Raw genomic sequence first — 72,089 nt, 5'->3', positions numbered from 1 at the left:
GGAATATTACTATTTTTTTTTTTATTTTTTTTTTTTACACTACGTTGTCACTAAAAGATAAAATTCTCACACATGACATGGGTATATGTGGAATTACACCCCAAAATACATTCTGCCACTTCTCCTGAGTATGGGGATGCCCCATGTGTGAGACTTTTTGGGAGCCTAGCTGTGTACAGGACCGCGAAAACCAATCAACACTCCCAGGTTTTCTAATGGCGTAAATTGTGCATGTCACCTCTGCACTACCTGTCACAGTTTCGGAGGCCCTAAAATTCCAAGATAGCACAAACCCCCCCCCCAAATCACCCCATTTTGGAAAGTAGACACCCCAAGCTATTTGCTGAGAGGCATGGTGAGTCCATGGAATATTTTATATTTTGCCACAAGTTCCGGGAAATATATATATATATATTTATTTTTTTTTTTTCACAAAGTTGTCAGTAAATGAAATATTGCTCACACATGCCATGGGTATATGTGAAATGACACCCCAAAATACATTCTGCTGCTTCTCCTGAGTACAGGGATACCCCATGTGTGAGACTTTTTTGCAGTCTAGCCGAGTACAGGTCCCCGAAAACCAGTCCCCACTTTCAGGCTTTCCAAGGGCGTAAATTGTTGATTTCACTCCTGACTACCTATCACAGTTTCGGAGGCCCTAAAATTCCAAGATAGCACAAAACCCCCCCAAATGACCCCATTTTGGAAAGTAGACACCCCAAGCTATTTGCTGAGAGGCATGGTGAGTCCATGGAATATTTTATATTTTGCCACAAGTTCCGGGAAATATATATATATATATATATTTTTTTTTTTTTTTTACACAAAGTTGTCAGTAAATGATATATTGCTCACACATGCCATGGGTATATGTGAACTGACACCCCAAAATACATTCTGCTGCTTCTCCTGAGTATAGGGATACCCCATGTGTGAGACTTTTTTGCAGTCTAGCCGAGTACAGGACCCCGAAAACCAATCATCGCCTTCAGGCTTTCCAAGGGCGTAAATTGTTGATTTCACTCCTGACTACCTATCACAGTTTTGGAGGCCATGAAATGCCAAGACAGCACAACCCCCCCCCCAAATGACCCCTTTTCGTAAAGTAGACACCCTGAGCTATTTGCAGAGAGGCATGTTGAGTGTTTTGCAGATCTCACTTTTTGTCACAAAGTTTTGGAAATTGAAAAAAGAGGAAAAAAAATGCATTTTCCTGTTTTTTCTTCATTTTCCAAAAAAAATTAGAGCTGCAAAATACTCACCATGCCTCTCAGCAAATAGATTGGAGTGTCTACTTTGCAAAATGGGGTCATTTGGGGGGGGGTTTGTGCAATCTTGGCTTTTTATGGACTTCAAAACTGTGATAGGTAGTAAGGAGTGAGATCAACAATTTACGCCCTTAGAAAGCCTAAAGGTGCGCATTGGTTTTCCGGGTCCTGTACTCACACATGGGGTATCATTGTACTCAGGAGAAGCAGCAGAATGTATTTTGGGGTGTCATTTCACATATACCCATGGCCTGTGTGAGCAATATATCATTTACTGACAACTTTGTGTAAAAAAATAAAAAAAAATAAAAAAATTTTTTTTCCTCGAAACTTGTGGCAAAATATAAACTATTCCATGGACTCACCATACTTCTCAGCCAGTAGCTTGGAGTGTCTACTTTGCAAAATGGGGTCATTTGGGGGGGTTTTGTGCCATCTTGAAATTTCAGGGCCTCTGAAACTGTGACAGGTAGTCAGGGGTAAAATCAGCAATTTACGCCATTAGAAAACCTGAAGATGTGGATTGGTTTTCGGGGGCGCGTACACAGCTAGGCTCCCAAAAAGTCTCACACATGTGGTATCCCTGTACTCAGGAGAAGCAAAAGAATGTATTTTGGGGTGTCATTTCACATATTCCCATGGCATGCATGAGCAATATATCATTTAGTGACAACTTTCTGTAAAAAAACAACAAAAAAAAAAAAAATAATAATTTTCCCGAAACTTGTGGCAAAATATAAAATACTCCATGGACTCACCATGCCTCTCAGAAAAAAGCTTTGGGTGTCTACTTTTCAAAAAGGGGTCATTAGGGGGGTGTTTGAACAGTTCCGGCATTTTATACTCAATCTTATCCACACATCACCCACTCTTCTAACCACTTGAAAACCAAGCCTTTTCTGTGCCTTTTTGTTTACATGAAAAAATATTTTTTTTTTACTAGAAAATTACTTTGAACCCCCAAACATTATATATTTTTTTAAAGCAGAGGCCCTATAGAATAAAATGGTGGATGTTGCAAATTTTTTTGTCACACGGTATTTGCGCACAGATTTTCCAAACGCAATTTTTGCGAAAAAAATACATTTTTTTTAATTTATTGCACAAATACACTATATAATTCCAATTTTTTTGGTAAAATGTAAAAGATGATCTTATGCCGAGTTCATAGACACCTAACATGACATGCTTTCTAAAAATTGCGCATGCCTGCGCAGCGACAAAAACGTATGTACATTTTTGAAAACCTTTAAAAGTCTCTACAGGTTACCACTTTAGACTTACAGAGGAGGTCTACTGCAAGAATTACTGCACTCGATCTGGCGATCGCGGCGATACCTCACAGGCATGCTGCAATTGTGGTTTACATATGACACTAGACCACCGCTTGCGTGCGCCATTGCGCGCAAGCACCGGGGGTAAGGGGGGGGGCTCAATTTTTTTTTTTTTTTCTTTTTTCTTTTGCTTTTTTATGTTATTTTGACACCTTTCCTTTAATTTTTTTTTTTAAATTATTTTTTATTGTTATCATAGTGAATTTAAATATCCCCTATGATAGCAATCTGTAGTGACAGGTACTCTTTTTTAAAAAAATTGGGGTCTTTTAGACTCTAGATCTCTCCTCTGACCTTAACGCATCTGACCACACCAAAATTGGTGTGATAAAATACTTTCCCAATTTCCCAATGGCCCTGTTTATTTCTGGCGAAACAGAAGTCATAAAATGCTCGTAGCCTCCGGCATCTTAGGCCATAGAGATGATTGGAGCCATTCTCATCTCCAATTAGCTCTATGGTTAGATAATTGAACCACCGGCTGCACTCTCGGGTTAACCGGTGGGACAGGAGAGCCAGAGAAAAAACATGGAAGGCTGCGGAAGGCGGCGGTGGGGGGGGGGGAGGCCCCTCCCACTGCATGTAAAAGCAGTCTAGCGGCCAATTACCTGCTAGAATTGCTTTTACATGTAAGCCGACCGCTGGCTGTAAAAAACGATACCAAGATGATGCCTAAATCTGCAGGCATCATCCTGGTATAACCACTCAAAGTCCAGCAACGTACCAGTACATTGCTGGTCCTTGTTTGGCATATAGGTTTTTTTTTTTTTCATGCAGCCTGTGGGCTGAACGGAAAAAAAGAGAACCTATCAGAAATCAGCACAGGAATAATGCGTAGTATTACTCATCATTAACCGCCCAAACAACCACCCACTGAATTTAATGATGGGTATACACGACACTATCCACGTATACCAAAATAGGATTTTAACTGCAGTGCTGAAATCAGAAAATCACCACAGCTGCTATCAGCAAAGGTATCCATATATGCTGAGCGCAAACGCTGTTTGTGTCAGAATATATAAAATCAATGCGTGGTAGCCGACGAGGGACCTGCAAGAGAAACAGGTCACAAAAGAATGAAAAAACAAACAAAGGACATTGAAAAAAAGTATAGTAGGAAGGAGTAGAAGGACATATAAAATTACTGACACCACAACAGTTTTTGGATCCTTTTATTTTTCTTTCTAACTGTTCCTTTACTTCTTGATTTGGGAGGGACTGCGATCATCTGCGATCTTCTCTTCCAGCTTGGGTCTCTCAAAATGTCGATGGACATCCAACATCCTTCGAGACCCTGTGTTTATGTGCCCTACACTGTGTCGTGCTGTACCCTACGCTAATAATCCACTAGTGTATGGTAGCGCTCGAAACATTCCCCGATGCAGAGACCAGGTTGGTCAGGACATTTGGGACAATAATAACGGGTGTCACGCCTAAATCCGCGCTTGCTACAGACACGACATCTTCTTTGGGGCCATCTTTGGGTAGGGGTACTCGGGAGGACATGTGAAAAATGCCTCTCATGCAGCCGGCTCACTGCATCTGGAAGGGGAAGTTGGGCAGGCATGCCTCCTGGGTACAGGTAGGCAAGGATGATCTCTTCCTGGAATTCCCGGAAAGATCCAGTTCGTCCTGACGCCCTGTATAGGACAAAGGCGTTCAGCATAGCCAATTGGTATAGGTAAACAGACACTTTTTTGTACCAGCGTCTGGCTTTACGGGCAACTAAATACGACGCCAAAAGCTGGTCGTTAAGGTCCACCCCTCCCATGTTAAGGTTATATTCGTGGACACAGAGGGGTTTCTCCATAACGCCAGTTGCCGTAGGAATTTGGATCGTCGTGTCTGGGTGAAGGGAGGACAGAACATAAACATCCCGTGTATCCTTCCACTTCACCGCAAGTAATTTGTCCGTTTTCAAGCAGGCTCTCGCCCCCCGACTAAGACGGGAATCTACAAGCCGTTGGGGGAAGCCCCGGCGATTAGGTCGCACGGTGCCACATGCGCCAATTTGTAAATCGAGAAGGTGACTAAATAGTGGCACGCTTGTATAAAAGTTGTCCACGTACAAATGGTACCCCTTTCCGGATAAGGGTGACACCAAGTCCCAAACGATCTTACCGCTGCTCCCTATGTAGTCTGGGCAGTTGGGGGGCTCCACACAGCTATCTTTTCCCTCATAGACCCGGAAACTAACTGTATAGCCTGTGGCCCTGTCACACAATTTATACAGTTTGACCCCATACTTGGCACGCTTGCTGGGGAGGTACTGTTTCATAGCAAGGCGGCCAGTAAATTTAATCAGGGACTCGTCAACGCAGACAACTTGTTCGGGGGTAAACAAGGCTGCAAACCGCTGATTGAAGTGGTCTATGAGGGGCCGAATTTTGTGATTAGAGCGGATGTGTGTGGCTAAAGTTTCCATAATCATGTTAAATATTAGGGGGGAGAGTGGACATCCCTGCCGAGTGCCATTAGTGATAGTAAACGAAGTAGAAATTGCTTCCGTTGTACGGACTACAGCTGAGGGCGTGGAGTATAATGCCATAATGGCATCGTGAATAAATCCGCGAAAACCGAATTTTTGAAGGACGGCCGATAGGAACCCCCAGTGGACCCTATCGAACGCCTTCTCCGCATCCAAAGAAAGGAGCAGAGAAGGCGTCCCACTGAGGCCCACATGGTGAATAGCGTTAATCACACGTCTTGTTGCGTCCGACGTTTGCCGTCCTTTAGTGAAACCAGACTGATCTTTATGTATAATTTGGGGAAGAAGGTCCACTAATCTGGCGGGTATAACTTTGGCATAAATCTTCACATCTATATTTAATAGGGAAATGGGTCTAAAATTTTGAGGCTGATCAGGTTCCTTCCCAGGCTTAGGTAGAGTTACAATCAATGCACTCAACATTTCCTTCGGGAAGGATGAGGAGGAGGCAGCAGAATTGAACACAGTTCGTAATAGGGGGGTCAAAGTGTCACAGAATTTCTTATAATAGTCCGCCGAATATCCGTCCGGTCCAGGTGATTTCATGTTGGGAAGTGAAGCTATAGCAGTCTTGATTTCCAAGTCGGAAAAGGGTCTGTTTAAAGAGTCAATATATTGGGGTGTCAGGGAAGGGAGTTCAATTTGTGCGAGAAAGTCGTCAATATCCGCAGGGGTCGGTTGAAAGGTCAAGGGGTCTGCTTTAAGGTTATAAAGGGATTCGTAGTAAGAACTGAAAGCATTGGCTATAAGTGTAGGTTTGAGCAATTTCTCTTTTGTCTTGGGATGAGTCATGCAAGGGATTTTGGATTTGATCCGCTGACCTTTAATTCGAAGGGCCATAGCCTTGGTGGCTTTATCGCTAGTAGCGTAAGTGTTGGCTTTCCATTTCTTGAGGGAGAAACTGTATTTCTCCAGCAAGAAAGTCCGAAGTTCTTGTCTAGTCGCAAAAATATGAGCTTGGAGGACTGGGGAAGGGTCTGTCTTATTTTGTGCCTCCAGGGACGCTAGTTTGTTGGTAAGAGTATCCATATGCTGCGTTCTCCTTTTCCGTTCCCTAGCGCCCAACTGTAAGAACAAACCACGTAACACAGCTTTGTGAGCGTTCCACACTGTCACCGGGTCAATATCCGGTAAAGCATTTTCCGTAATAAAACATTCTAGTTGTTTCTGGATCTCCGCCACGTAGCCCTGGTTGTTTAAAAGGTAGCTAGGCAGCTTCCACACGAATGTGGGCAACTTAGGATCACCTAAGGCAATCGAGATGCGCAAGGGGGAGTGATCCGACCAGGTGGCAGTGTGTAGCTCGATAGATGATATATGATCCAAAAGATGTTTGTCAGTAATACACAGGTCAATACGCGAGTAGGTGCCGTGACGAGGGGAAAGGTAAGAGTAATCCCTCTCCCCTGCATGACAACACCTCCACGCGTCATACATGTCAGATTCCCACAAAAACTTAGACAGAGAAGAATTGTGCTTCTTAGGAGAGGCAGATGTATCTATAGCACTGTCAGGAGACAAATTAAAGTCACCGCACATAAGTAAATATCCCCATTGGAGGGATTTAGCTTTGTCCACAATCGATCGGATAAAGGCCATCTGATGAGTATTAGGCGCATAGATATTAACCAGCGTGAGGTTGCGATTGTCGATAATGCACCGGAGGATGATGTAACGACCTTTTGGGTCAGTAATAGCGTCATGCAGTTGGTATGACAAGGACTGGTTGATGGCTATCATAACCCCTTTACGCTTTTTCTTGCCTGACGCCAGATAAATGTGGGGAAAGTGGGTATGAGAGCATTTGGGGGTTGCGGATTGGGAAAAATGCGTTTCCTGCACACATATTATGTCACTCTGAAAGGAGAGAGCCGATTTCCATAATGAGGACCTTTTTGCTGGGTGGTTGAGGCCTCTGGCGTTCAGAGAAAGAACATTGAGAGACATGCCTAGAAGAAGAGAGTGATTGAAGGAAGGGGTATGACAAAGGAGATGAAAACAGTACCTGAAGTCCCAATGGCAGGTGGCTTATATCTGAGCTTGCTCTACTAGGTAGGATTCCAGGTGCAAAAGGGTGTCCAGAAAGGCAGGAGAGTTCAGCTGCTGTCGCTAGTTCCGAGATTCACTGCCGAAGACTTGAGAAGGCACTAAATGTAAAGTATTCCAAAAATAAAAGTAAACAATAAAAAGAACAACAATTATGAAATATTCCTCTTGGTGGGCAACCAACCGAGGTTGCTCAAACTAGGCTAGTTGAGTGATTGAATCAACAATGTGCTCTGAGAGGCAGTAGGGGTATCCTGTGAAAAGGCCTACTGACCAAGAGATAGGGGACTTCCACTGGTGTGGAGAAACCAGTTACTGTAACACAATAAAGAAAGAACTGTAGCCCGGCCGGGCTAGTGGGTGAGGAGTTAAGGAAGCACAGCATGTCATGGACGATGATTTTGGCGTCCATGTCCCTGATGAGCTCTTGAGCGGGCTGAGGAAGCATGTTGGGAGCCATCATGAAGGTTCCTCGGGGGATCCGGAATGATACCCCAGGAATGGAGGAGGCGCATCCCTCCCTCTATGGTGGATATGGTGTGCGGGATCCCATTGTGAGTGACAAGTAAAGTCGCCGGATGGCGCCACTTATACATAATCTTATGATTGAAGAGAGCCTTTGTGAGGGTTTTCAGTTGCCTCCGTTGTTGCAGTGTATGCTGAGACAAATCGGCGTAGAGTTGCACTTCTGCATACGGATCAGGAAGCGTTCCCAGCTGCCTGGAGACTTTAAGGATTTTTTCCTTGGCAGGATAAAAGTGCATGCGTAAAAGCACATCTCTGGGCACAGAATCTTCTAGGTGGCGGGGTTTAGGGATTCTGTGTATCCTGTCAATAGTCAATTCAATGGGAGCCAGCTCTGGGACCAGGGTGGTGAAAAGGGTGGATGCGTGTTGGAGAAGATCGTTCGGCTGCACTGATTCAGGTATGCCGCGCAGCTTGATGTTGTTGCGGCGCGAACGATCTTCTAAATCCGCTATCTTGGATTTAATCCAATCCGTGTCCTCCCTCTGCTCCTGATAAGCATCAACAAGGTCATTCACAGTTTCAGCACACTCCTGCATACCATGCTCAATGTGTGACACCCTGCTGCCCATGTGCCTCATTTCACCTGCAAATCTGTCCATTATGCTGGTAAGATTAGCCATAAGAGAAGATTGGAAAGTCATTAGCATATTCTTCATTGTAGTGTCCAGCACAGGCTGGCCAGTAGTGGGGAACGCAGCAATAGAAGATTGAAGTGCAGACATAGTATGCATAGAGGCAAAGGAGGTACTCACAGCAATCCCGGAAGGGTTAATAGGGTCCATGCGCATCCGGGACTTCGCTGGGCTACCAGTCACCGGCGTAGCAGGCGATGAATCCGGCATGGGGGGTAGCGATGTGGAGTCCTCAGGCGATGTCGCTGGAGCCGCATCAGGGAGATCTGTGTAGGCCGCAGGACTCCCGCCGTCATGGCGCGCCGCGGCGCCATCTTGGATCCTCTCAGGGGGAAGCTGCTGGGGAAAGAAGAAGGCTGTGAGCTTTTTCGGGCCACGCTCATCCTTCCTTTTGCGGTTAATCATCATCCCGATGTGGTCCGCCAGAGAGTCCGGTATGTGCCGAGTATCAGGAGCCGCTGTGCTTCGGGTATGCTGGGGAAAGATTCGGCCGGGTACAGAGAGCTCTCAGCTCAAGCGTCCATTCAGCACGCGCGCAAGCCACGCCCCCCAGGGGCCGAATTTTGTGGAGCCGATCGTATGCAGGGTCTCCCCGAGGACGACAGAGTTCATTGTCGCTGAAATGCATAAATCGCAGAATTTGCTCGTATCTCGTCCTGGACATAGAGGCAGAGTACATGCGCATATGGTGAACTGGGCTAGTGGACCAATATAGCCGCAATTCACTCTGTTTAGTTATGCCCATGTGGAGGGAAAGGCCCAGAAAGATCTTAAATTCGGAAACCGTTATAGGTTTCCAGCCGAATTGTCTGGCAAGGTGTGAATTTGGGTTGGCGGCGATGAACTGTTGTGCATATAAATTTGATTGATCCACAATAGATCTGTAAAGATCTTTTCCCGTGAAGAACAGCTCAAAAAAGTTCAGGGGCGTAAAACCAGCTGTCTCCACGTGGATTCCAGGTTGGGCGGTGAATGGGGGAAGTACTGGCGCTGTAGTATCAGTGGGTTGCCAATTAGGAAATGCCAGCGCATCAGGGAGGGCACTATGGGCTCTACGGGCCTGTCTTCGAATACGCGGTGGCTGCGGGCCACTACTTGTGCTAGCCACCGCACCAGCTTCAACTGCACTTAGGGGACTCGCCACGTCACCAGGTCTTACTGCAGTGCTGGTTGTACTAGGTCCAGGTTGTACTAGGCCGCTGGCGCTTGCCAGGTCGCCAGAAGGATGAGCGGCACTAGTACCCACACTCTGCTCCATACGAGCACCCTGCGATTCCTGCATCACAACAACTTCAGAATGGGGTCGGGTACGCCTGGGTCTAACAGGGACCCATCTGTCGTCGGAGCTATCTGTCAGGGAGCCGCTGCCGTCATCAGGTTCATATACTGACACTAATTCGGTCATTGTAGCTTCCCCTTCGCTATCAGATGACTCGGTCAGCATATAACTGACAAGCTCTTCATCCCTGTACGAACGTTTGGTCATTTTGGTAACTAAATTTACTCGTACAGTGATGCGACTCACAGGTAATAAAAGCACCTGGTTGTCGAAGATTATTTCAAGCGCTACAAAAAAAACTGCTAATGCTAGCAGGGATCAGGCCTGACTCTGCTAACACAGCGGTTTTGTGTCTTGTGTTTTTTTGCAAGTGACAGTAATCTATTGATTACTACACTTGCCTGGGTGAAAGGGTTAAACGCAGGTGCTGGCCGGAATCAGTACTGATCGTGCAAACACCGCGTTTTGGGAACCCTAAACTATGGGGGCGCTAGTATAGTTCTGATCAGATCAGATATTGATCTGTTCAAACACTATACTAGAAATGGAAGTGTAGGTGCGTGCGTGCGTGCGTGCGTGTGTGGCAATCAAGGGGTTACTTCTAAACTATGCGCTGGGGATCTGGGGGGGGTGGCGAGGACCCTAAACCTCCTTTGGGAAAGAAACTAGCTAGCTAGCGCAACCTCAAGTCACAATGACACCAATACAAAATACAGTAAAAACAGTATATTATGTGTGTATTAGTGCTAATGTGACAGAGGGTGTAGGGGTTAACGGGATGTGATCAGGGGGGGATCAGGGGTTTAAATCTTTATTGGAAGGGACTGGCGGGTATCCTAAGGATAAAAGGAACGGTGGGAAGCGCTAAACCTGGTCACAAGTCACACTTATACGGGTATATAGAAAATGCTATATACTGTATACAGTGTGCGTTGTGGCAGGGGGTGTAGGGGTGATCAGGAGGGGATCAGGGGATTAAATCTTTATTGGGCGGGTGGCGGGGACCCTAAACCTCCTTGGGACACAAACTTAGTCGCCTGCGCTAATTCTGATCACAATGACACTAATACAAAAATACAAAAACACAGTATATTACGTTTGTATTAGTGCTGATGTGACAGAGGGTGTAGGGGTTAACTAGCGGTGATCAGGGGGGGATCAGGTGGGATCAGGGGCTTAAATCTTTATTAGGGGGGGTGGCGGGTAATTCAAGTGGAAAAAGGGGGGTCGCAAGCGCTAGACCTGACCACAAATCACACTTATACGGGTATATAGCAAAATGCTATATACTGTATACGGTGTGTGTTATGGCAGGGGGTGTAGGGGTGATCAGGGGGGGGTCAGGGGCTTAAATCTTTATTGGGCGGGTGGCGGGGACCCTAAACCTTCTTGGGACAGAAACTTAGTCGCCTGCGCTAATTCTGATCACAATGACACTAATACAAAAATACAATAACACCGTATATTGCGTTTGTATTAGTGCTGATGTGACAGAGGGTGTAGGGGTTAACGGCGGTGATCAGGGGGGGGTCAGGGGAGATCAGTGGGTTAAATCTTTATTAGGGGGGGGGTGGGGGGTAATTTGAGTGGAAAAGGGGGGGTCGCAAGGGCTACACCTGTTCACAAATCACACTTATACAGGTATATAGGTATATGCTATATGCTGTATATAGTGTGTGTTGTGTCAGGTGCTGTAGGGGTTAATTGGGGGGGCGATCTGGGGTGAAATGTGCCTATCTAACTGTGTGTGGGTGTGCTTGGTGCAGTACTCACAGTAAGATGTGCTCTCCTCTCACGCTGGATCCAAAAAGACCGTTGTGGGGGGAGGGCACATCTCCTCTAAGCCTGTGTTTACATTTCACAGGCTTAGAGGATGATCTGATTGGGCAGGACCGATCAACAGGTCCAGACCAAAAATGATTGGCCTGGACCTGATGACTGATCGGTTCTGAACCCAATCGAGTCATCATCGGCGGCGGGGACGCGCGGGAGCGCGCACAGGGCCGGCAAATTGTGCTGACGTAGGCCTACGTCAGTTTGCCTGGCCGGGGCTGAGTGCCGACGTAGATCGTCGTGCGCCGGTCGTAAAGTGGTTAAAGGTTCATCTTGCTCTATTTTTACTTTCACGTTGGCACTCCCTATTCACTCTACTTTCAGTTGGCACACTTTGGGTGTTAATATATAGTTACTGCATATTTTTCTTTCATATGTAGCACCTTACAGGTAGGTGCAAGGTAAATGTATAGTGGGCCTTGTCTGCCTAACAGCAGGGCCATGATTTTTTTTGGTAGGGTGTCATGGTTTCCAGGTGTGTTTTCTGAATGGGGAGTCTCCCCACTGGCTCTGTGAGAGGCTTCTAATAGGGCAGTGGAGGAAACCCAATCAGGGATACATTCAGGCTTGTAACTACACCAGAAGGCAGATTCCCTCAAGGCAGGGCAAGGCTGGAGAGAGTAGTTGGTGACTTTCCAGTGGAAACAGTGTCAGATGTTCAAGGTTTTACAGTTCTGGATCTGCTAGACTTAAGTCGGGGTTCCAGCACAGCTTTCAGAGATACAGTGTTTTCAAAGCATTAGTAAGCGTTGGCTAGAGTTGGCTGGCGTCAAGACAGTGCTAACGGGCATTTTTGCTACAAAAGTCGCAGAATTGTACATAGTCGAGCCAAAGGAGTATCCCACTCATTCCCTTCTCCCATCCCCTAGAACTACAATAAAACAACCAAACAAAGATGCCGGAGTTGTCAATGTGTAAGTTCTCACACCCAGGGCCGCAGCTCACATGGGCTGGAGAGGTAACCTGTAACAATGGCAGACCCACCTCAGGCCACAGGCCTGGAAACCTTGCTACACATATTTTGGAAGACCCCCTGATTTTTAGCACACATCACCTTATACCCTTCTACTTAATGGTTTCAATTTATTACATATATTTCTAATATTTTTTTATAGATCATTTGGCCACTATGTGTGCTCAACTTCTGGAAACTCTTTTGGCATCCAGTATTGCCCCCCATGGGGCAACCACACCCCCACCCCCCACCCCCTTGTGGTGACCTCGGCTTATACCCGCTTCAGCCCCGGGATAGACAATTGCTCTTGGGGTGGTCTCATTTCCTCCCATAGTCATTGGGTCTTTTCATACCATTTGTAAGAAGCTGATATATTTTGTTTTTTCTTTTTTTTTTACATCCATATATATACCTGGAGCAATCTGTTATATTCCTTCTGTTTACATGAGTATTTTGTATTCTAATAGGAGACTTTATTTACAGATATAGATTTTAAATAGCTCCTGATGAGTGGACCAAGAACCACAAAACGCGTAGAGCTTATGAATAGAAGATATACCATTTGGAGACTGACTATATGTTTATGATATATAATATTTATGATATATGTATTTATTACTATGAAATATATTTATATGAATTGATTTACTTCATGTCTTGTTCTCCATCTGTATATGTCCATATTTATTATTTCTACCTGTATTTTATACTATTGTACCAATCATGAATTATCCAATAAATTATTCAATATCCTGTGATTTCATATTCTCTTTATATTTAGTATAGTGACTGACCTCACCTAAAGTCCCACGACCATTGTTTTTAATCTTTCTGCATAAAGGGTATAAAGTGCTTTATGAAGGATAAATCTACTTTTTGTATGCATGGAAGCATGTGAAGGAAAACGGTGGCGTCGGCTATGTGTGGCCAATTCATAAAGCATGCACAGTCCAACTCATGAGAATTCAGAAAGAACCCATGGTATTCAGTGCATACATTAATTGCAAGTTCTTTCCAGTGACAGAACTGCTTTTTCTTGTTAATTCATTTTCAAAATGGTTGAAAGTAGTCCCTGTTATCTAAAAAAACCGAAAGTTGAAAAGGATTAAAAGAGGTGCATGGAAGCCAGCCAGACACTTAAATTAAAAGGGTTAGGACTGCAGGTAAAACAGGGTGCCGTGTAGTGGCCCTGCAGCTTACACATGCGTTTGCAAATGTGTGTCAACTAAACCCCCATTCTTTATTTATATCATGAGACAGGTCTACTTGGTTGATGGCAGACTGGAGAGTGAGTACATCAGACTGAGGGCTGGCTGGCTTCCACCTCTTTTAATCCTTTTCAACTTTCGTTTTTTCTGATGCTGGGATGGAGACGCTGGGCATTACCTGCTGGTGTCTCACCTAAAGTCTCACATAGCCTACATTGTTTTTGTCCCTGTTATCTCTGCCACATTTATTATTTTTATAGAAGTGCTTGAAAACCCATGACCGGAAGCAACTGCGTGTTTTTTAGTACTAAATTGTTAGTGAGATAGTGAGATAGCGATACGCAGGGAAGACAATTACATGTACAGTTGAGATACATAATAATTACTGTTTTGCCTACCAAAGTATTCTATAAGATCCAATGTTGAAATGAAGACCTTGTACAACCAATCAATGTAAATGACTTAATAAAAGTGCAAATGATTCACCACTTTACATGGAGTTACCATTTAAAGTGATTGTAAGGTAAATACATTTTTTAAAAAAACAAACATATTATACTTACCCGCTCTGTGCAATTGTTTTGCACAGAACAGAACTGAACCTTCTATTCAGGAGTCTCCTGCTGGTGCTCCTCGCTGCTTCCTATGGGGTACCGCCCTTGGGTTCGCACCCGGGCCATGATACCTGCATCTATAGACACAGACAGTACGGCTCCTGCTTCCTTGTTACAGGATTGACTTGACAACAGTGAAAGTCAATGGCTTTCACTGCCTCAGCCAAGCCTGTGAAAGCAGGGATGGCTGCCACAGCGCTGGATCGAGTGAGAGAGCAAGGGGGCGATACTGATGCAGGAAATGCATTAAGGTAATAAATGTTTAGGCTTTAGAACCACTTTGAAGAATCCAGAAGCAGTGAGGCCTGTGGTGCTGAAGAGCCAAAGTCATGATGTACATGACTGGCACAGAAAGGTTATTCATCACTCAAGATATTTGAACACAAATTTCCAAGGGGTTAAGCATACTATGCTATAGCTATAGATGTTATTCTACATACATATTGGTATTATTTAATAGTCCATTCAGACTAGCGCGACTTGTCAAGCGACTTGGTCGCCTGACAAGTCGCGGTCGGTCGCTCGCCATTGAGTAGTACAGGACCCGTTCTAATAGGAGCGACACAAGTCGCTCCGACTTAGAAAAAGGGTCCTGTACTACTTTGGGGCGACCTGGAGGCGACTGGCATTGACTTCAATTATATGAAGTCCGTGCAAGTCGCGCCGAAGTCGCGGTGCACAGACTTCACAGGTCGCCCCACAAAGTCGTGTCACGCCAGTCTGAATGGGCTGTTACTGTCTTGCTAATATTTTGCTCTCTAATTTGTTTTCTTCAGTTGCATCAATTCCAAACAATATGATCTGTAAGTATAACATGTTTGTTAGTTTTATTTTATTGTATTATTTAACCTTTAGAATCACTTTAATTACTGCTACCATAAATACCTCTATTCTAAACAGATGGAAACATTTGGGTGCAGTATTGCTCTGCTTCAGTTCAGTATATGTTGTCAGGGATTAGGAATATAGTAGGGTTTAACAACGAATGTCACATTGGTATTTTGGCCATCACTGCTGCTAACAGACTGCTCTTTTTATGGTTGAAAATCATATCTTGCTTCAGTTTCACAAGTTAAAAAAAAGCAGCTTTGATAAAGGAGACACTGTAATTGTCTTGAAACACTTTGGCTATACACCTAAACAATAAATATACTGTATCTGACCTGGCTGCTTTTTAATTTTGAGATTTGCTGCCTCACATCGACTTGAGTGCTTGTTATATTAAATTGTAAAAAATATCAATATAAATTCTTACACCAAACCAGTAATATCTACATCTACAACTTATCAACATCTCCATTATGGCAATCAGAAATGAGTGTCTGAGAAAGACATCTAATACAGCAAATTAATAAAAGTGGTCTGATGCCACCACCGATGCCACCACCAGTGAAACATCTCCATTCCTAAATGACATACACAAAAATACAACATTTGCCCTGGGACTTGAAATGAGGTGTAACACACATAGCCACTAACTAGAAAGGTAGGCATAGTATTACATTTATTGCAGGTAAGTACAATAAACGTGCAAGTAAATCAAATGGGTATACAGATACGGAAAGGTAAGACCGAGTGGTGATGGACACAATATGCCATATATACTAAAATTGGCAGATGTCAATACATAGTTACAATAGAGCATCCTAAAAACTCAACGCATTTCGTGAGCTTGTCTGCTCACTTCTTCGGGAGTGGATGCACATGAGACAAATCTATCGGTGTAGCCGGGTTGGCCATGTTGGTACTCCCAACCAATTGTAGTCCAGTACTTCTAGTCCAGGAGTTGGAGGGGTGGAACCAGGTAAGCCCACAGGGGGACAAAAAGGAGGGTGAATGAAGTGCAAAAATGTGTCCATACTGTAAGTGTCATCCCAATAAGTAGCTCAGTTATGGCTATATTTCTTGTTTTGCTTTTTTTTTTTTTTTTGCGAGCTTGTCTGCTCACTTCTTTAGGAGTGGATGCACATTAGACAAATCTACAAAATAAAACATTAATTGTAAAATATGTCTAGGTAGTAAATGTTACTATAAATCATGGGGAATACAATAAAGGGGCCCCGTGCTTACCCATTGGTATAGCTGGATTGGCCATATTGGGACTCCCAACCAATGGTGGTCCGGTATGTCTAGCCCGGGAGTTGGAGGGGTGGAACCAGGTAGGCACGCAGGGGGACAAAGAGGAGGGTGAATGCAGCGCAAAAACGTGTCCATACCGTAAGTGTCATGCCAATTAGTAGCTGTAACGAAGTATACAGTATCTCACAAAAGTGAGTACACCACTCACATTTTTGTAAATATGTTATTATATATTTTCATGTGACAACACTGAAGAAATGGCACTTTGCTACAATGTAAAGTAGTGAGTGTACAGCTTGCATAACAGTGTAAATTTTCTGCCCCTCAAAATAACTCAGCACAAAGCCATTAATGTCTAAACTGCTGGCAGCAAAAGTGAGTACACCCCTAAGTGAAAATGTCCACATTGGGCCCAATTAGCCATTTTCCCTCCCAGGTGTCATGTGACTTGTTAGTGTTACAAGGTCTCAGGTGTAAATGGGGAGCAGGTGTGTTAAATTTGGTTTTATCGCTCTCACTCTCTCATACTGGTCACTGGAAGTTCAGCATTGCACCTCATGGCAAAGAACTCTCTGAGGATCTGAAAAAAATAATTGTTGCTCTACATGAAGATGGCCTAGGCTATAAGAAGATTTACAAGACCCTGAAAATGAGCTGCAGCACTGTGGCCAAGACCATACAGAGGTTTAACAGGACATGTTCCACTCAGAACAGGCCTCGCCATGGTCGACCAAAGAAGTTGAGTGCACGTGCTCAGCGTCATATCCAGAGGTTGTCTTTGGAAAATAGACGTATGAGTGCTGCCTGCATTGCTGCAGAGGTTGAAGGGGTGGGGGCCAGCCTGTCAGTGCTCAGACCATACACCGCATCAAATTGGTCTGCATGGCTGTCGTCCCAGAAGGAAACCTCTTCTAAAGATGATGCACAAGAAAGCAGTTTGTGAAAGACAAGCAGACTAAGGACATGGATTACTGGAACCATGTCCTGTGGTCTGATGAGACCAAGATAAACTTATTTGATTCAGATGGTGTCAAGTGTGTGTGGCTGGAACCAGGTGAGGATTACAAAGAAAAGTGTGTCATGCCTATAGTCAAGCATGGTGGTGGGAGTGTCATGGTCTGGGGCTGCATGAGTGCTGCCGGTACTGGGAAGCTACAGTAAACTGAGGGAACCATGAATGCCAACATGTACTGTGACATACTGAAGCAGAGAATGATCCCTTCGGAGACTGGGCCGCAGGGCAGTATTCCAACATGATAACGACCACAAACACACCTCCAAGAGGACCGCTGCCTTACTAAAGAAGCTGAGGGTAAAGGTGATGGACTGACCAAGCATGTCTCCATACCTAAAAACTTTTGAGCATCTGTGGGGCATCCTCAAATGCAAGGTGGAGGAGCGCAAGGTCTCTAACATCCACCAGCTCCCTGATGTCATCATGGAGGAGTGGAAGAGGATTCCAGTGGCAATCTGTGAAGCCTGGTGAACTCAAAGCCCAGGAGGGTTAAGGCAGTGCTGGAAAATAATAATGGCCACACAAAATATTGACACTTTGGACCCAATTTGGACATTTCCACTTAGAGGTGTACTCACTTTTGTTGTCAGTGGTTTAGACATTAATGGCTGTGTGTGGAGTTATTTTGAGAGGACAGCAAAATTACACTGTTATACAAGCTGTACACTCAATACAGTGTAGCAAAGTGTCATTCCTTCAGTGTTGTCACATGAAAAGATATAATAAAATATTTACAAAAATGTGAGGGATGTACTCACTTTTGTGAGATACTGTATATATAATATGTGTCTGCGTAAAGTATGACAGTATACTAACGTGACAAGGTATTAGTGAGAGGTGTAAACCAAAACTGAAATAGTGTGCAACAAAATAGAAATGGTGCTGTGAAAAAGGAATCAGTGGCTCTAAACAGAGGTGAAGTATGGTAAAAATATGTAAATAGTACCCACCATAAGTTGAGAGAGAACTGCTAGATCCAGAATGTACCTCCATGTGAAAAAAATAATAATAATAAAAAAAAAAGACTCCCCTATGTGTCTGCTGACCCTCCTATTTGTAACCCAAATGGGTGACCCGGTCCCGCCCTTGACACCATATTTTTTTTGGCAGCCATGTGCGGCTAGGCGCGCGATGAAACTGGTGTTCGCCGTCACGTGGGAAGATCAGCGCTCAAGCTGAAGTACTCCCCCGCTGCACACTGATGACATGCTGCGCACCAACGTGATGACGCTGCGCACAAGCTGACATCACACATGGGGCGCAAGCGCATGGTACTGATGTATCTGTGGTACCAAACCCATCAATGAAGATAGGAGGGGACAGCACAGGAGATTATGCTCCCTGCTCCAAAATTTGCCCTGGGACTTTAAATGAGGTGTAACACACATAGCCACTAACTAGAAAGGTAGACATGGTATTACATTTATTGAAGGTAAGTACAATAAACATGCAAGTACATCAAATGAGTATACAGATATGGAAAGGTAAGACAGATTGGTGATGGACACAATATGCCATATATACTAAAATTGGCAGATGTCAATACAAAGTTATAATAGAGCATCTTAAAAACTTGACTTGTTTCATGTCTACTCACTTCTTCGGGAGTGGATGCACATGAGACAAATCTATCGGTGTAGCCAGGTTGTCCATGTTGGGACTCCTAACCAATGGTGGTCCGGTATGTCTAGCCCGGGAGTTGAAGGGGTGGAACCAGGTAAGCACGCAGGCGGACAAAAAGGAGGGTGAATGCAGTGCAAAAACTTTTCTACACCATAAGTGTCATGCCAATTAGTAGCTCAGTTATGGCCATATATATAGCCATAACTGAGCTACTAATTGGGATGACACTTATGGTATGGGTACGTTTTTGCACTGCATTCCCCCTCCGTTTTACCAATTTTAGTATATATGGCATATTGTGTTTATCACCAATCGGTCTTACCTTTCCGTATCTGTATACTGATTTGATGTACTTGCATGTTTATTGTACTTACCTTCAATAAATGTAATACCATGCCTACTTTTCTTGTTAGTGGCTATGTATGTTACACCTCATTTAAAGTCCCAGGGCAAATTTTGTATTTTTGTGTGAGAAAGACATCTAAGCACATATAAAATGCAATCTTACTTCATAAATCCTGAATCCTATTATAATACTAAAACACTAAGCGACTACCTCTTCATGCTTAGACCAACAGCCTTGCTGTAGACACATTTACTAAAACTGGAGACTAGAGTACAAAATCTGGTGCAGCTCTGCATGCTAAGCCAATCAGCTTCTAACTTTAGCTTGTTCAATTAGGCTTTGACGAAAAAACAAAAAACAAAAAAAAAACCTTATAACTTATTGGTTTCTATGCAGAGCTGCACCAGGCTTTAGTAAATCAACCCCAAAATGGCTACTACTAATAGTACAATGATTCCAGATTCAGACAATACACTATCTATCTAGAAGCCACCCCTGCTCCCCACTGCACTGCTACTACTTCTACAGGTCCAGTTAAGGTACTGAACATTTCCTATAACATTTAGCTTACACATTGTTGCAGATCCCAATTAGAAAAAGATACTACATACATATTTTTTGAAAATATAAAATGATTTCTGCTTAAAATGTAAAATGGTTGTAAAGCCATCTATTGCTGCTATCAATCTGCCCAATGAGGAGAGCAACACTGGCAGAAGCTGCTGCACTAGTGCACATTGCTGGATCGGATTGGGCTCAGGTAAGAAAAAGGGGGGTCTTTGGGGCAGCTGCAGCACAGAAGGTTTTTGCATTAATATGCATTAAGGTGAAAAACCTTCTGTGCTGCAGTTGCCCCCCATACCCTCTTCATCTTACCTGAACCCAATCCGATCCAGTGATGTGCACTAGCGCAGCGGCTCCCGTCGCTGTTGCTCTCCTCATTGACCAGATTGATAGCAGCAGGAGCCATTGGCTTCTGCTACTGTCAATGAAAAGCTGTGACAAGGGAGCGGGGTCGAGTTTTGCTGTCTGTGTAAATGTATGCAGCAGCGGGACTCGGGAGCCAGCCTGCATGGATGCCCCAATAGAAAGTGGCTTGGAACTCCAGTGGGACGACCCAGAAAAAGAGGATTGGGGCTTCTCTGTGCAAAACTATTGCACAAGCCAGGTATTATAAGCATGTTTGTTGTTTTTATTAAAAAAAAGCGAGGGTTTACAATCACTTTAAGAAAGCAATGTCAACTTTATCCCTTCCACCTAAGGCATTTTTGCTTGTTCCACAAGTTAAAACTAATATTTTCTTCAATAATCTTGGATTTAGGTAGTATTTTATTTAAAGGTTTGTTTTCATGTCTGTTAATTGAACATTTCTGTGCAAAGTTCAGAAGCAGCCAAATATCAACAAAGCTGAAAGGATAATATTCACTTCAAGTAAATTATGATCAGATGAACTTGGTTGTTAAAGTGTGATTTCGGCCAAAACTTTAATTTAGTTATGGCTAGAATGGGAAAGGATTAGAAACCTTATCTGTAACTGAGATTTTCTCTTTTACTGCCTCTGTGACAAAAGACAGGAAATGAAAAAAAAACTATCGCAGGAATACAGAAGTAAAAAGCCAACAAGGGTTTTAGCCATCCCCCACTCTGCTATAATAAGCAATTTTTACATTTCTGCTTGTTTTGCTGTTGCAGACTTTTCTTCACATCTTTCTCTTGAAACCATTTGCCAGCAGATCAATAGGTGATGAGAAGTCTTTGTACTGAAAGCCCAGAAAGCAGTAAAAGAGCAGTAAAAACCCAAAGATGAGGACAGGCTTGGGTATGCTTTAACACCCCCAAAAAATTCCCAAAGCACCCCCATCAGCATCCATCCTTGGTGCCTTTGAGAAGAGGTTTACAGTTTAAAGCTTGGGTCCTCTGCCTTTCATGCTGTCAATATAGCTTCAAATTTGGCTCCTGATGCAAGTGGCACTTCCCCCGCCCCCCCCCCCCCCCCAAGCCCGCCCATATGTGTACAAGTGCTGATGAAACCAGTAAACAGGCACTCCATCTAGCCATGCTGCACACCAGCCTGCCTGTATACTGGAACACCATATTATAATGTAAGTATGCTGTGGAGTGTGCTGAGGGTAGCATATCGTAATTTTAGTGGAGCATACTGTAATGTTAGTGGTGGAGTATATCGTTATGCTTGTGGTGGAGCAGCATATTGTAATATTTGTGGTGGTGGAGCAGCATGCTGTAATGTTTGTGGTGGAGCATCCTATTTTAAATGTTTGTGGTTGAGCAGTATACTTTAATATTTGTGGTGGAGCATAGTTTAATGTTTGTGGTGGAGCAGCATATTGTAATGTTTTTGTGGTTGAGCAGCATATTTTAATGTTTGCGGTGGAGCAACATACTGTAATGTTTGTAGTGGAGGATATTGTAATTGGTGTGGTGGGACATCCTGTTATATTTGTGGGGGAGCAGCATACTGTCATTTTTTTGGTGGAGCAAGCTGTTAAAAAAGAAGGACATGCCAGCCACCGATAGTGGAATAGGGCACAATGCTCACCTAATGCGCCACAACCGTGAAAGCACATAGTTATAGGGCAGTTGGGTCATGGCCCCCTTCACAATGGTTTCACCCACTGAATGCAATAGGCCATTAAATTTTTGCAGTGACTTCAATGCAAACATTGTACCCGTGGTACATGTACAGCTCTGAGTGGCTTCATCTCCTTGCTCTGCTTGACAGTCAGGGGACAGTAAAACCACAGTTCATCCACATGCTTTTATTGGCTTCCGGCAAAGAGTTCCAAGAGGGCGCACTGACCACCAATGTAGGAGGGACCTTTGATCACCAATATAAAGGGGCATACTATGCAGTGATCAAAAACATGAGTGGTTATCACCAATGTAAGAGGAAGCACTGACCACTAAGGCAAGGGGGCACTCTGTGCATCTAATGTTGTACACAGTCCTGACACTGGTAATCTATATGCTACACAGTCCTGACCTCATCATTCTATATGCTATGTTGTATGTTACACATGGTAGACTGATCGTGATCACATAGTCCTCCTGACTGTTCTACTCCATATGCTCTACGGTATGTTTCCTAGTCCTGACCACTGCACTACATATGATATTCTATAAATTACAGTGTTCTGACAGTTGCATTATTTATACTATGCTGTACATAGGTAGTACTGATTGAGCAGTATACTTTAATATTTATGGTGGAGCATATTTTAATGTTTGTGGTGGAGTATCATATTGTAATGTTTGTGGTTGAGCAGCATATTTTAATGTTACATAAATACTATCTGTACATAGATAGTACTGATCACTCCATGTTCTATTTTGTTTGTTACAGAGTCCAAATTGCTGTGTTGTGTATGTTAGATAGTTCTGACCATTACATATTTGTTAGCAAGGGTTTTTTTCGTCTTAACAATTGCTGGTTGCAAAGTAGTTCCCAACAAATTTAAAAAAGTTATTCTTCTAGGTAGGATCAGACAAAGTGTTAGCTCTCAATATTCTGTTGAGAAAAGCATATGTGATGGAACATTGTCCTTTAAAATTAATATTTGTGCCAAGGTTTTTGGGTGTCTGTTAAACTAGCATGGCAATTTAAGCATATCTGTGGACTGTGACATGTGTGCAGTGTAGATAGAAAGTAGGCTCAGATACTATTTATCCATTCTTCTTAAGGCACTCCCACTGTTAGGTGCTATCTCTACATGCCCACAGCTCGCCGTGGCATGGTAAGTGTTTTTTCTTTTTTTTTAATGTGTCACTGGGTGCCCTAGGCCTTTAACAATCCTAGCAACACCCATGTACCATAGTGAGAGTCTATATTTAACTTTTTCTAGCTAATATGCTCCTGACATCTAATCTATAGTACTCACAGGCTGTTGGGACTCAGGGCTGCTAGTAGTGCCATTGTTGGCAGATTGATATGAGAAGAGTGGTTGCTTGTGTATGCAAAATTGAAGAGCTCTGGAAGAGCTTGTGGCATTGGCATTGGGCAGAGTGCTTGCCTGCCTGGCCTTTTTTCAGTGTGTGACTTTAGTTCTCTGGCATTGAATTACTGTATTTAACTATCCTCCTGACTTGAAGTTATTGCTTGCCTTGACACCTTGCTAGGGGCTACCATTGCTAGCCCTGAAATTTGCTGGGAGTTATCATTACTGGCCCCAACACTTTCTGGGGGCCCTCATTGCATGCAACAATGGAGCTTATTTTACATCTACAATCACTTCAGTGTACCTCTAGGCCCTCTTTGGTCTTTACAAAGGGGGAAAGGTGGCACACTACAAGCTATAGATTTGGAAGAAACACTCACGTTTGACCACATCCCTTTTCACAATGTCAATGTATATGAAGTGGTCTATGCGTGCCATTTGAGCTCCCCCACTCATGCTTCCAGCACCTACACAGCACCCCCAAAGAATGTTGTTTGGAGCCACCCCTGTTTTGGCTGGACATATAGGCTGGACATATACTTTAACACTATTAGCAAAACATTGGGGTAATTTATTAAGGCTCAGTTCACATATTTGTGAAAGGGATAGGTTTAGAACGACATCCAGTTGGCATGACATGTTAAATAACAGTGATTTCCTTTGAAGCTGTTCACATTTATGTGGTGCATCCGCAATGCGAATTTAAACAGAGGCTTGTGCATTCTATAGGAACTCTTTTAAATCGTACATGTGTTCAGTTGTTTTCAGGATTCAGTTCAGGATTTCAGCAACGATCTCTCTCCTACTACAGGAGTTGACACCCTTTATCTACTATATATTGGCCTGGACTGAAATCGCAACTGTGACAAAAATCCTGTCCTGAGCCTTGCAAATATACACCAGAACTGCTGAAAAAATTCACCTGAACTGCTGAAAAAATGCTTTTTTTATTCACAGTAAAAACGGACATACAGTTTTCTCCAGGCATGTGTGAACCCAGCCTAGGGGACATGCTAATATTTTCATAACAAATTAAAGGGTGAACTAACTCACAACACCCTTTCTCTCTCCGCCATGCCCTGCTGCAGCTTCAAAAAGTGCCATCTCCCGCTATCCACATCAGCCAGTGTAAAGGGCTAGACACTTCACTAATTAGCCTCTAGAGGCTTCTTGGCATCATAATTCTCACAACAGCTACAGATCATTGGTCAACATGGTCATGTTACCACACTAACCAATGAGAATCTCTCAGTGATCAATGCAGTCACATGGCCACGCTGACTAGTGACCACTAGTGGGTTGGAGCATTATCCTGCTAAGCATAGCTGTGTATTGAAGTTTTCAAATGTCTTGTTCATTACACCTACTGGCATGGGCAATAGGAGATGAAAGTTACAGCAACTAAGTGCAGCAGGGAGTAGGGAAGTAGTTGTGAGTTAGCTGACCTTATTTTTTTGTTATGAAAAGGTGAACTTAACTTTTAATTCCATTACAACTGCCCAACACATACAGTATGTGTGACAGCAAAAGAGTTGGCTTTAACACCCACACACTGTGATTATGAGTCACTGGGCACCCTTTGCTTATGTGCTGAGAGGACACTAACTGTGTGTTCCAGGCAAAAAGACTGAGCTGTCAAAGAATGAAAAGAGCCCGGGAAACACTGCAAGCAACATCAGAGTGAGGGGGCTGTAACACATTCAAAGTCCCATAAAAGTGATCAGGTGGCTCTAGAACCAACCTGATCACTTTTACATAAGAAGCTGGGAGTTAGATAGAAAAAAAAAATACAACAAGCTTACAACAAACGTGAGCTTGCTTTAACCCCTTGAATGCCAGTTAGTTTATGAATGTACCTTGTTAGACAAGGGAAAAATTAATGAAATTACATCAATGACAAACAAGGGGACAGGAAAAGAGGTGCTTTGGAGAAAAAACAAGTGCAAAAGCAAGGCCACCTTGTGTGAGGGTGTCTTTAGCCATTACATGGTTCTCCCTTCACCTGGCTGGTGTAAGGTGAATCCAGCCACTATAAGGAGATGCAGCAAAGGTTCTTTGTTGCGCTACCTTTGGGCAATTTTGTGCTTTCTTTTGGATGGCAGTAGTAGAAAGGTTGCAGTGCTGCTGGTCAGGAGGGGGAAATTTGAGGTTGCTTTAAGGGGGACGTCATCCATCATTGATCCAAGGGGAAAATAATACACAAACTAATGATTTTCCCCTTGGATCAGGGATAGATGATGCCTCCCCCTAATTTCTCCCTCCTTACCACCAGCACTACAATCCTTCTCACAAACACATCATAGGTATGACCACCTAAAATAGCCACACACTCTTCTGGCATACTATCTCTAGCAGCGTGCCTCATCCTGCATTTTTTTCTGCCACCAACAAACTTGTCCAGTGGTCTGCAAAGAAGACGTAACATCCCTGCCCATGCTTGCTGGACCAAGTGTAAGTGGTCATGTGGACCCTGCCACTGATCAAGTGGTCCATCAATACATAAATATTACCACTGCATGGGTTATTGGAGGGCAGGCATGGCCTTCTGAGCAAAACATGACCACACCACTGTGGTGCAGCACAGACCAAAAGGGGGCAAATCCACTAGCTTCAATGGAAGAAGCTGTAAAGTCAGCAGTTATGCTAAACTGGCAATGATGCACTGGGCATGAGAGTGATTAGGAGATTTGTTTTTCCATTCCAGCAGCTGCAAAAGAGACACCTACTTGGTCAAGGATGCTTAGGGAGATGGTGTGGTAGGGTTTGGAGACTTACAGCAAGGTTCAAGCTTATGCTTTGCCCTACTTTCTATTGACCCATGCTGACCTTCTTTCCCCCTCAATATGCCACAAAGTAAACATTTCAAATACCTAACAGACTTACCTCCATATAGGTCACAGATGCTGCAGCATACAGATGGAGAATATTGTGAAGTTGGGTAAGGGTAGAAAGTGAGGAGGAGGAGTACGGGCAGGGCCAGGCAGAGTCCTATGCAGAAGAGGCAGTTGCATTGGGCTCTTCAGCAGGTGGGAGCATGAAGGATCTGCAAAGAATGCTGCTGAACTAGTTTACTTTTTTTAGAGGAGGAAGTACACTTTGACCTTTTTTATCTTGGATGCTCAAAGACCTTCTCCCGTCACTGAGTGTGGGCTTTTTTTCTGCCAAGGGGTATCATCGAGATGTTGTGGTTCTCCACGCATGTGGTAACTAAATGGCTTATACTTTTACCATGGCTGATACGCTACAGATAAAGGCTGCAGACTTTAATGGTGTTGTTGAGGGCAGATTTGTTAATAAAAAGGCTCACACTGCAGAGCTTTTTCTATTTTTGTTATTATTTCTATATTTTGACCGTTTTGGGAGAATTGGAGGCATGAGGATGGCGAGGGGTTTGTGGAAATGGTTTTAATGTATTTTAATACTCTGTTTTGATATTTTGTTAAACTTTTGAGACAATGCAATGTGGGACTGCGAAATAAGAAGCTCCCAATCCATATTATAAAACTGCTGTGCCACTGACCATTTTGTACAAGGCTTTTAAATCTGTTGTGACTGCTACTTCTACTGGTAATTTCATGTCTAGACAAAAAATCTGTTTAAAGGCACCCCCAATCATGTCATTTAAATGATCAGTGTTTTTTCCCATGTCACCTGCAAATCACAAAGTTTTTACAATTTATTTTTGCATTGGTATGGGTCCACTATTGCAGTGCCCATCTCGTCATGCTCATTGTTTAACAATTTTTTGTCTATTAGCTTTGAAAATGACCAGAATTGATTTTTAACATTTGTTCCCCATTGACTTCACTGTGGTTTAAATTAAAGTTCACAGTTTCCACATTTTAGGCTGATTCGTTTATCCCTACACTTTAATTATCCAAACATGTACAGATGACATACAGTAAGTACCCAGGAATTAGCTTTTCTGTAATTGGATAACTGATGTGAATTTTCACACAATTTACAGAGTGAACATTCTCAACTTCCTTAGTGAATTAGCCTCATTATTTTGTTTTATACACCAAGTCCTGTCTAAGCCCTAAACACTGTGCTTTTATATTTTTATTTGTGGTACTGATGGTCTGAAGCACATAAACTATAGGGAATCACAAACGTTGCCCACAGCAAGCAAACAAATGTTTTATTATCACCAGCCTGCTTTAGAAATCAGTGCTAGAATCTTCCTGATTGAAACATATGCCTTTTTCCATTTTACCCTATTTCAAAGGGCCCATTCTTTAAATTAACCTAATCCTATTGTTTTAACATTTGTTTCTGTAATAAATTTTAGTACCAGAGGTAATACAGTACAAATATTATTAATACAAAATACTTTTTCCCTGATATAGATAATCCACCAAATAAAATGTTTTACTTGTCCATAATACAATACAATAGTTCCCAAACAAGAATTGACACAAATGAGTGTTTTCTGAAGAGGAAGGACTTGTCCTTCCATTATTAACCTCTTCATAAACTGTAATTGGTTTGCGCGCAAGCCCCCCAACCAGCTGCTACTGAAGTATCTGAATGTGTTTATAATGAAGACTTGCTGGCAGGTCCTGTGTATCAGCAGATGAAAAGCAGCCAGATTTCTTTTTTGTCTTCAGACAAGAGCTGTTCATCAACTGAAGAGCACATGGGGGACAGTGTATATGAGAGCACCCGGAGGTCCACAAAAAAGAAAAAAAATGAAGTAAAGCACTTCAATTTATACCCATTTTGTGCCAGATCTTTTTTTGTTCAGGGTTTGTTTATCACAGGGAAACAGATACTAGCAATAGAAGACAAAGCCACTTCTAAGAGGAAAATGAATATAAACAAATGTAACCCTAACCCCTAATGCATTTAGAAAGAATGCTGGCATGGCACAACAGGTCAGCAATGTACATTTCAATTTGTATGAACAGATATTAAAAAACATAGTAAATGCAATACTCAAGGCCATGATGAACTAAGCTTGTATGTATAACCGTATAACAAAGATTGAAACATTAATCACATAAAAAATTGGTCAGTTTATGGATGATGAATTATCAAAAGTAAATATCTCATAAAGACACAAATTATTAAGGATAGTTGAAAAAATGCTCAAGATGCTGATGAATTTCTGTTGGACACAAACTTGAGGCCATGAAAGTGTCATCAGCAGAGTGAAATGTTCTTTTGTATTATTGTGCTCAGGTGCAACTTCATATTTTGGGTAAAAATAACATCAAAAACACAAATCGAAAGTGAATAAATCACCGTATAAATCTATGTATCTTTTCTGCGGTGCTATGGTGGCCCAAAGTCAATTTTCTTGTTGACTTTTGAGTAGTTATCCCTGTATTGAAATCTGTCTGTTAGAAAAAAACTTCCTAGATTATGAGCAAATGTGTCTCTTCCTCCTGCCCTGTGCACGTGGCTTATCATTGAGGTAAAAAGCCATGTGGTTGGTTTTATACATTGATCGACAAGCTTTGCACTGACCCTATCTTCCCAGCAGAACCTGTTATTCTAAAAAATGTCCCAAATTTATAAAAGTTGGATTTTTTATTTCATAATTTAAGTCATGTGTATGCCTTCCTGGAAGCTCGTGTTATAAGTTTAAAGAAATGTTACTGTAGACTCACTGTGCTGTTGTATGTTCAGATATGGATAAATAATTATATTTCAATAAAAGGCCAAACTACACCTGACAAGAACAAAAAGAAGGGTTAAAAAAAAAAAAGTTATAAAGTGCCTAATTCAAGGTAAAAATTAAGAAGCAGTAAAAGAGATAACAGTATACTCATTAAATGAATATGATATACAAAAAAAAAAAAAACACCACCACTAACCCTCTTAGTCTGCAGTTGCTTCCACACTAAGGCTCCATGCACACTGGGCTTAAAAAAAATGCTAGTTCCCTTGGCAGAGAAAAATGCTCATATAGAGCATTTTTTTGTACAGAGTTTAGATGAGTTTTAGGAGAGTTTTGTTTTTTTCTGCCAAAAAGCTCCAATCAGAAACGCAAACCAGAAGGATTTTTTTTCCTGCCTCTAAACATTGAATTTAAAATATGCCTGTAATAATCCTAATGTGCATGGACACATAGGATAACCCTGACCTGCTTCTACAGACGGAACACAAAACTCCTGTAGTAGCAGTGATTTTTAAGCCAGTGTGCATGGAGCTAGAGCGTTGATTTACTAAAGCCAAATAGACTGTTCAATTTACAAGGGCAGTTGTGCTTTGAAAGGGAATTTCCCCAAAGCTTAATGATTGATTTCCATTATCCAACCCTGGTCTAGCAAAAATTCAGTTTGTTTTTTCCTTGCACATGATTGGGTATTCTTCACAAAGTGAAGTTTCCCCACATTCACTAAGCTCTGGGGAAAATTCCAGTGCAAAGTGCAATTTCACTTACTTGCAGCTTATTTGCCTTTAGCAAGTCAACTCCATAATGTCTCCGCAATCTCAAGGTCCACAGGTTGTTTTATGAGTGACCACGTTATCTCTGAGTGTGATACCACACTCTGTCCTGTTTTGCTCAGAGGGTGATCAGGAGGTTTTATATGGATTTTACAATGCAGATTTCTTTTTAGCTAGTGTAGGTGCAATAAATGTATTGATGAATGGTTGAATAGTTGGCAGGCTGAACTATTTTGTTTGAACTTGCCACCTTGCAGAGCCTGTCATGTATGGAGGGTTTGGAGGCAGAGATAATGTTCATAGGTATCCCGATAAAGCATCATGTGGGAGATCATCCATCCAGGAGAATGCTATAAGATCTCTCCACATGAACAGCTACCATTCAAGATAGCAGATTTCCTTTCCTATTGGAAAGGAGAGGAATAAGGGAAGTAACGTCATACTCTTTCATACAATATATGCAGGGGATGGATTGTTGTGAGGGTTATATTGTTTATGCAGCATGGACAGAGCGTTTGCAGATTGAGCAAAATTGGACTTTCAGAGTGTGTTATCCCACAGAGATAGGGTGGTTGCTCATTGTGAGTCCACAGTAAAAGTCAGTGGCCCTTAAGATCATCAAAACATTTTGTGTAGGAAGAACTGCAGACTGAGAGGGGTAATTGTGTTATTTTATTATACATCTGACCACAATATGCCCTCTTTTCTGTTTTACTGCAGAAATTACAGTATATTTCTGTTGATCTAGCAAATGCATCATGCTATCCCAAGCCTTAAAAAAAAAATATAAAAATCTTCAGAATGCTTTTTTTAAATTGAAGAATATTTAAACCAGTAAAAGAAAAGTGCTGCTTATGACCATGCCTTATACACAATTTGCTGTTACATCAGTATAAATATACAATAATTCAATCTGTAGTACAAAGTATTAGAAGAAACTGAGCATATACTGGCAATTCTGCCTGTTTACACTTCTCAGAAGTGAGTCAAGTAGTGTGGGAATTAGATCTTGTCATTTTAATAATGACCTCTACAGGAACAATCAAGTTGTAGATATGATGGAGTCACCTGGTGTGTTAGAAGATCTTGCAATGTCCCCATCAGCTCAACAAAACTATTATGGAGACAAAACTGAGAATAAATAAGGAGACTTTGCTTATTATGCTGGTATTAATTTTCCCCATAGGAGCTAATTAAATTCCTTCTTGAAGCCAAGGGCTTGAAATAAAGCCATGGCATATTAACTCTGCAGTATCCACTCCCATTCTGTAGATTTTCCAGAAAAATCAAGATCTCAGAATGACACAGATAATAGAAGTTGACACATTCACACAGATATATAAAGACTGGAGTAGGGAAAAATGTCCACTCCGTTTAGCTAATCAGATCGACCCTTTCTTTCTCCAGCCTGCGTAAAAAACATTGCAGGTGGAAATTAACTGTTTTCTATGGGCAGCAACATTTCATTCTTCTAATAATAGCAAAATAGTTCATTCATTTTTTAATGGGTCAGCCCACCAAAGCCTGATTTTCCAGTTTTGGTAGATGCTAAAGAGGTAAACTACCTAACAGTTTCTTATACCTCTAAGGTGCTATAATGTTCAAGCCTGAATTTTTTTCAAAAAATCATACAAACCCTAGCCACAAGGGGGTCCTAGTTGTTCTGTTGGATTGTGATTTATTTTATATAATGGAAGATGCAAAGGGAAGAGTGGAAATCACCCCTAGAGTTATTCCCAAAAGACATGTGGGAGCGTGGTGATATGGCAGGGAGATCTAAACTCTAGAGTCTTGGGCGATATTAGAAGCTCACTAGACTATATAATTATTATTAAAACACCACTTTTGAGTAGACTATCCTTAAAGGAAATTTTACATTGCAAAAAACAAACCCAAAACTGTTTTCTTACACTTTTATTTTACTGGTAATTTAAGGTACAATCAAATCTCCTCCCATGATCACGTTCATAAAAGTAGTCATCTCTGGGTGCTGCAAAATTATAGCATTTCATTATTTAATAACAATAAAAATTATAAATTAGCAAACAAATGACAATAGTATGAAATTATAAACAGTGACATTTCAGACGGCTGCATACAAGGTAACATCTGAATAAAGAAAATTTACTTTAAAATATAGTATTTTTTATAATGTGTACTCTATATACAGTCGATATATCTATTTACCTAATGCCATTAGGTTTTTTTTTTTTTTTTTCATCTTTTTAAAGTACAGTTTGGAACTTGTAATCTTGGGATAAAATGAACACTAAACATGCAACGTTTACAAATAAAAAAGGTACAATGTTAAGAAAACTGAGGACAGGATGAATAAATAACATAAATCCAAAATTCTGTTGAGTAAAAAAAATATTTTACATCATTTGATTCTCTTTCAAAGTATTCACAGAATTATTTGGCATATGTCTGGCAAATTGTAGGTTTACACTTACACGTTTTTTAATGTGAACTTCAAACAAAAAGAAAACCTCCTAACTATGACTTAAGGACTTGAAGCATAACAACATTCCAGCATTCACACCTATAGTACGGAGTATAATACTGATAGCTGGATATATTTCTATCGCTTGTATTTGGGCCACATTTTTAAAGAGCAGAACAAGCATCGGACATGTAGCAGTCTTTACTTCCACAATCACTCAAAATTACAGAGAAATACTTAAATACACCAACTGTGCCTCTGAAGATAGTTCTGGTGTTATCTGGGATACTAGCAGCCAGTAAATATAATACCTCTACGGTATTTCCTACTTGTTGCCAAGCTGAGAAAACAAAATTTACAGATGGCATGTAGACTGTGCTCAAAAATAAAAAGAAACATGTACACCTATTTGACATAGTAATTCCCCTAAGGATGTGGACAGAAGACGTTTGCTCCTAAGGTGACGTGTAATGCAATGACAGCTGATCCCACTAGTTCCTTGTCTGTTACAATAATAGTTTCCGAAGCAGGTAAACACACAATTAGATATACGGGGTCTTGAATATCTGAAAGTGAAAAAAATGTCCATTCTGAGTCTCTAATTGAAGCTATTTGAGGGCAATAGCAACAAACCTTCTCTCATTGCTGCTCTTATATTAAGTCAGATTTAAAGGGGGAATACCAGAAATCCAGAAAATGTGGAAAACTTCCATCCTCCCATCAAATTTCCCTTGTCTAGTTTTAAATAAGCTCTGTCTCCTTTTTCCATTTGAATAAGAACCCCGTTGCTGGCTGCTTCTCTTGTCACATCCTGATCGCCAGCAAAAGCAGATATCACAGGCCATCCATTTAGCATAAGACTCACCTAGGAGAGAAAAAACAGAAAAACATTTATTATATAAGGCTTTTAGAAACAAACCAAAGGGTTAATATGTTTGATTCAGTTCACTAAACAAGCTAGTAACATGTTCAGAATTAGAAAGTTTAGAGCCTTCAAAGTACAGAGGGAGCTTATTTATTTCAGTTCATTCATTGCTGCCCACTTATCATGCTGATTTACTAAAGGGCATACTTTTTATTCAAGACAAGCAAGCATGTGTCAAATGCCCAACCAGTCTAGAAAGAAAATCAAAAGCGTAACATTCCCCTTAACCTCACTGTTTCAATAAACACAGAAAAGATCATGAAGAGTTAACAGGGATTTATTCAAGCTAAAATCTGTTGGAGGGCAACATTTAATTGCGATTTAATATACATGTAAATGCATAACTACAACCGAAGCTTAAAGATATACAACCCAATTTTAAAACAGTTTTTTTTCGAGTGTAATAGATTTATCATGCTATGTACAGGCTAAAAGTGTATGCTTGCCTATCACATATTGTGAGCTACAATAAAAACTATCAGCAATAAAAATGGGAAAAAATATTTTTTACATTATCGCATGGTATTTGGATGAGTTAAAGAAAACGCATGATTGCTGTGGATTCAACATACACAGGTGGTGTATACATCGTAAGTGGGTTGTTTTTGTATTTATTTTTCCTTTTTATTTCCTACAATGACTACAGAGAAGCATTATAGGTGGACATCTACAGAGGTAAGCGACTTCCTTACCCAAACGGTCAACATGTGTATATATATATATATATATATATATATATATATATATATATGTAGTACGTACATAATTGTATTTATTTGGATAATTTATTTATTATTGGTTTTTGAAAAGTAAGGACCTAGAGGGTCTTTCTGAGTAATGTAAATTTCTGTTAGACTTCTGTTAAACCAATCAGAAATCAGTACCTAAGTCTGAGCTAAACAAAGAAAGCTGAGATCAACCGGTAGCCATGGGAGACTACGCACCAGTATTTTATGCACGTCTTACAAACTGTTGTGTTGCAAGGGGTTAAATTATTAATGACAGGGGGGTATATAAAGCTCAATTTCAACTCACACCTTCATAATGAAGCGCTTGCTCATTCTAAATCTCACTACAAAAAAAAAATCTACTAAGCAGAAAAGGCAGATGTTTGCTTTCTAGCCACAAATATCAAATGGCCAGCACATCAGATTATGACTCTGGAGACTTTGCAAGCACCTTGCAATGTTTTATTATGAGGAAAAGTAAAAGCAGATTGCCACAACCTGTCTTAAGCCTAAAACCCAGCAAATCGCACATGATGTGACAATTAAATCGAATCAATTGTGTGTGTTTTTGACTTGTTCACAATTGCACTGGCGTGATTCCTTTGGCCTTCGCAGTGCCACCATCTCTATTATTTTGGAAGCCTAAACAATAAATGATAGACTTCATGTCAAAATATACCATCAGGAATGACACTTTATGATTTATCACAACCAGAGAATAAATAGGACACATTAGCATATTATGTCTCAAGAAACCAAAATGCTGCTTGTTACTGAGAGTATGAAGATGACAGATCAAAAGCGGTATCATTAATATCTCCTGAACTGTCCCCACAAGAGAGGGAGTTTCTAAAAATGACCAACAACATTAGCACCTCATTTTCACCGCACTGTGTGCAAATAACATTTTGTTTGAAGGGGACAGAGCACCACAAGCTTTCATTATCGAAAAACCTCATCAGCTAATAATTCTGTACAAGCTTTGGATTGATGGAAAAGTAGGGTTCCATTTTTTTATATCATTATGATACACAATATGTCAAGCAAGTATAAATAAACAAGCTTTGAAACTTTCTATTGCCATCGATATTATCTCCTAATCAAAAAAGTGTTAAATATTTATCTAATGGCTTCAAAATCAATGGAGCTACAGATAAATGAGTACATACAAAACATCCTATAAATAAATATTTTTCACTTAAAGAACATTTTATCTAACATATGTTCTTGTTTCTGAAGTGAAGTAGAAACTGACATTTCCTTCTTAATAATGTATGGGTTAAACAGTGACACATTTATAGCTGTAAGTGTAAATCAAGATAGATGGACAGAGAAATAGAAAACATCACCCTGACCTGGATTGTTTGGCGGTTGTACACTTTTACCACATGGAAATTGAAGCTGTAAATCCCTTTTCTTGGTGATATGAATGTGCTTCGTTCTGAATCAAAATTGCTTCCAATGTTTACCAGTATCTACATTCACAAAAAAAAAAATATATTAGGGTTTAATTATCCACATCAAAGGCAAATAAATAAATAAATAAAAACTAGAGGGCTAAACAATCTCATTGGGTGTATTCAACTTAAGTGCTTAAGGGCCACACTTGGGCCAAGATTTTTGGAGAGACAGGGTCATTTTGCTTAGTAAAATACACCTTATGAGATTCACAACTGTCTGTTATTTAGAAGCATCTTGAGCATTCTAGGACAACCTCTAGGACTGGAATTTCCCATCCCTGTTGTATATGGCAGTATATATAGAAGGGTTGATTTAGTGAAGAAGTCATTTTACAGTGGCCTGAATTAAGTTTCAATGACCAGGTCTGTTAAGTCCTTCCACACCTCCTAGGGTATTTAAAATGAACACAGGCCAATGTAAAAATGACACCTTTATAGCAACTTAAACTTTGACAGCCACCTAAAGGCCCTATAATATTAATAAAGAATCAAAAAACACAATACAAATAATGTTCCAAATTATTTTCATTATTTACCTTAATGTAGCTGCAAAAAAAAAATGTTTGGGTAAATTGTGTCTACATAGCTCAATTCACACACAAGAAACAAAATCTTTATTTTCAGGCAAAAAACTAGCTTGAACTAAGGATCCTTAGTTTGTTTAGCTTTGTAAATTCAGCCTATTGCATGCATTTCCACAGAATTCTTAAACGCTCTTAAAGGATTACACATTTTTTTAATCATTCATTTGATTTGAATTTGAGCGAAGGTTAAACGAATGTATAAATTTACAGGCCATTGTAACAAAACAGATTTTTTCCTGTTACAAAAAAAAAAAAAAAGTGATTCTATTGTACTAGTAGTACACACATTACTTTTCTTATATGCTTTTATATTTGAAGCAAATAGGTGGCTGGCATTTTATTATGACTTGCTTTGCGTTGGTTAAATGAATTACGCTTTATAGACAATAAGTATCCAGACTCCATATACCGTAGATTCTTCAGACAGAATATAAATCACTTCATCGCTTCATTTAGAAGCTGCTTATGAAAGTTAAATGTCATTCAAAGACAAGAATGGTTGTGCAGACTCAGCTCCAGCGCGTACATACAGGCGCTTATTTCCAGATAGTCAGCTTTGTGGTTTAAGACAAGGGAAAGGTGAAAGGCACAGCAGTGTATGATGAACCGAATGGGATTAGGTCAGATGTGTTACAACTCTTCTTGTATTCTGGAGTTATTTTAAATTGGATGCAAGGTCTAAAGGCAGCATTTTACTCCGAGAAACATCATGCTATGGCCCTGAGTATTATATTCACTTCAATATAAAGGCATCTGACCTAACACACCAAGCATGCCCGCCATCAAGGTTTGACTTAAAAATCATTTGAGAATAATTTAAAGCATTTGGCATTAGCAGATACCAATAGAGAGCGGATGCTGAAGCTGGTAAAGCATGCCCCATCTGGGTGGTCCTGATGATAATACCCACTAAGGTAACAGAACAAATGTAACAAGACACTTTTGATTGTCTACTGAACAACCCAAAAGGGAGCAAAAAGAGTTTTATAACTGGGTTTCCCAACGCTTTATTGTGGCCATACACTTAATGATTTAATATACGATAGTATTATCAATAGAGTTACTGTCTGATCAGAAATATGACCAAAAAATCAAAAAGATTGTCTGACATGCCATACACTTATTGATCACGTTGAATTATTAACTTTCCGATGATTACATTTTGCCGCCAAGGCCGATCAGAATAATTTCTATTAAATTGAACACTGGATCAAAATCGATTATTCGTAGATCCGGTCACATATAAATCTGTAAATAATCCTTTGATGAGATTATTACGTTTATGCTCACAATAAGATAAAGCGATGATCTGAAATGGACCAAAATCACCTCACCGTCACAAATGAAAGAGAATAAAAGTGAAATCGGTCACCTTAAGTAATACCTTTAGTATCAGGCTCCTTAATTATACAAATTATATCCTATTTGGTTTGCCCCAATCATGTTTAAATCCACTTACTGTTGAATGACTCACTACCTCTGCTGGAAGTCTATTCCAAGTATCAACTACTCTTTCTGTAAAATAATACTTTCTATGGTTACTTGTGAACTTTCCTCCAGTTAGTCTGGGGTCTTTTCCGCCTGTTCTTAGCTTTATATTGAACATCCTGCCCTCCTCAACCTCATTCACACCCTTCAGGTATTTACATTTCTCAGGCATGTCTCTTCTTTCCTGTCCATATTAAGTTCCTGAAGTTCCCCTGGTTAGGAGAGCCCTTGCAGTACATAGTCATTAGATCCAAAGCTGACCATACACATTATGATCTCATTGTACAATCTCTTTTAGATATATCAAAACTACAAGGTAGAGGAGCTCTTACTGAACAATACTGGGCATTTGTATTCAGTAGGTAATCTGCTGTGCTATATAGTTGGTAGATCCTAAAGTGTTGTATAGGAAGATAGCAAGGTGTATTATTTAGTAAGTAGGCTCTTGCACTAGCAGTTTCTGATAGATCCAAATATGATTATAGAAGGTGTATTAAGTAGTAGGTAGGCTCTTAGCTTTCAATAGATCTAAGCATGCTTTGTAGAAGGTGCATTTTTCAGTAGGTAGTTTCTTGTACAGTGGTGGTTGATAGATCCAAAAATGCTATGTACAAGGTGTATTATTCAGTAGGTAGGTTCTTGTACCAGTGGTGGTTGATAGATCCAAATATGCTTTGTAGAAGCTGTATTATACAGTAGGTAGGCTCCTGTCCTATATGGTTGGTAGATCTAAAAGTGATTGTGTAGGAAAATTGCAAGGTGTATTATTAAGTAGGTATGCTCTTGTACTAGTAGCTTTTAATAGATCTATGATTGTAGGTGTATTATTCCGTAGGTGGATTCTTAGCTTTTGATAGATCTAAATATGCTTTGTTGAAGGTGTATTAATCAGTAGGTAGGCTCCTGTGCTATATAGTTGGTAGATCTAAAAGTGATTGTATAGGGAGATTGCAAAGTGTATAATTTAGTAGGTAGGCTCTTGTATGAGAAGTTTTTTTTTTTTTTAAAGATCTATGATTGTAGCAGGTGTATTATTTAGTAGGTAGGCTCTTAGCTTTCGATAAATCTAACTATGAATGTAGGTGTATTCATCACAAGGTAGGTTCTTGTACCAGTGGTGGTTGATAGATCTAAATATGCTTTGTAGAATATGTATTATTCAGTTGGTAGGCTCCTGTCCTACATAGTTGGTAGATCTAAAAGTGATTGAATAGTATAATTACAAGGTGTATTATTTAGAAGGTAGGCTATTGTACTGGGAGTTTTTGATAGATCTATGAATGTAGAAGGTGTATTATTCAGTAGGTAGGCTCTTAGCTTTTGATAGATCAAACTATGATTGTAGGTGTTCTGTTCAGAAGGTAGGTTCTTGTACCAGTGGTGGTTGATAGATCTAAATATGCTTTGTAGAATATGTATTATTCAGTAGGTAGGCACCTGTCCTACATAGTAGATCTAAAAGTGATTATATAGGAAAATTACAAGGTGTATTATAGAAGGTAGGCTCTTGTATTAGTAGTTTTTGATAGATCTATGATTGTAGAAGGTGTATTATTCAGTAGGTAGGCTCTAAGCTTTTGCTAGATCTAAATATGCTTTGTAGAAGGTATTGTTATATTCAGTAGGTAGGCACCTGTCCTACATAGTTGGTAGATCTAAAAGTGATTGTATAGGAAAATTAAAATGTGTATTATTTAGAAGGTAGGCTCTTGTATTAGTAGTTTTTGATAGATCTATGATTGTAGAAGGTGTATTATTCAGTAGGTAGGATCTTAGCTTTTGATAGATCTAACTATGATTGTAGGTGTTTTGTTCAGTAGGTATGTTCTTGTACCAGTGGTGGTTGATAGATCTAACTATGATTGTCGGTGTATTATTAAGTAGGTAGGTTCTTGTACCAGTGGTGGTTGATAGATCTAACTATGATTGTCGGTGTATTATTAAGTAGGTAGGTTCTTGTACCAGTGGTGGTTGATAGATCTAACTATGATTGTAGGTGTATTACTCAGTAGGTATGTTCTTGTACCAGTGGTGGTTGATAGATCTAACTATGATTGTAGGTGTATTGTTCAGTAGGTATGTTCTTGTACCAGTGGTGGTTGATAGATCTAACTATGAATGTACAAGAAGCCTCCAATGTGTCACCTGAAGTCCCAGACACTTGAAGTTGGATGTGGCCGACACAAAGTAGAATGTCAGCCTGTCCAGCCCATCCCCTCCTGGACTCACCTGGTCGAAGTAGATGGTCATAGATCTATTACTCATCTCGGACGGCTCATGGTTGGTGCTCCTGATGGCAGAGAAAGCCACCTTGGCACTGCCGGATCGCACAGAGATCCCCAGAGCTGTGCCGGTAGGGTCGGCGGTCGGGTTGGAGTCACACACCACCAGACATTTACCTTCCAGCAGAATAGGTTCCGTTTCGTTCTGAGCGTTTGACAGCCCAGTCAGCCATACCAGCCCCAGCACCAGAACCAAGACCCACATCTCTAGACTTCCCCCGCAATCAGCACTTCTCTTCTACTCCTGGAGCCGATACCAATCCTGGACCATCCACCTCCTAAGGAAAAGCGAGCTCAGGAACGGGCTGTTACTCTTCAGAGGCACTTGGCCGACTTTCAGAGTGCTCTCCAGCTTGTAGTGTTTCCCAATGGATGATCGGCCTGTGTCGGACGCACTTTAGAAGCCTCAGTACCTCTGTGATCGCATGTCAGCTGAGCCCAGCGCTGCACCCTCGGACTGGCAGACGAGCTCAGGACATCGCATAGCTCCTGCTACAATATCGATGCATCCAATACTACGAGCGGAGACAAGCGGGGGAGAGGGCGGGGACACGGGCGGGGACACGCCCACCCCGGGCACCACCAATGCACGCTCACCCAGCCGCTCTGTGGTTTTATACGAGTCAAAGGCAAAGTGGTGGCCGGTGGGCTCTGCTCCTTCTCAAGGCTGGATACAGGCAATGGATGTTTCCTTCTCTCCGCTCCGCTGGATGGAGATTTATCTACAGGTGAGTGCAGAGATCTATTCCTAGATACTGATTACTGATCATTAATGTTCAATGCTTGTCTGCAATGTCTACCTATACAGCAGCTCGCATCCTCCAGTGGGAACTGACAGCTGACAGTACAAAAGGTACTTTTCTGAGTTAAAGCCAAAAGCAAACATTCATTATATTGCAGCTTACCAATTCCTAGATGTGAAGATGGCTGTATTAGGCTTTCTTCCTTCTATTTTCATCTGATGATCTGGCCAATATTTAAAAAAAAGTACAAGCTCTCCTGCAGATGTAGCAGTAAGAGGGGTGAGACAAACCATTTACCACTGAGGGGGGTGCTTATTTTATTTATTTATGGAAAATCCCAAAATAAACTTGCTATAACTGCTTTCTAAATACTAGCTGGAGTTTAGCTTCAGATTGTTTGTGCAATTAAATCTGCTAGTACATCTGACCCCCCCCCCCTCCCCACCCCATTCATTATATTGCAGATTACCAATTCCTAGATATGAAGGTGGCTGTATTAGGCTTCCTTCCTTCTATTTTCATCCGATAATCTGGCCAATATTTAAAAAAAAAAAAAAGAACAAGCTCTCCTGCAGATGTAGCAGTAAGAGGGGTGACACAAACCATTTACCACTTATAGTCGGTCCACACTAGCGCGACTTGTCAGGCGACTTGTCAGCCTGACAAGTTGCGCTCCCTCGCGGTCCATTGACCGCTACAGGACCCGTTCTAATAGGAGCGACACAAGTCGCTCCGACTTAGAAAAAGGGTCCTGTACTACTTCGGGGCGACCTTGGAGCGACTTGCATAGACTTCCATTATGTGAAGTCCCTGCAAGTCGCTCCGAAGTCGTGGTGCATGGTAATGCACAAGTCGCCCCCGAAGTAGTAAGGAGTCCTGTCGCCTCAGTGTGAACCGGCTCTGAAGGGGGTGCTTATTTTATTTATTTATGGAAAATCCCAAAAGAAACTTGCTATAAATGCTTTCTAAATACTAGCTGGAGTTTAGCTTCAGATTGTGTATTTAAATCTGCTAGTACATCTGACCCCCCCCCCCCCCAGACAGACAATGCTGTTGTCCAAATCTGCCCCCTGTGCTCCTTCATCCAGAGTGGGGGCACTCTAATACAGAAGGTGTTACTGGTGAAAATAGAGGGAAAAATCCTAAAAAATAAAACTAATACAGCCATTATATTTAGGGATTGGTAAACTGCAGAATATATTACATTTTGGGTGTTGATAAGAATTTAGGAATACATACAGTACTTGAATAAATTCTTTTTAATTAAACAAAACTTTAGTATCACTTTAAGCTCACCACACGTTACAATCTGATTATTCAATCTCCTTAAGAGTTATTAACAAACACTGTAATGCAAGGTCCTGTGTTATTTGATAGCAGTTGACTAAGTTGTATAGCTTTGTCCTCTTCTTACATCGTTTTGGTGAATTTATATAAGATTGTAAAGGAATTGTAGTATGTATGGCCACCCGTTTATTGCTTCCAGACTCCTCCAAATTCCTATTATTTCGCTGCTGTAATCTGACTTTTTGTTAGAGGCGGATGGCCACATACCTCCTCAATGGTCCCACTATAAGTAGGAATGTAGCCACTATCGCTTGCCCTGCTTCCAAGATGGACTTGGGATTATGGAATTTGTAGTGTTAATAGAGCAATGTTCCTTCAACACAAACAGATGTGAGGGGGAAAGGAGAGGTTTGGGAGAAAAACACAGTAAGAAAAGTTTTAATGAAATAATAGATTATAGTGTCATTAAATGGTGGATGTTTACGGATCATTTTTGGAGAATAAGAATATCGTTTAGTGTTACCTTAATGATTTATTTAGGAGCATTGCAGTGTTCGAAGCATACTTACCTATAACCTGCAATGCAGCTCATCCAGGGGCTGGGTAGTTTTTGGCCCCTTTCGTACTTGTGCAACCTAAAAGTCGCGCATTTTTGCTGCGTTTTTGCTGCGATTTTGACTGGACTTAAAGCAATGCCTGTGTAATGACCTCAAAACGCATCAAAGTCAGGCCAAATTAGTGCAGGGACTACTTTGAAGTTGTTACGACTTGAAGTCGCACATATATGAATGGTACTCATTGGAAATCATGGAGTACGACTTGTCATGCTACTTTGCAGTCCCAAGTCGCAGGACAGGTTGCACAAATGTGAAAGGGGCCTTAGTGAAGTATCTGTAAAGATATGAGACCCCAATCTTCTTCCCAAAGTCACTAATATACCATGAATGAAATCACCTGCTGTAAATGTGTTTATGTAGCCACATCATCCCATTCCATCCCATTCATCACTATGTGTATTATTCCTTAAACCAAAAATGGAATGAAAGGAATTCACTAAGACTGGAACAGTAGTAGTAATAGTAGTGGTAGAAGTAGTAATAGTAGTAGCAGAAGTAGTAGTAGTAGCTTTCAGCAGAATTAAAATAGTTTTGTTTACTTTGCACTAGATGATTGTATTTGATTTAGTAATGAAGGAGTAGTACATACAGTATGTTCATTGCATGCAGAGTTATGTTTATGTGAATATTTTCTGGGAGGTGGTCCGGAGCTTTCATCAGATTCTGAAAGGGGTCTGTGACTCAAAAAGGTTAAAGTGTTTGTAAAGGAAATTAAAAACAAAAATTGTCATACTTACCTGGTCTTTGCAATCGTTTCTTCATAGAAAAGCCCTGATCCTCCTCTTCTCAGGTCCCCCGCTGGTGCTCTGGGCCCCTTCCCCTTGCCGAGTGCCCCCCATAGTAAGCTGCTTGCTGTGGGGACACTCGTGTGTGCTCGCTCCCGAGTAGGCTGTCTGTGTTCATAAGACACAGAAAATGTGGCTCAGCCTCACCACTAGCTCCATCCTCACCAGCTGTGATTGACAGCAGCTGAAGCCAATGGCTCCTGCTGCTGCATCTCAGCCAATGAGGGCAAAAGTGCTGCTGCTCTTTTGCACATCAAAAACCAGGGGAAGAGCGCACAGTAAACAGTGAAAAAATTACCCATACATATAACAAAAAGAACAGTATCTGTTAAAAACCTCCATTAATAGTCTCTACTAATAGTATGGTGGCAACAGTCTGTGTGGATGGTTTTCTTGTGGTAGGGCAGCACTCCACTAGGAACAGAAAGCCGGGTTTCAGGATAAATGAAGCAGGTAAGAGAAGAGGAGACAGGAGGCGCCTCTAAGTGCAGTAGTAAAAAACATTTATTAAACACAGGTGGACAGAGAGCGCATGCGCGGCAGCTCCGACATGGCAGCTTAGTCAGGGAGCTCCGCGCCTCTCCGGACTATAGGAGAACCCAGCGCCGGCTGAAACAAAAGCTCTGCCCCACGTGTCTGAATACCGGACATTCCGGACATTCCGGGCATTCCGGACATTCCGGGCATTCCTCCACTCAGCGGTCCCTCGCTGCTGGTCTGCGGGCCGCCGGGGAGACGTCTCCCGCCGCACCTCTCCGGACTACAGGAGATCCTAGCCCCGGCTGAACCGAAAGCTCTGCCCCAGGTGTCAGAATACCGGACATTGCGGTCATTCCTCCACTCAGCGGTCCCTCTCTGCATGTCTGCGGGCTGCCGGGGAGACGTCTCCCGCCGCCTCCACTTCTCTGCTTCAGAGCAGGTGCAGACCAAGATGGCGGCCGCGGCTTCCTTCTCCTCAGAGAACAATGGGGACAGAGAGGTAGGAGAGGTTATGGAGCACAACACAGACTTTCCACCGGCCTCTCCGGATTCTTGGCCCTCCCCATCTACCCCCGCATACCACCTTCAACCCCCATATGCCTCGCCTGCGTCCACGGAATCCCTTCTCAGCAGAACCATGGAGCAGGCAACAGCGATCACGGGATTACAATCACCTGAGGCCCTGGCTCTGCAGTGACCACTGGGCCTCGGCCCCCCAGGGCACTTCCCTGATCTATCCTTTTTGATGGCTAAGTTCTCAGAGATGCTGGCCTCTGGTCTTGCCCAAAATGCCTCACAGATCACAGGCTCCATCAAAGCTGAACTTCAAAATATTGGCTCCAGGATTGAGGCGATTGAAAATACAATTGACCACACGGTTGCCAGAGCCAATCAGAATTCCGCTTGCATCCAGACGTTACAGGATCAATTGGACACAGCTCTAACTAAAATTGATGATCTTGAAAACAGAAACAGACGACTGAATTTCAGGATCAGGGGGATCCCTGAAACCATTACGGAAATTCCAGACACAGTCAAAGCCTTTATTAAAGATATCATTCCGGACATCCCTGACCACCGTATTGAACTCGACCGAGCGCACAGGGCCCTTCAACCACCCCGTAAGGATGGCCTGCCCAGAGACATTATGGTTAAGACACACTTCTATGGGGTAAAGGAGGAACTCATGAGGCAGTGTAGGGGCAAGGAGGCTCTATTCATCCAAGGTCATAAAATTCAACTTTTTGCTGACCTCTCCCCCATGACCATACAGCGCCGCAGATCCCTGAAACCGCTTACGTTGGCGCTCTCGGAGAAATCGCTGAAATATTGGTGGTCCTTCCCCTTCAGACTGAATTTTCACTTCCAGAATAAGACACACGGCTTCTCCAGCTTCCAAGAAGGGGAACGGCTGCTTCTACAACTGGGACTCCTCTCCAGGGACCCCTCCCCCACCATGAGACGGGAATCCTCCAAGCGCCCTCCACCGATTAGTCCACTGTCATCGAACTGGAACAAGCCACAGACGAAACGCCACCGTGAAGTTAAGCCTCCCTGATTTTCCTGGTGTCCCTTGAGAGTTGTCTTCCTATTGATAATGAAGATCCAATCTCTTCGCTTGAGATGGGTCGTGTCTGACCCCTGCCTCCATTTTTGATGAACTTGGTCCTCTTCCTCCCCTCCCCCCCCCCCTTTTTTTTTTTTTCTTTTTTTTTTTTTCTCTCTTATTTTGTGATATTTTCTATTATTAATCACTTATTTTTGAACTCTTGCAATGCATTATGTCGGGGTTTATGTTAGTTGCTACTGAATTTTCCGGTCTGGGGCTCCTTGTCCGGAGAGGTATTGTTGCGCTCACCCCTGTTGGCTTCTGGACAGTAGTCTCTCCAGAACCCTACAGGGCAGCACCCTATCGGGTATAGGGTGCCTCCACGTATCTGGTTAGAAGGCCTGGGTTTTGCCTAGGCCGTTCTAACTACATGCAGGGTCTTGCCCCTGTGTGTTCTTCTGTGAGTTCTTCTGTCCTGTTCCCCTGCCCTGCTTTCCTTTTCCTTTCTCTGATGTTCTTATTTCCTATTTTCCAGCATCCTATGGTCCGTTCACACCAACAACTGAAGTTCTTATTTCGTCCGCATCGGCCTGTTTCCTCTTGGGACCCTCTCGCAATTCAAAATAGACCTCCGTGCAGCGGCGCTTTACTTTCGCAGATGACATGTCTTCAAACGTGAGTAGTGATTTCTCTCTTCAGGTGGAATCTCACAACGTTCAAGGCCTAAATTCCCCCTTGAAAAGGCGGAAAGCCTTTCAACATTATCGTTCCCAAGGAATTGAGATCCTCTTGCTACAGGATACCCATTTTCCGGAGTCTTACAGACCCTCGTTCGTCCACCATAAATTTCCTACATTTTATTTGGCCAACGCTCCTACTAAACAGAGGGGGGTGGCCGTTTTCTTTTCCAAATCAGTAGGATTCACTCACTCACATACCATAGCGGACACCCAGGGCAGGTACATTTTAGTCAAAGGACACATTGGGGGATCTCTTTATACCTTTGTCTCCTATTACACTCCTAACAAGGGACAGGCGGCCTTTTTCTCTAAGATGCTCCAGCTCCTCTCCCCACACTTTGAAGGCAGACTCATCATGGGAGGCGACTCTAACCTAGCTTTTGACAACGCCCTGGATAAATCAGGAAAGGGCCCCCACCGTTTGCGGAGGCCCTCTAAACAAAGTTTGAGATTGGCACGTCTCATCCATTCACTGGGCTTGATTGACATTTGGCGGGAACTCAATCCCTCCACCCGGGATTACACCCACTACTCAGCACCCCACCACACTCTGGCTAGGATTGACCACATTTTTGTCCCCACCGCGGACGTTCCGGCGGCTGTCAGGGCGGTGATCAGAGACATTCCGTGGTCTGACCACTCCCTAGTGTACCTTAAAGTTAAATGTGTATCCCGACAAGCGGGCCCCTCACCATGGCGTTTGAACGATTCTCTTTTGAAAGAACCGGCTCACCGGAACTTGATTGACAAACTGATCCAGGAATATTTCATTACTAATGATTTACAGGACGTCTCTCCCTCTTCCCTTTGGGGTGCCCATAAGGCAGTAGTCAGGGGTCATCTCATACAACTGGGGGCTAAGATCAAACGTGAACGCAGACTGGACATTGTCCGCCTAGAGCAGGAATACAAACGATTAAGCAGAGAGCACAAACGCCACCCAAATGCGGCCTCCCTACAGAAACTCGATGAAATAAAATTGTCCCTGAATTTGGCACTGACGGCTAGAGCCGAAAAGAGTCTGTGTTGGCAGAATGCCCGCTTGTTAGCTTCGCAAGATAAACCAAATTAACACCAAAATACAGAATAATCTCTATGCCCAAGATCAAATCTCCCTCGGGCGAGCTCACTAGCAATCCTACCAAAATTATGGCCTCATTTCAATCCTTTTATTCGGCTCTTTACACGGACTCCAATCCAGTTCAGGGGAGCATCATAGACTCCTTTTTGGATAGCGTGCCCCTCCCGCAACTCAGCAGGGAGCATCGGTCCTCTCTCGAGGAACCCTTTTCAGAGCAAGAGATTCTGTTGGTGATCAAGTCTCTACGCACTAATTCCACCCCAGGCCCTGACGGCTTCTCTAATTTTTATTATAGGTCCTTCGCGGATACCCTCGCCCCCCATCTAGCCAGATTCTTCAACTCCCTTACGGGATCTGCTCCCCTTGATCGGTCCATGAATCAGGCATTTATCTCGGTCATCCCCAAACCAGGGAAGGATCATTCTGAAGTTGGGAATTATAGGCCAATATCCCTAATTAACAATGACCTCAAGATATTGACAAAAATTTTAGCTAACCGTCTATCCACATTCATTCGCTCCTATATTCATAAGGATCAAGTAGGCTTCATCCCGGGTCGACAGGGAACAGATCAGATCAGGAGGGTGATCGATGCAGCTACCCTCATGAGATCAGGCTGGGATGGAGCTCCTCCTCGTGAGGGTTTTCTTCTTTCTTTGGACCTACAAAAAGCCTTTGATTCTCTCTCTTGGCCCTTTCTCTTTTCCACCCTCGTCAGATGGGGCTTTGGTCCATCGTTTCTGGCCATACTACGGGCGCTATACTCTGATCCCTCTGCCCAAATTAGACTACAGGGTCTATACTCTGAACCCTTCACAATTCATAGGGGGACCAGGCAGGGATGTCCTCTGTCCCCCCTCATATTTGCTATAGCTCTGGAATCGTTGGCAGTTGCCATTCGCCTTCACCCTGACATACACGGTGTTCATTGTGGCCACAATACACACAAATGCGCTCTATTCGCGGACGACATACTTTTGTTTGTCACTTCTCCACTTATTTCGCTTCCTAACATCATGTCCCTTCTTAACACCTTTGCCTCTGTCTCTGGCCTGAGAATAAATATGAACAAATCACTAGCTTTAAACATTAACCTCCCATCCTCATTGGTTTCTCGACTCCGGGATCATTTCCCTTTCTCGTGGCACTCTAATTCAATCCCATACCTGGGAGTTCATGTTACAGCTTCCATTTCTGAACTACACGCGACTAACTATGCTCCATTGTATAGGAAACTCAAAGCAGACTTGACCGAATGGTCTACATTCCATTTGTCTTGGCTCGGCAGAATCAATGCGGTCAAAATGACCTTGCTCCCACGCTTACTATACTACTTCCGAGCTCTCCCTATTCCAGTGGTGAAGTCTCAATTAGCTTCCCTCCAACAGCATATCCTGAGATTTATCTGGGGCAGGAAAGGCCATAGATTGAACAAAAGCACACTCCTCAGGTCTCGCAGGCAAGGTGGACTCGGGGTCCCAGATTTATGGAAATACTACCAAGCGGCCCAATTAGCGCAGTTCTCTATAATATATGCTAAGGGTGTTAAGCCAGACTGGGTTTATATGGAGAGACAGGCTATCCCTTTACATACTATCGATTTTCTGCTTTGGCAGCCGCCTTCCTCGCGTCCTCCGATACTGGCTCCTACTCTCTCGCATTCATTTACACTCTGTGACTCCATACATAAGACAAATACTATTACTTCACCCTGGGGTCCCCTCAAACATATTTTCAATAATCCTGACTTTCCCCCGGGGAATGATATCAAGGCGTTCAAATGGTGGACAGACAAGGGTCTCTACAGAATCGGTCATTTCTTTGACGCAAAGGGTCCTTTTTCATACTCACATTGCCGGAATGTGCTGAAAATGCCACCTGCAGAAGGATTTCGTTTTTCTCAGATCTCACATTTCCTGGCTAGGGTCAGATGTGGGTCCAGGGATCCCCTATCGGTCACTCCTTATGAAAGTTGGTGCTCCAGGATACGGGATGTCAAGGGGGGTATTTCACTCATATATGCATCCCTGATAGACACAGATAGCAAGACTTCATATATGTTGAAATGGGAGCAGGACTTAAATTTTGCCTGGGACCCAGCGGTATGGCACACTTGTAATGTGAGAGCCACACGCGGGATCCACATTGTGGGTCTCATGGAAGCCAATATAAAAGTCCTTATGCGATGGTATATGGTCCCTGCTCGCCTGGCTGAGATGTTTGCCAACTCCCCCCCGGTGTGTTTCAGGGGATGCGGCCTTTTGGGTACCCACATTCATGTTTTCTGGGAATGCCCTAGACTACGTAACTTCTGGAATAAAATTTTTTGCACAGTGCTTCGAGTCACGGGGTTCCAAATAGCGCATTCCCCAACCTATGCCCTCCTTTGCCAGCGTATTCCTCAAGTCCCTAAGAATACACAGGCCCTGATCTCCTTTATTTTTCTAGGGGCTAAACTTACAATAGCTAAACAATGGAAACAACCCACAGTCTCTTTCCTTTCCGCGAAACGCAAAATCTCCTGGATCATGACCCAGGAGAAGATGTTTAGCATTCTGGAAGATTCCAAAGCAAAGTTTGAAGCGATATGGGAACCCTGGGCGACCTACGTCCATATTACGCTCTGAACTGGGTCTTCGGGGACGAACTATCTGGCAGTGGATACTTCTTTCCTTGGTAGGCTCGGACCATGGGATCATCTTCCCTATTGACCCCTCCCCTTCCTTCCTCCGCTTTCTTACTCTCCCACCCTCCCCTACTCTTTGCTTTCCTTCCTTCTCTTCTGGTTCTCTCTTCTATGACTTTCTCTTTCCTTTTCTCTGTCGACACAGTTTGTAAGGTCTAGTTATCGACAACTCAACTCTACTTTTTTGGTAGTTATGGTACGCCAATGGTTCCATTGCGGATTGAACAAGTTTTTCGTTACCTCCCTCCCTAAAGGAACGCTAGGGGATGATGTCCTTTCTGCTTTTTCTAAGCCTCCTCCTGCCACTTCTCTGTGGGGCACAGTGTGTTCCCTTTAGGGGTGCCCCTGGTGAACTGGCCCTTACCCCTGTTTGGATATCACCCCTACTGCCACCTTTTGCCTCTATAAGTATTATTGCTACCAACGCATTCCTCCGTTGAGCCTTTCCGCAGCCTTATTTGGTAGATATTTGGGGCTACTGTAACTTTGTTTTCCTTGTTATAATGAGAGTTGATCCATTTGTAACCTTGCAGTTTGATGATTGTGTGCGTGTAAGTTATGCATTGTTATCTTTCTTGCAAACTCAATAAAAACTATTGAAACATAAACACAGGTGGACGATTCACAACTCACATTTAGTGGGTAAAATAAAGACGTAAAAAGTATCCAGGGAGGTCATCTCGATCCTCGACTGTTGTGTCCTTGTGTACAGTAGATCCATTATTCCCATCGCTTGAAGAAAGAGCGCCGCTGCCCATTCCACCGCAGCACGCATGCTCGGAAACGCGTTGCGCAATCGTGACGTCATCTCTCCCCGCTGCCGGGTCCCTGTGTTGCAGACCTCGCTCTGAACTAGTTCCTGCTTTGTTGTTCTTTCTGCTTCACGCCGCGGCCCCCGGATATTCCATCCACCAGCAGCAGACACAGCTGGACCATGTTCCAAGGACACAACAGTTGAAGATTGAGATGACCTCCCTGGATACTTTTTACATGCCTTTATTTTACCCACTTAATTGTAGTTGTGAATCGTCCACCTGTGTTTAATAAATGGTTTTTACTACTGCACTCAGAGGTGCCTCCTTTCTCCTCTTCTCTTATCTCTTGCACATCACCGGATCGGGATTAGGCTCAGGTAAGTATTAGGGGTGCTAAGGGGGAAGTTGCACACTGAAACCGAAGTCCCACCCAATAGTGGAACTTCCGCTCATTTGCTTCCCCCCCCTCCGGTGCCACATTTGCCACCTTTCAGGGGGGAATGGGGAATGGGTACCTGTTTTTGACAGGTACCCTTCCCCACTTCCGGGATGCATTGCCGCTGCGCCATCCACCAGAAGTTACGTCCTCCTTCTCCTTCCCCCACCACCGAGCCTATGAGAATGCACAGCGTGCTTCCCGCATGCACAGTAGGGAACCGTCTGTGAAGCCGAAAGGCTTCATTGCCGGTTTCCCTTAGAAAGAATGGCGGTGGCAGCACCCGGGAGCCGATTCGAAAATCGGCTGGGGTGCTGACATCGTGGGCTCCCTGGACAGGTAAGTGTCTATATATTAAAAATCAGCAGCTACAGTATTTGTAACTGCTGACTTTTATTTATTTTTTCTCCAGGTGGAACTCCTCTTGAAGGTTGATTAACTTACTGCATAGAATGCATGAAGGTAAAAAAGCCTTCAGCCTTTAGAAACACTTTAAGAACCACTGCTGTAGCGGAACCTTTGAATTAATTTTAACACCTTCTCTAACCAATTATTCAGGTCAGTGTAAAATAAATGCCCCTTACACAGTGGTCAGTGGGACGATTACTCCCCTTACAGTATATTATGCTACTTACTCTTCAAGTGGTGTTGGCCCTGGAACAATGCAGGAACTATCAAATGGGAGGTCAATCAGCCACAGCTCAAGAAACCCCAAGCAACCTCTGAAGGGACCCTGGTTAAGAATGACTGAATTAGAGAGCACATATATCACTCACACTTGTCTCAGGTCTATTTTAAGATAAAACCCATAAATGCACCAATCAGAGACATAACTAGAACCTTCAGGGCTCCAGTGCAAGAAACCATGAAGGGCCCCCCTGACCCCCCTTCCATCCGAGCCCCGGCCTTCCTGGTCTAAAACACTGCCTCCCACATGTACCCTGGGGTGCACATCCAGCACGCACTGACCGTTGTGTCCTTTGGACACAGCTGATCCCAGATCACGGCAAAGGGCCAATCACAGCAGCCCTTTACCATGTGATCAGCTGATCCCATGTAAACAGACTTGCCAGTTCTTTCCTCCCATGCTGTGTCTGTGTGAGGAAAGGGGAGCGGTTACCTGGCAAGACTGTCAGTACATTAATTACACAAATAATCAGGTCACTGATCATCAGTGCAGCCCCATCAGTGCTGCCTATCAGTGCCCATTAGTGCCACCTATCAGTGCTCATCAATGCTGCCTATCAGTGCTGCCTATTTGTGCTGCCTATCAGTACAACCTACCAGTGCTCAACAATGACACCTATCAGTGCCACCTATCAGTGCTCATTAATATTGCCTATCAGTGCCCATCAGTGCAGCCTATTAGTGCTGCCTATCAGTGCCTATTAGTGTCGCCTATCAGTACCACCTATCTGTGCCCATCAGTGCCGTCTATCAGTGCTGCCTATCAGTTCCGCCTATCAGTGCCACCTATAAGTGCCCATCAGTGCCACATATAAGTGCCCATCAGTGCTGCCTATCAGTGCCACCTATCAGTTGTCATCAATGCTGCCTATCAGTGCCCATCAGTGATGCCTAACAGTGCCTTTTCAGCAGGATTCTGAGCTGAAAGCATCTCTCTTATACAGCCCAGATCCCTGCCTCCTCTCTCGCACAGATGGGAGGGAAGAGAGCCGATCTGCTCTTTATCTTCCCACTCACTTTCCTCCTGTGTGCACCGCGGGAAGTGTGAAAGACAGAAGCTGAATGATCAAATTTTGCTGCTTAGCTTCACACTTCCCATGGTGCACACAGGAGGGGGGTCGGGGCAGGAGAAAAAGCAGATTGGCTCTCTCCTCTCCCATTCGTGTGAGGGAGGAGGGAGGGGGAAACTTCCAGTGCAGGCTCTGGGCTGTATGAGAGAGATACTCTCAGCTCAGAGCCCTGTGGCAAGCAACTCCCCTGGGGCCCCCCGACAGTGGCGGAATGCCAGGGCTGGCCGCAATTGCAACCTTTGCAACCCTGGTTGTTCCCTCACTGGCACCAATGTGTTTTTGGAAATCAGAGCATACAGGAAAAACGAACATGAGAAATGCATACTGTCTAGAAGATTGGTCTCCTGATGGGAACCAAACCCAAAGAAGATTGCTAACTGCTTATTTACCATAGAAAGCAGTGGTGTTTTCAGCTGGCTGTAGACCTCTAGACAAGTACGCTATGTTTCATGTAGCTCCATGTAAACAGTGCAGGTTTTGCTAAATAGATTTTTAGAGACCTATTTAAACATAACATTAGGAAATGAGTGTGAATGCTATTTATAAAATGTATAAGTTATACATTACCTCTCCTTTAACGCTTCAACGATCCTCGTTGGTGCCAGCGTCTTCTACCCAGCTTTTTCTGGGTGCTGGGCCACAGCCATCTTTATTGGCTGGCGCTGGATAATGTTGTTCCTGTGCATATGCAAGAGTTCAGTCATCCTGGCTTACCGGATCTGTGCCATAGTTTATACTGTGCTGTGCTTGTGCAGCTCAGTGTATATTCCAAAGAAGACTGCGAGCAGGTAGGTACGTTTATTTTAAGGCAGAAGAGACATTGCATTTCTTTTCTGAAATGAAGACCAGCTTAAAGTTTTTTAAACTCAGACTTTAGTTCCGCTTTAAAAGGCTATAGCTAGAGCCTACCAATGATGTCTATGGGATCCAGCAGCTCATAATGAAGATATGTACAACCATAAACTCCTTCCAGCAAATATCTTTAGATACAATTAAAGCCAAAATCCAGAATATTAGCAACCCCAACTCCCACCTTCCTCTAACTAGCTGTGGGCATGAAAAAAAAAACTATTCAAACTATCCAAATGCCAATTTTACTTACTGAAAGCCACAGTCATATGGCGATCCTTTTCTCTTCCTCTGTTTACTTCCTGGGGTCCTTCTTCGGGTGTCCACATCACTGCCTGCGTGATGTAGACACCCCCTATTGGCGGAGGTGACACTTCCAGTGACCATGGTTGGTGAGGTTGCCCAATAAGGTAACTAGCGGGGAAAAGTGTCTGGTCCCCAGTGCAAGAAATGAGCTTGGCTCAGAGAGGAAACTGTGACTATGATCCATTATAATGCAGGATGGCATAGGTAGGGGGGTTTGTAATGAAGGCTGAGTAGTAAGGTAATTGATGCACTAATTACATTTCATTTTTGCCTGGAGTAGGGCTATACAGTAGAACTAAAGGCAGCACCTTTTTTAATATTATTTTAGGGGGGGGGGGGGGGGGGTATAACTCCTGTCACTTTTTTTGCCATCTGTGTCCCATGGGGGAGATTTCCCATCACTTCCTGTCCCATAGCCAAATCAGGTAGTGAGAGGAAATCCCTCCAAAGTGAGAGAGTCCCTGGTTTTCACCAAGGTAACCAAAACAAATGTCCCTATTGGAAGATTTCCCACTATTACTGCTCTGGTGACAATCCAAAATGTATTTTCTTTTATTTTCACTCTTAGTAAGAACAGTAAACTGGACACAAAGAGAGAGCAAATCTTCCTAATAGAAGCAAAGACAGCAAAAAAAAAGCGTGACAGGTATTCCTTATCCCTCTCCACTCTAAAACTCTAAAAGGTTTTGCCTTTGGTTATACTTTAATGTCAATCAATGGGGGGGTGCATTTATTAACCCTTTCCCTGCCAGTTATGTTTTTGCAGGGTTTTTTGCACACATAAAACCCCCAGAACATAATATATTTTCTGAAAGCAGATACCTTAGAGAATACAACAGCGGTAGTTCCAGTGTTTTATGTTACACACTATTACGGCAAAGGTCTAGGGAATGCAAAATTTCAGTAAAAAATACACTAAAGTTAATTTTAAGGAACACAAATGCAATAAATTACCCAATTTTTTGGTGAAAAATAAAAGATACCCAACATTTCAAATCCTAATTTTGTGTGCATCCATGAAATGGCGTCAAACTTCAGTACCCTATATTTTCTATAGACAGCGCTTTAAAAGCCCTCTATAGGTCATCAGTTTAGCATTATGAAGGCGGTCTGGTGCTGGAAATATTTCTCTCACTTGTATCATAATCAATAGCGTGCGTGATATTATGTAACGTGTATCACAATCAATGTTTTCATGTGTAGGCACCCCTGATGCTTGCATTTATGTGGGGGCAGGGGGCCTCAACATTTTTTGGGGGGATTTTATATGCTTAGGTGTAACTTTTATTTATTTTTTTCAATTTAAAAAAAAGTTTTTTTTTCATTGCATAGGGGACTTTTTCCCCTATGTTAAGATTTTTTTGATGACAGGTTCTCTTTAACCAGTTCTGGACCGGAAGGATTTGCCCCCTTAATGACCAGGCCATTTTTGCTATTCAGCACTGCATTACTTTAACAGAAAATTGCATTGGTTGTGCGACGCTATACCAAAACTAAATTGATGTCCTTTTTTTCCCCACAAATAGAGCTTTCTTTTGGTGGTATTCGATCACCTCTGCGATTTTTATTTTTTGCGCTATAAACAAAAAAAGAATGACGATTCTGGAAAAAAAACAATGTTTTTCACATTTTGCTATATAACATTCCCAAAAAAATAAAATAAAAATCCTTTTATGCCAATTTGTTTTCTGCTACATATTTTTGGTAAAAAAAAATTGCAATAAGAGTATTTTGATTGGTTTGCGCAAACGTTATCGCATCTACAAACTCGGGAAAAGATTTGGCATTTTTATTTATTTTTACTAGTAATGGTGGCGATCTGCGATTTTGAGCGGGACTGCGACATTGTGGCAGACAGTTCAGACTCCTGACTGACATTTTTGACACTTTTGGGGGGACCAGTGACATTACTACAGTAATCAGTGCTAAAAATATGCACTGTTACTGTAATAATCACACTGGCAGGGAAGGGGTTAACACAGTGGTGATCAAAGGGTTAAATGTGAGCCTAGGGGAGTGTTTTCTAACTGTGGAGGGGGGGGGGTGGGCTTGTGAAATGACCACAGAGACCTGTGATCCTATATAGAATGTGTTTACAACAGCTGACCGTCTTTCTCTCTCAGGGGGAAGTGTTCGTGGGTGCCCAGCAGCAATCGTGGCCGCCGGTCCAGTTGATCGGTTTTCCCGCTGCCTAGTTGGGGCAGTAGTGTGCCGACTCACGCTCTCCCCCCAGCACCACTCGTGCGACTGATGTAGGGCTACGTCGTTCGCGCAGCCGAGCCAGCCTGCCTCACTAAATCTGCGGCGGGCGGTCAGCAAGTGGTTAATGAGACATCCTGGGACTACAACACCCCAGATGTCTCACTTGTGCTCCACTGAATGTAATGCAATGCTGCCACCAGGAGTATGTGTAAAACCCCCCCGCTGTCAGATCCATACGATATGTGTGCCATACCTGGTCGGGTTCCCTGGAAGTTGGAAATCGCTGTAGTAGGCACTGCTTCTATAGTGATTGAAACTGGCTACCAGCTTCCATGCAGAAGGACTGCCCTGCTGCTTAGTGAACACAAAAGGAAGCTCACTTAGCACAAGTGCGTTTCAGAGAACACTTTGCCTATTTTCAGTGAATGCAAAGTGTTCTTTAATTGGACGAGGTGGAGATTGTGACGTCCCTGCACTGCCTCTCCACCTCGTCCACACAGAGAATGGTTTGTATTAATTTAGGAAATGCAAAGTGTTCTCAGAATGGCACCTGTTCCAAAGAAGTGACCTCAGGGCAGCTGCTCGGCAAAGAACCCAAAATCTAGCAGCAATCATAACAGTAGCGGTACATGCTACAGCGATTTCCAGCTTCCACGGGGATCAGCCAGGTATGCCACATGCATGGTCCAAACTGAATCAATGTAACCATGTAGAGGCCTGTAATGCTACACAGTGCTCTGGACGGAGGTATGAGGAGGCCTGTAATGCTGCACAGTGCTCTGGACAGTGGCTGCAATGCTACACAGTGCTCTGGATGGTGGTTTGAGGATGCCTGTAATGCTACACAGTGCTCTGAACATGGACAGTCTGAAGAGGAGGCCTGTAATGCATTCACACAGTGTCCTGGACAGTGGTCTGAGAAGACTTTTAATGCACACAGTGCTCTGGATGGTGGTCTGAGGAGGCCTGTAATGCTGTGCAGTGCTCTGGACAGTGGCTGTAATGCTACACAGTGCTCTGCACAGTGGTCTAAGGAGACCAGTAATTCTGCACAGAGCTCTGATTGGTGGTCTGAGAGGCCTGTAATGCTACACAGTGCATGGACAGTGTTTTGAGAAGGCCTGTAATGCTGCACATTGCTCTGGATGGTGGTATGAGATAGGCCTGTAATGCACAGTGCTCTGGATGGTGGTATGAGATAGGCCTGTAATGCACAGTGCTCTGGGATAGTTGTCTGACTCTGAGAAGCCTGTAATACTTCACAGTGCTGGATGTTGGTTTCTGGTCTGAGGGATGGACTGTAATGTATAGTGCTCTGGATGCCGGCGGTCAGAGGAGGCCTGTAATGCACACAGTGCTCTGGATGGACGCTGGTCTGAGGGGAGGTCTGTAATTTTAATGCACACACTCACAATGCTCTCTGCTCTGGACAGTCATTGTTGGGTGTGGGATTCTCGTCGGGAGGCCTGTAATGCGCAGTGATGCCTTCGATGGTCGTCTGAGGACTCGTAGGCCTGTATTGCTGGCTGCACAGCCTGTTAACTGCTGCTAAGTGAAGCACATTACGGACTCGAGTCGCTTGCTTGCTGGGAGTGGCAGGCAGAACTGCGTGGAAACTGGAAGTTAATGAGGGTAAATGTCCCTGCCTCACAATTTCATTTAGTTTTCGTTTGTTAACGAAAACGTAATTGATTTTCGTCATAGTTTTTGTCAGTGGGCAAAAATGTGCTGTATTTTTCATTTTGTTTCCATCATTAAAAGAGCATTTTGATGAAAATGTATTCATTGTAGAAATTAATACTGATAGCTGTACATTGGAGCAAACATATGGCCCCCAACCCTTCTGAAGCCATAGATCTGTTTAATTTACAATTCTCTTTTGAAAAAATATATTCACATATAAATTCTACATAGACTTTATTTGATGACCTTTGGAAACCATGGACAGACAGTAAATACTTTGTTAATGTCTTCCGATTTGATGTATCGCACTTCATTTATGATCTGAAGTTCCATGAACGGTTTACTTTTGTGTTGCAAACTATATTGTATGTGCCTTTTATTCAGCTCCATATTCTTGCTCTTTTTGATCTGCGTGTTTACTCTTGTAAAATGTAATAAAAAGATTGAAACATAATATAAGTATGCTACTTTTTATTGTATTCTAATGGCAAAGATCTCATCCCTTTGCTTTAGTTTATCAAGCCTAAATAAGTAGAAAGTATGGATAGATACACCCACACGGCACTATTCACAAAGCTATATATAAGGGCACTTTCACACTGATGCCCTTTTGATGCGTTCCCATTTACTTAAAATCGAAGGTGCCTTTTTGGTGCGCTTTTAGAAAAAAAACGCCAAAAGATGCAGCATGCTGGAATTCTTAAAGCCCAGCACACCTGCAATGTGAACAGTTACATAGGATTATAGGGAATAGTTTTAATGTTTTTTGTTCCCCTGGAAAAGTGCAGCAAAAGTGCACCAGTGTGAAAGGGGCCTAAAGATTATATTGTTTGTATTTTCCATGACAACTAATATTTAAAGCATTGTCAGCCAAATGCCAGTTTGAAGACTGTTTGTATGTAGCATAACAACTGTTATAAAAAAAAAAAAACAGTGACAGCCAATAAGAGTTGAAAATAACTGTCACCAGTTAATTTTATGGCCATTATGGCAGATAACACATGCTTTACAGCTTAGTGAACTGAGCCTACTGTATTTTTTAATCATTTGTATCTATTTGCAGTTTGACTCTAGCCAGCACATAGTAGCCCTCTGTAACAATATTTCGGTTGAGAAGCAATTGTGTGTTGTATCAATAAAAATGATTATCTGGCTGTGGTTCAAGCCTTGTAATAAATCCTGGGTTTATATGACAGATCCCCCTTTTTTCAAGGATATGAACATCTGGCCTGGGGCTAAACATTTTTTATTGTAGCGGTTGTTTTTTAGCACCATCTGAAAGATTTTCAATATCTCCTGAACTGCCTCCATTAACAGCAACATCACATACTAAAGCTTTAGATTACTTTTGACTTTTCTCATTTTAGGAACTTCTTTGATGAATGTCATCTGAAAAAAAGAAATACACCTTCTGTTAAAGTGTAAGTCTATCTACTGGAGTCAAACTCTCCTACTGCAGTGGGCATAAAAGACCAAGAGAGCTATAGAATAAATGAGCCAAATAATTACTCTTTCTAAATTAATAATATACAATGGTGTCATAAATTGTGGCATGCAGTCAAACTAATTGTAAAAAATTGTATTTAATGGTTATGACACCTAAACTTCTTTGAGCCAAATGGGGCTATTTCAGTAATGAATGGACAGATTGCTCAAAATAATTGGTGCTGAAAGATCAGCTTGATTCATCTCACTATTTCCCAAATTGTCCAGGGTTTAGGTATGGTGCATAGAAGGGAGAAAAGTTAAAGTGCTAATAAACCTTTGTTTTTTTATTTTAATAAAATAACAAACATGTCTATACTTACCTGCTCTGTGCAATGCTTTTGCACAGAGCAGCCCTGATCCTCTTCTTCTAGGGTTCCCTGCCGATGCTTCAGGCCCCTCCTCTTTGGCAGGTGCCGCTTTCCATGGGGGCAGCCGTGCGTGCTTGCTCCTGAGCTGCCCTTCCTGCATCTATTGACACAGAGCAGGCAGCTCGGCCCTGCCTCCCCACTCCCATGTCACAGCATTTGATTGACAGCAGTGGGAGCGAATGGCTCCTGCTGCTATCAATCTGCCCAATGAGGAGGGAGACAGCAGTGAGAGCCGCTGCTCTCGTGCACGTCACTGGATCGTATTAAGCTCAGGTAAAAAAAAAGGGGGGGGGGGCTGCAGCAAAGAAGGTTTTTCATTTTAATGCATATAATGCATCAAAGCGGTTATATCCTTACAAAAAAAAAAAACAAAAAAACAAAAAAAAACCTGCAGGACAAAGGCATAATGAGCTAGTATGCATCACATATTAGCTCATTATGAAATACTTACCTTAGAACGAAGCCCAGACACGGTCGTTCAGACACCGCTGAGGGAGCTGTCATGTTCCTTCAGCGTCTCTTCTGGGTTCGGCAGCCCCGGCGCTGTGAGTGGCCAGAGCTGCGATGATGTCACTCCCGTGAATTTGGGCGGGAGTTCACTTTCTGGCAAGGAGCCGGGAAGGAGCTCTGAAGTTCTACCGGACCTTCAGAGCGCATACGCTGCTGGTATCAGCAGCTGCATGCAGGGCAAATATCTCCTTAACCTTGCAGGTTTAGGAGATATTAATTGTATCTACAGGTAAGCCTTATTATAGGCTTACCTGTAGGTAAAAGTTAAAAAGCGGAGTATACTACTGCTTTAAGGTGGAAAACCTTAATGTGGTTCTAAAGGCACAAGGTTTTTTATGTTCATGCATTCTGTCAGGAGATAGAGGGGGGCCAGGCCGAACCGTGGCTTCATGTGTGAATAGACACAGAGCAGCGGCTCAGGTGCCCCCTTAGCAAGCTGCTTGCTGTAGGGGCACCCAACAGGAGGGAGGAGCCAGGAGCACCAGCATGGGACCGGAAAAGAGGAGGATCCGGGCCACTTTGTGCAAAACCACTGCACAGAGCAGGTAAATATAACTTTATTATTTTAATGAAAAAAAAAAAATAAAGCTTTACAATCACTTTAAGGCTTTTGAACCACATTAACAATCACCAATCTTTTACACAGAACTTCCAACATATTGGACAGCCAGCACTTATAATATTCAGAAGCATGTGTTATCATTTGTGAACTTACCCCTACATGGCCCATTTATCACAATTATATATACTGTATAAATTGTACATATATATATATATATATATATATATATATATATATCATAATTGGATGAGGTGAACAGCACTCAGCAATTCTTCCAGTGCAAAGCAATCAGGCCATCCCACAGGCCATATATAGAACAAAAAATCCGGAGGGATTGCTGCACATAAAATTATTTTATTGAAGATATGTTTTTTAAGCGATGTACTCGTAGAAGGATCTTGGGTATATTGGATCACATTATAGATGATAGATATTTGCGAGAGGCGGCTGCGCGAGCTCTGTTTCAGGCTCGGCTGCTTATTCTCCGACATTGGGTGGATCGGGATCCTCCTACATATCGGATATGGCTGGAGCAGCAACCAAAGCATGCATGCAAATTTTCGGGTGTGTAGGCTGAGGACACAAGGAGGCAAACAAGATGACTTCATGCAAATGAAAAAACGAAGTACGGTATCCTGTATCCCTATGACCCATCAGATAGGAAGAAACGACAGGATAACGCCACCAGTACCGACACCCTGCGCACAGCAGGAATAGCTACAAAGAAAAAAGGGCCACCTTCAGGAACAAATTGAGCAGGGGAATCCCCTGAAAATTTGCAAAAGGAGGGTTCCGAAGAACCGACAGCACCAAGCAAAGTCCCAAGGTGGTAAGGGAGGTCGCACCGGAGAGAGCAGGTGTCGCACCACCTGGATGAAGTATGCACCAGGGAAAAAAGTGGCCAATAGCCTTAGAAATAATATTGCCAAGGCCAAGACATGACCCTCGATATACGCAAGGCCAACCTTTGATAAACTCCCCATGGAAAAAAAACGCAAACAATCGAGCCACGGAGCAAGAGCTTGGGGAATCCCAACAGACGCACACCATGCAATATATGACTTCCACGTACGATGATTCATCATTCCAGAAGTCCCGTTCCTTAGTGTGAGCAGAGTAGGAATGATTGAAGTAGACAATCCCCTTTTCTTCAGCACCCGGCAATAAACAGCCCGGAGAAAAAAGCTAGCTAAAAAAAAATATCTAAAAAAAAGGCTTGCCTGGACCAGAGATCCCAGCAAGGAACTTATGTCCTTACTCCTGACTAGGCAGAAAAAAACTGGCATCCTATAGCAGGAAGTGAAAGGGTATACCCCCTGGGACTGCCCATAGGCGTAGCCAGAATTTTTTTTCTGCCTAGTGTCCTACTCCTGTAGGGGGCAGTATAACCCTACTGATATTAATCAAGAAGTCTGCATCTGTCAATGAGCTTAAGAGAAAAGGATTTTACGGTAAGTCAGAAATCTAGTTATTTTATTCGGAATACAACATAGATGACATATCAAATGTTTAAACTGAGAAAATGTATAATTTTAACGGAAAAATAAATTGATTTTAAATTTTAAGGCATCAACACGTGTCAAAAAAGTTGGGACAAGGCCATGTTTACCACTGTGTGACATCCCCTCTTCATTTTATAACAGTCTGCAAAGGTCTGGGGACTGAGGAGACAAGTTGCCCAAGTTTAGGAATAGGAATGTTGTCCCATTCTTGTCTAATACAGGTTTTTAGTTGCTCAACTGTCCTAGGTCTTCTTTGTTGCATCTTCCTCTTTATGATGCGCCATATTTTTCTATGGGTGAAAGATCTGGACTGCAGGCTGGCCATTTCAGTACCCGGATCCTTCTTCTATGCAGTCATGATGTTTTAATTCATGCATTATGTCCTCTGGCATTGTCATGTTGGAAAATGCAAAGTCTTCCCTGCAAGAGACAACATCTGGATAGGAGCATATGTTGTTTAGAACTTGGATATACCTTTCAGAATTGATGGTGCCTTTCCAGATGTGTAAGCTGCCCCTGCCACACGCACTCATGCAACCCCATACCATCAGAGATGCAGGCTTCTGAACTGAGCGCTGAGAACAACTTGGGTTGTCCTTGTCCTCTTTAGTCCAGATGACATGGCGTCCCAGTTTTCCAAAAAGAACTTCAAATTTTTATTTCGTCTGACCACAGAACAGTTTTCCGACAATGTTTTCCGGAAGTATTCCTGAGCCCATGTTGTGATTTCCATTACAGTAGCATTCCTGTATGTGATGCAGTGCCGTCTAAGGGCCCGAAGATCACGGGCGTCCAATATGGTTTTTCGGCCTTAACCCTTACGCACAGAGATTGTTCCAGATTCTCTGATAACTTCAAACTCTTTGCAATTTTTCTCTGAGAAACTCCTTTCTGATCTTGCTCCACTATTTTTCACCGCAGCATTGGGGGAATTGGTGATCCTCTGCCCATCTTGACTTCTGAGGGACACTGCCACTCTGAGAGGCTCTTTTTATACCCAATCATGTTGCCAATTGACCGAAAAAGTTGCAAATTGGTCCTCCAGCTGTTCCTTATATGTACATTTAACTTTTCCAGCCTCTTATTGCTACCTGTCCCAACTTTTTTGGAATGTGTAGCTCTCATGAAATCCAAAATTACATTTCAAAATGTCTCACTTTAAACATTTGATATGTTATCTATATTTATATCTATATATTTATATTATATTGTGAATAAAATATAAGTTTATGAGATTTGTAAATTAGTCCATTCCCTTTTTACTCACAATTTGTACAGTGTCCCAACTTTTTTGGAATTGGTTTTGTATATACAGTATATATATATATATATATATATATATATATATATATATATATATATATATATATATAGTATCTCACAAAAGTAGTGAATGTACAGCTTGTATAACAGTGTAAATTTGCTGTCCCCTCAAAATAACTCAACACACAGCCATTCATGTCTAAACCGCTGGCAACAAAAGTGAGTACACCCCTAAGTGAAGATGTCCAAATTGGGCCCAAAGTGTCAATATTTTGTGTGGCCACGATTTATTTCCAGAGCTTCACAGGTTGCCACAGGAGTCCTCTTCCACTCCTCCATGATGACATCACGGATCTGGTGGATGTTGGAAACCTTGTGCTCCTCCACCTTCTGTTTAAGGATGCCTCACAGACGCTCAATAGGGTTTAGGTCTGGAAACATGCATGGCCAGTCCATCACCTTTACCCTAAGCTTCTTTAGCAAGGCAGTGGTCGTTTTAGAGGTGTGTTTGGGGTCGTTATCATGTTGGAATACTGCCCTGCGGCCCAGTTTTCAAAGGGAGGGGATCATGCTCTGCTTCTATATGTCACAGTACATGTTGGCATTCATGGTTTCCTCAATGAACTGTAGCTCCTCAGTACCAGCAACACTCATGCAGCCCCAGACCATGACACTCCCACCACTATGCTTGACTGTAGGCAAGACACACTTGTCTATGTACTCCTCACCTGTTTGCCACCACACACGCTTGACACCATCTGAACCAAATAAGTTTATCTTGGTCTCATCAGACCACAGATCCATGTCCTTAGTCTGCTTGTCTTCAGCAAACTGTATATATATAAATTATATATATAAATATATATATATATATATGTATGTGTGTGTGTATATATATATATATATATATATATATATATATATATATATATATATATATATATATATATATATATATATATATATATATATACTGCTCAAAAAAATTAAAGGAACACTTTTAAATCAGAGTATAACATCAAGTCAATTAAACTCATGGGATATTGGTCTGGTCAGTTAAGTAGCAGAGGGAGTTGTTAATCAGTTTCAGCTGCTTTGGTGTTAATGAAATTATCAACAGGTGCACTAGATGGGCAACAGTGAGACAACCTCCAAAACAGGACTGGTTTTACAGGTTTAAGGCCAGTAACAGTTTTTTTTTCCCTACTCATATTTTCTGACTGTTTTTCACAAGTTTTACATTTGGCTAGGGTCAGTTTCACTACTGATAGCATGTGGTGATGCCAGGACGCTATAGAGGTTGCACAGGCAGTCCAACTCCTCCAGGGTGGCACATCAATTTGTGCCACTGTCAGAACGTCTGCTGTGTCTCCCAGCACGATCTTAAGAGCTGACTTGTTTTCAGTGTTCCTTTAATTTGAGCAGTGTATACAGTATGTATATATATATATATATATATATATATATATATCTATATATATATAAATATATACCGTATTTATCAGCGTATAACACGCACCTCAATTAGGAGGGAAATTGTAGGAAAAAAACTTTAATTTGAAATAAACAGCTTTGAACTCAGAACTTTTTTTTTTAATCAAATGCAGCTTCACCAGTGCCCATGAATGCAGCCTCATCAGCGCAGTGTCCATAAATGCAGCCTCACCAGCGTAGTGTCCAGAAATGCAGCCTCGCCAGCCCAGCGTCCCGTATTGCTGCCTCGCCAGCGCCGTGTCCAGTATTGCTGCCTCGCAAGTGCCATTGCATAGAGCGGGGGCATGCCGGGCCGAGGAGAAGCGAGGATAAGCGGCCGCTGTCCTCTGAAGTCCCGGCCCCTATGATTGACGTCACCCATCCTGGCATTGGGCCACTGTGCTGTCTATCATAGGAGGCGGGACTTTCTATGACAGCAACCACTCGTCCTTCCTTCTGCTCGGCCCGGCCCGCCTCCCTCTGCCTCTCAGCGCTGCCTGCCCTTTTTTTTTTTTTTTAATATAGCGGTGTATAACACGCACTTCTGTTTTGCCCTCAATTTTTAGGAGAAAAAAGTGCATGTTGTTATACGCTGATAAATATGGTATGTACAGTGGGTACGGAAAGTATTCAGACCCCCTTAAATTTTTCACTCTTTGTTATATTGCAGCCATTTGCTAAAATCATTTAAGTTCATTCTTCTTCCTCATGAATGTACACATAGCACCCCATACTGACAGAAAAACACAGAATTGTTGACATTGTTGCAGATTTATTAAAAAAGAAAAACTGAAATATCACATGGTCCTAAGTATTCAGACCCTTTGCTGTGACACTCATATATTTAACTCAGGTGCTTTCCATTTCTTCTGATCATCCTTGAGATGGTTCTACACCTTCATTTGAGTCCAGCTGTGTTTGATTATACTGATTGGACTTGATTAGGAAAGCCACACACCTGTCTATATAAGACCTTCCAGATCACAATGCATGTCAGAGCAAATGAGAATCATGAGGTCAAAGGAACTGCCTGAAGAGCTCAGAGAAAGAATTGTGGCAAGGCACAGATCTGGCCAAGGTTACAAAAAGATTTCTGCTGCACTTAAGGTTCCTAAGAGCACAGTGGCCTCCATAATCCTCAAATGGAAGACGTTTGGAACGACCAGAACCCTTCCTAGAGCTGGCCGTCCGGCCAAACTGAGCTATCGGGGGAGAAGAGCCTTGGTGAGAGAGGTAAAGAAGAACCCAAAGATCACTGTGGCTGAGCTCTAGAGATGCAGTCAGGAGATGGGAGAAAGTTGTAGAAAGTCAACCATCACTGCAGCCCTCCACTAGTCGGGGCTTTATGGCAGAGTGGCCCGACGGAAGCCTCTCCTCAGTGTAAGACACATGAAAGCCCGCATGGAGTTTGCTAAAAAACACCTGAAGGTCTCCAAGATGGTGAGAAATAAGATTCTCTGGTCTGATGAGACCAAAATATAACTTTTTGGCCTTAATTCTAAGCTCTGGTGCTAGCTTTGCTATGCCAATGGGGGATCGCGGTACTGGGCTACTTGGATGATCACTTTCTGCGAGTAGAGTCTCCCTCTGCTCTGGTGGAGAACCTGAAGATCACAATACGAACTCTGCAGAAGTTCGGCTGGATTCAGAATTTTCAGAAGTCTGCTCTGGTTCCATCCACAAAGCTGAACTATCCGGGTCTGACTGTGGACTCGGCCTTAGCCAGAATGCTCTTTCCTCTGGACAAACTCCAGAAACTGCAGGCTGCAATTCGCCTCCTGCTGACCAACAAATGGTCATCTCTCCAGGCTTGCATGCTGGTGCCTACCTTTGAGGCGGTTCCGTTTGCACAGTTCCATACGAGGTCCCTGCAATGGAAAATTCTGACCAAATGGGACAACGCTCTGCAATCTCTGGACAATCAGATCTGACTGAGTTGGGGCACGAAGGAGTCCCTGATATGGTGGCTTTGTTCTCTGGAGCTTCGGCTGGGAAATTCCTACCTCCCCTTCTTTTGGACAGTGATCACCACGGCTGCCAGCCTGTCCTGCATCCTCAGCAAGCATTCTGCTCAGGGGATCTGGACGCTGGAAGAGTCCAGACTCCGATCAATGTCTTGGATCTCTGAGTGATCAGACTGTGTCTGGATCATTGGACGGATCGTCTTCAGGGTTGTCTAGTGCGTATTCAATTGGACAATGCCATGGCTGTGGCTTATGTCAATCACCAAGGGGGCACAAAAAGTGTCTTGGCGGCTTTGGAGGTAGACAGCATTCTGAAGTGGGCAGAATGGCTCGTTTCAGCCCTCTCCACCGTACATATTCCCGGGTTGAAAAATTAGCAGGCAGATTACCCCAGTCAGCAGGGGTTGAACCACGGAGAGTGGTCCCTTCATTCAGATATGTTTCATCAGCTGTGTCTCTGGTGGGGCACCCCCGAGGTGGATTTGTTGGCGTCTTGGTTTAACAGAAAGGTGCAGAGGTTTGAAGCTCGGTCAAGGAATCCTCTGGCGGACGCCACAGACGTGCTAGTGGCCCCGTTGGGTCAGTATCATCTGATTTATGCCTTCCCTCCTCTCAAGCTTCTGCCAAGACTTCTACGCAGGTTTGAGGCAGAAGGGATTCTGATCATCTTAGTGGCTCCGGACTGTACTTGCCGGTCTTGGTACGCCGATCTAGTGTGGCTGGTCGGCGACATTTCTTGGCAGCTTCCTCTCAGGGAGGATCTGAATTTGACAGCTTGGCTGTTGAACTCCAGGTGCTGAAGTATAGCGGTTTATCTAAATCGGTGATTCCTACACTGTTGAAAGCTAGAAAATCTGCTTCTAGGAAGATCTACCATCATAAGTGGAAGACCTACATTGCATGGTGTGAGTCTCTTGAGGTTCTTCCTTGCTCCTTCTCGGTGGCTTGGATCTTGACCTTCCTTCAATGGGGGGGGGGGGGGGTGGTTGAACAGCATTCAGCCTTGAGTACCATCAAGGGCCAGGTGTCGGCTTTGGCGATCTTCTTCCAACGACCTTTGGCCACCCCCTGGTGCATACCTTTCTTCAGGGTGTCTGACATCTGGTTCCTACAGTGCGGGCTCTATTTCCACCGTGGGATCCTAATTTGGTGCTTTCAGCTCCCTTTGAAAATATTTAGGAGATTCCCCTGCTAACGCTGACCCAGAAGGTGGCCTTTTTAGTGGCTATCACCTCTGCGTGCAGGGTGTCGGAACTGGTGGCGTTATCCTGTCATTCACCTTACCTGATTATTCACAGGGATATGGTGGTTCTTGGCCCCTGTCCATCGTTCCTTCCAAAGGTTGTCTCTGATTTCCATTTGAATGGAGACATTATGTTGCCTGCCCTGTGTCCCAGACTGAAACATCTGAAGGAAATTGCCTTGCATGCCTTGGATGTGGTTTGGGCAATTAGGGTGTATCTGGCAGCTACGGAGTCTTTCAGGAAGTCATACTCTCTCTTTGTGCTCACGGATGAACCTCAAAAAGGGTTGTCTGCTTCCTCTGTGACCATTTCCAGATGGATCAGACAGATGGTGGTTCAGTCCTTTTCCATCAGAGGTCAGGTTTCTCCTTTCCCTGTCAAGGCGCACACCACTAGGGCGCTTAGTGCCTCCTGGGCTTTCCGTCATCAGGCATCAGTGGTTTGCAAGGCGGCCACCTGGTCGTCAGTGCATACTTTTACAAAGTTTTATAAAGTGGATGTGTTGGCATCTGCAGATGCTTCTTTTGGCCTCAAGGTTTTTCAGGCTGCTGTTTAAGAGGACCTATTCCTCTTTGATGGTGTGTTGTTTTTTTCAGGTGGGCTCCAGTTGTTTGGTTGAGCTTCTGTTGCCTGGTTGGCTAATGTTTAGCCTTGGGAATTTTTTTGTTGTTCCAACCCTTCATGTTTAACACTGCTTTGGGATGTCCCAATGGTTAGAAATATCAGGAGCTGTGTCTGTCAATCAATGAAGGAGAAACATGGGATTTCTCTGATGTTCATTAACGGACACAGCACCCATGCCTCTGTGAAGTTATGATTCTCCTGACACTGCTTGTAACAAAACTGAGTGGCTATAGCAGAGAGAGGGAGTATACCCCCTGGGACTGCCCATGGGTGTAGCCAGAATTATTTTCTGCCTAGTGTTCTACTCCTGTAGAGGGCAGTATTACCCAGTAGTTATAAATATCAGGAGTTGTGTCCGTTAATGAACATCAGAGAAATGGATTTTACGGTAAGTCAAAAATCCCATTTTTTTTTCCACACTAAGAAACAACTCCTAGCAAAATCCAGATCCCTAGGGAAATTGCCAGTGCCATATGGAGACATACAGCTCTATGCAGATTTTTCCAAAACACATTGTAGCTTAGATGCCTACTCACTGCTGTCATGAAAGAATTGTGCAACCACATTACCTACAAGTGGTCACCCCACGAAACTCACTGTGGACCAAAATTGAGTTACCCACACTATTGCTTCTGTGGAAAAAGGCATGGCTCTTCTCTCCTCCTGGGACTTTATACCTGAACCTCCACCTTCTACAGGATCATGTAAACCAATGGGGAAGGTATTACCTGCATTGTACATAACTGTTGAGTTAAGTTTTACTGTTCTTTTTGTTTCTTCATGTCATGCTCTACAGTGCCCTCCTCCATATAAAACCCTCATTGAAGCAGTCTCTATCAAGATCTACGGGCAGTCCAACAAGTCAGTACCCTTTAACAGGCGAACAGATGAAGCTATCTTGTTTCCGCTAACTGTAATTGTTTTCCAGTTCGCACAGCATTCTCTATTTGAAGATGGGAATTCAAATTCTAATGATAAACACTAATGCGCAGGAGAAAGGTGGTTCTTTCACCTTATTTTGTTTGATAAACACTAAAGGTCTGAACCATCCAGCCAAAAGAGCCTCATTATAGAAAAAAAAACATTAGAATTAGGTTATGACATCATCTTTGCGCAAAAGATGCACTTCCAAGCTGATGCCACTCCATATTGCTTGCACAGAGCATTCCCTCACATCTACATAACCTGTAGCCCAGAGAAAAAAAAGAGGAGTATTAATCGCCAACAGGGACACTGTTTCTTTCTAACTGCACAATAGTGTGCTCAACCGCAACAGGGCATTATATCATCCTGAACTGCACCCTCTGCACCACTGATTACACCCCAGTATTCATAAATGTACCCAATACTTGCCAAATCCATTTCCTGAACAAAATCATCAAGGAAACTTGTTACATCCAAAGGGGGCTCCTACTTATCTGTAGGGACGATGTTGCACCAAACTTTCGACTAGACACCTCTAATCCTGGCAACAGATATGGATCCCCTCTATGCAAATTTCTACAGAATAACGACTTTTTTGATGTCTGGAGATGTCACCATACAACTGAACGTGACTATACTTTCTTCACCACGACACACAGCTCATACTCTCGGATCGACTATTTCCTAGTGGATAAATTACTCCTACAGAAATTTCCCTGATCACCTGGTCAGACCATGCTCCCACTAGCATAACTTAAGCCAATGACACTTCTTCAACAACATCCAGAATCTGGAGAGTCAACTCATATCTCCTACAATCCTCACCATATGCTGAATATCTTCATCTACAACTAGGGGACTTCTTCCAGAGCAATGTTGGTTCTGTTTCACATTCTGCAATACTTTGGCACACACATAAGGCCTTCATATGGGGAGCCTTTATACAATTAGGCTCTCAAGCTAAGAGAAAGAGAATGCAGAACCTAAATACTATCCTGTCTTCCATTAACAATCTGGAAGAGTGAAATAAGTCTAACCCCAACCCATCCCTCCAAAAAACAACTGTTAGTTCTGCTTAGAGCTCTTTTACAAGATTCCTTTACAAAGTCCAACATCAGTTATGAGCGACTCACTTTGCCACGGGTAACAAAGCAAGCAAAGCTTTGGCCCTCTGCATATGTGGCATCTGCAGTAAAACTAAGATACCACATTTTTTATAGAAACCACACCGCTCCATATGGAAATGCCTTCAAAAATCCTCACATTTTTTAAAACAAATTTTTTAACCTTTTACTAAATAAAACTCCTAGACCCACAGGCCATAGCGGACACCTTTAGCTGTTACTATATATCACTGTATACAGTAATATCAAAGACGACCCACTAACTGTCCAACCATCATTGGATCATATTGAAAGTTTTCTTAAAGTGGTAGTAAACTCTAAGGAGAAAATCCACTGACAGGCAGGCTTTTTTATAACAGAAGAGACCCTAGTGGTCTTGAAGCTGCCAGAGACCAACGAGAGCCTTGTCACTGCAGTGCTTGGAGGGCTCTGTCTTCAGGTAGGTCAGTCAGTATGTACTAGTATGCAGTGCATACTAGTACATTATTACCTAAGCCTGCACGGGGGACCATTTAAAAAAAATAGAGACTTTACTACTGCTTTAATTAAATTAACCTCCCTTCACTAAAGCAGGACCTTGTCACCTTGATTGCCCCCTTTACTCCATTTGAGGTACGCAAAGTAATAGAGTCTCTCCTCAAACTCCAATCACCCGGCCAAGGTGGTCTACCTGGGGGATATTATAAACAATTTAAATTCTTAATTTCCTAAAAAAAAATGCTGACTGCTTTAGTGATAGCCTTACCAAAGCCAGGGAAAGACCAGTCAACATTGCAAAATTTCAGGGCAATCTCCCTCCTGAATACAGACCTGAAAGTATATGCTAAATAATAGCCAATAGACTAATGAATATCTTACCAGCCCTAATACATAGGGACCAAACTGGTTTCACTACGGGTAGACATACCTCTGATGCCACCAAGCAGCTGATCATGATACACTACGTCGGGCATACCCTTTGGACATAAAAAAGGCATTTAAGCCCACTGGACATATCTTCACTCTGTTCTCAGCAAATATGGTTTCCCCGGCAGGATTCTCTCAGGCATTATGGCTTTATACTCCCCACACTATGATTGGCCTTCCCGATTATGCAATTGCTGTCCAATATCCAATCACAGCCATCAGTGTAAACAGAGACACACATTTCTGTGTTAGCTCTCCTCGCTGAGCTCAGTGAGAGCTCAGAGCAGGGAGGCAGGAAGCAGATGCTGCAGCCTCTGTGACAGCTCTCTGTGTAACTGATGCTTTTAGTGTTCAGGTACACAGAGATCACACAGAATACAGCCATCCCCACACAGTACACCAAGCACCACTGTCCCTGTCCAAGTGTCTTATGAAGATCTGTACCAGTGTACCAGGGCACAAACATCTGTCACCGTGTACCAGTGTCCCATGAACATCTGTACCAGTGTAGCAGTGCACAAAAATATCTGCAATAGTGTTTCATTGCAACATCATCAAATGTCAGTGTCCGCTGGTGGACGATCAACATCTGTCACAGTGTACAAAAGCTCAAAAACATCTGTCAGTGTACAGATGCACAAAAACATCTGTCAGTCTACCAGTATTCC

General features: G+C 42.8%; 1 protein-coding gene and 1 long non-coding RNA gene across 2 annotated transcripts; one reads left to right on the top strand and one right to left on the bottom strand.

The window, feature by feature from the left end:
- Positions 1-31,553: 31,553 nt before the first annotated feature.
- Positions 31,554-40,040, bottom strand: CBLN1 (cerebellin 1 precursor). Its single transcript, XM_082269709.1, has 3 exons — positions 39,461-40,040; positions 35,055-35,174; positions 31,554-32,911 (listed from the first exon to the last, which is right to left on the bottom strand). The coding sequence occupies exons 1-3, from the start codon at positions 39,716-39,718 to the stop codon at positions 32,714-32,716; spliced, it is 576 nt and encodes a 191-aa protein (XP_082125835.1). The 5' UTR covers positions 39,719-40,040; the 3' UTR covers positions 31,554-32,713.
- Positions 38,261-39,061, top strand: LOC309564980. Its single transcript, XR_014225772.1, has 3 exons — positions 38,261-38,273; positions 38,731-38,837; positions 38,980-39,061. It is a non-coding gene; the product is annotated as an uncharacterized lncRNA (long non-coding RNA).
- Positions 40,041-72,089: the final 32,049 nt, after the last annotated feature.

The sequence above is a fragment of the Pelophylax lessonae genome, assembly GCF_965119305.1.
Source record: "Pelophylax lessonae genome assembly, chromosome: 10".
Taxonomy (NCBI): domain Eukaryota; kingdom Metazoa; phylum Chordata; class Amphibia; order Anura; family Ranidae; genus Pelophylax; species Pelophylax lessonae.
Note: the sequence above shows the minus strand (reverse complement) of the source record. Positions and strands in the feature narration are given on the sequence as shown.

What these genes read in the sequence shown, in the direction of transcription:
- CBLN1 (XM_082269709.1), bottom strand. Translation starts at nt 39,718, where the DNA reads ATGTGGGTCTTGGTTCTGGTGCTGGGGCTGGTATGGCTGACTGGGCTG. An exon ending in TGACCATCTACTTCGACCAG is followed by an intron (nt 35,175 to 39,460) that starts GTGAGTCCAGGA and finishes TTGTGAATGTAG; the next exon opens with ATACTGGTAAACATTGGAAG. An exon ending in ACAACCGCCAAACAATCCAG is followed by an intron (nt 32,912 to 35,054) that starts GTCAGGGTGATG and finishes TTTCTCTCCTAG; the next exon opens with GTGAGTCTTATGCTAAATGG.